Source organism: Thalia democratica, chromosome 3 (assembly GCF_965202585.1).
Source record: "Thalia democratica chromosome 3, ktThaDemo2.hap1.1, whole genome shotgun sequence".
Taxonomy (NCBI): domain Eukaryota; kingdom Metazoa; phylum Chordata; class Thaliacea; order Salpida; family Salpidae; genus Thalia; species Thalia democratica.
In genome coordinates this window covers 5,181,972-5,244,504 of record NC_139167.1, presented here as the reverse complement: position 1 = coordinate 5,244,504, position 62,533 = coordinate 5,181,972, and the positions used below count along the sequence as shown (strand labels likewise).

Sequence of the window (62,533 nt, the reverse complement as noted above, 5' to 3'; positions counted from 1 at the left end):
TGATACTAGCAGGGTTGCCACTGTTTAGGTCAATAAAATTAGCTAGAGTGAGTATAAACAAGCCTGAGTCAAAATGAGGTTTTTAAAAACTGAAAAATTACTTTAATCTAATAATCAGTAGAACAGCTAGCAAAGGTTGACAATTTGGTAGTAAAGTTGTGGACTGATTGTGGTAAACTTAACTTATTAGTACTACCCATCATAATTAAATCCTACCTTATTTAATTAATATCTTACAAATACTAAATTCTAACTGAGACTACTTTCTATAATCAGACACGACAGTTTTAAGTGATGAATCTTTTTTATAAAACACAACAAGAAATACTAGCATATACAAAATTATTAATTACTTTGGTAACACTTTAAAAACTGGAAGCAATTTAAATCTATATCAAAAGACTTAAAACAATAAACTAAAAAATAAATAAAACTTTTAGTAAAGAAGAAACTGTAAAATTTTTATAAACTATTAAACTATAAACCTGGCTTAGATATTTAAACAATTAAACACCAGTTGAAATATTCACTTTTAAAACAAAACACTACTTACAATAAGAATTATCAAAAAAGTTCAAGATATTTTGTTGCTTCAAGCTGCACACCAAACTAACTAACTGCTTACATATAAACTGCCTGTCATGTTCTGATGTTTTGTTGCATCAGTATTTAGTTTGAAACATTTCGCCATATGATTCTCATTGGCTCGTACATTCAACCGTATTAACTCTAAATATTCTCTGAGCTCAACTTTAAACAATAAATAATGCAAGTATTCATTCCAAAGTTTTTAATTTTACAACATATGTAAAGAGTTGCATTTCTGAAATCTTTATTTCATAGTTTAAATGTAAACAAATGTAAATTAGTCACTTGTACAAAATGAGCCAATCACGGTGAGTGTTTAATTTTAACTGACGAAAATGACTCTTATTAATTTACACAGGGTTTGTTTTTGAAAAAATACTTTTCAGTGTGCTCTTTTTTACTAACTAGGTCCGGGTCCGGCCGGATCTCTGTTAGGATCCGGCCGGACCCGGATCCGGACTTTTTTTTCAAATTAGAATCCGGCGGGAACCGGATCCGGACTTTTTTTTTAAATTAGAGTCCGGCCGGATCCGGATATCAGACAAAAATGGCAATATCCGGCCGGAACCGGATAGTGAGTCCGGTACATCACTAATTTTAATGAAATATAATTAAAAAGTGTCTAATTAAAATGTAAAAAAACTTTTTTTATTGTGATTACTTGCTTTGTTAAAACAAGTTTTTGTAGTAAATTCGTATAACTCTTCTTATTCTGGAAAAACATCTAAATTATGTTAAGACAATAATAATTTGAAGAAAAAACGTTTTTAGGTCAGGTCCCGTTTCAGACTGTATACATGAAAGCAGTAGTACATTTTATATGAAAAAACACAAATGTTGAGGTTATAAATAATTTTAATAATTAATAATGTTATGCCATAAATAAAGTTTTTAAACTATTTACAAAATAAAATAACAGATTCTAGTAACTTGGCAAATGAGGTTGGTGTTGAAACCATGGATTACCACAACAATTAGACAAGTTTAAAACCAAGGTATACCTGCTTCAGATATTTAATTTTGTTAGATATGCACTTATTAATCATTGAATAAAAACTATTATTAAGTAAAAAGTGTAACTTTTTAATCATGTTTTAACAAAATATAACTAAAATTGTAAAACTTATTGTTCTAACATATCATGTAAAACAAAACTGTTAAAACAAAAAGACTTAAAATAGTAGAAATTTTACTTGAAACAAAATTAAATAAAAATTACATTACAAAAGTACGACAATAAACAACAACAATAATACTAAAAACGCTATTTTTAAAGTTTTAAATTGTAAAAATCTTTTTGTTTGCAAATTTTTGGATCACGAGTTCACAAAGATTCTAGAACTGCGAGATGGTAAGTGTTTTTTTGGGGTATACAATAATTTCTATCGGAAGTCTAGAAAAGCTAGCAATCAAATATTTGCTCCCAACTGTTTAACAGGTCTATAAAAAATGTGCTAATCTATAATATATTTATATTTTTACATCAACCTATCTGGTATCAAAAGTAATTCTTTAAAGCTCCTTCAAATTAAAATACATTCACTTGTCACATTGCTTCAAACATTGAGCCCAGGTTAAAATAATGTTTGTCTTATTGTTAGGTTTAAGCTATTGGTAACTTCAAGCTTTGACTTTCAACCAGGGTTTCTTAAAGTTTTTTTTTTTGTTTATAAGGCCCCCTTTGAAGAAATTTAAAAAACAATGACCCCCTCTAAAAACATATCTCAAATAGCTACCCTAAAATACTTATTTTTGCTCTTCATCAACAACTCTAGAATATCTAGTGTAAGCTTTAAATTACGACCTTAAGCTTTGACCCCCAAGTGGTTGTCTGACCAACTTTTGGGAAACTAAAATAAATTGAATATGTTTTTTTGTTATATAAGACCGTAAGGGAGTGTAAATCTTTTATTTTTGAGTTAGTCTAGTTTTTTTTATAAAAAAACTAAGTTACCAGTTGTTTTTTAGGGTGATTAAAAATTCAAAGTAACTTTAAATATAAGCAATCAAGAATAGATATTTCAGGAGGTTTTTTAAGAACTTCAAACTAAATAAGCACAATAGAATTTTTCATTAAAAATCCTCCTACTTTTATGCAGCTGTTTTGAAACATTATCAGTTTTCATTTATAACGATTTTTAGAATACATATGTTTTAATTATTCCTTTTTTTTAATATAGTAAATAAAAGTAGTCAATTTTTGTTGGGAAATAATTAAAAAAAAATCTTTCTATAAGTTGTTCATAAAAAAAAAAGAAATCATTTGAAAACTAAAAGTAGATTGCTTTAAAATTTGATATGAATTATGAATTTTTCAAAAATTTGGCCTTGATTTTTGTATAAGGGATTTTTTTTACATACTAGTTATATCTCAATACTGTTGTACAATAAGTTAATAATTTTTCTTTGTTCTCTAAAAGGTATCTTATAGTATATATTCTAAATTTTCAAATAGAGCCAATGTTATCAAAAACAGTTGAGCTTTCTATGGCAATATGTATGTATAATTTTAAAATAACATCAACAAAAACATAAAAAAATGTGGTTATTTAAGTTAAAACTTTAGTATTCTCAAAAAAAAAAACTGCTTTGAAAAGAAATATATATTAGTAATGCACTTACTGTAAAAATTTAAAGGAGATTGGTAAACAAGGATAAGCTATATTTTCAGTGAAATAGTCTTTTTTATTTTGCTTCTTCTGTAAAGAGCCTATTGCAGTCACTGACTTTGATTGCTTATATCTTAAAAGTTATTTTGAATTTCGTTTTGTCTTAAAAATGTCAAATAGCTACGATAAAACTCTACAAAATAAGATCAATTTGTAAAAATCACGGAGGACCCCAACTATGGCCTTAATTAATTTTTAAATGAAACAAAGCTTATTTTACAAAATCTTTTTATGTTTAAATTTAGTATCTTTGTTAAATATTTAAACATATTTTAGAAGGAATATATGAACAATTCCCTATTTGAATAGTCGATACCTGGGACAATGGATACATTTTCACCTTTCTGCCATATTAAGGGTGGCATCCAGTGAATATTTCCGTTGAAACTAGTAAAGTTAGTTTTATTTTTATAAATCCATTTTAATGCTTTTACTCAATTAAAATTTGAGTTATTGTTCAAATTTTATGTGAATTACTTACAAGTTTAGAGTTATGCATTTAAGTTTAAAACAAATACAATCAGAATCATATTTAGTAGATTTATTTAAAAGTATACTAACAATAAAGTTAATTTTATACACTAAATTGAAAAAAGTAAAAGGATTCTAGAACAAAAAGGTTAAGTTGATGTACAGTCTTTTATATAAAAAATATTTACAAATCTCTAAATCAAATTGAGCTATGATTTACAATATCGTCATGCTTTATCTTTAGAAATTTGTTTTAAACTTTAGAAAAAATATTACAATAAAAATTTTTCATGTTGATACATATTTATTTACCAAATGCCTATATGTTTGTTTGTTAAATTAAGTTCAATACGATAACTGAATTTATTTGCATAATTTTTATAACATAGTAAACAAGTTAATAAGTAAAGTATTATCAGTGTTAATGTGTTTAGTTTAAAAATGTTTAAATTTCAATCATTGCAAATAAATTTATTTCAAGTGTGGTTTTGTTCAAGTTTTAAAAGTGATCTCAGACATACTTGTTTGTAAAAAAAAATATATATATAGTTCTTTGTCTAAAATCCAAATGTTTTACATTTATTTATTGTGTGCAATCTTAAGTTTTTTAATAGTCTAAGTTTTTGCTGAGTAAGTAAGCATTTTTTTGTTTTAAGTACTTGATATTACTAACTTTTCAGAAAAACAAAACTCTTCTAAAGCCAGTCCTATAATACAGCGCTAGTAATCCTTTTTTTTCCAGTTTTTTTGTTGTTCTGAGTTGTAATCGTATCCTAGTACTTTACTTAAAGTTTTCAATTAAAAAACAAACTTGGTAAAACTGATACAACTATTTTTTTGTTCTTTTTGTGTAAAGTTTTGAATAGCTTTTAAATGTTTATTAGCTTTCTTGTTAAAGTTTCTTAAATCTATCATTTATTTATATATAAGGCACTTGATTATGACAAAATAATACACATCTATTATAAATATTTTTTCTATGTTTACTTTAAAGATTTTTTTTAAATACTAATATCGCTAATAATAAAATAAATATAAACTTTAAATGTACAATTAGCTGATTTTTAAACTGCCTGTTTTTCTCATAAAGTACTTGTAGTTTCAGAAACTTATAATGCTTAGTTAAAAATGTAGTCTATGTCTAAATTCAACCTTTTTTTAATGTAAATTTGACATTTTATGCTAAAAATTGTCAATTACTGTTTGAGTATATAAATGGTCTCAAATTATTCACATATTAAACATTTTAAATGTTTCTTACCTTAATTATTTTTTCTAAACCTACATAGCTTTTTTTTCAATTTAACTTTTTCATTAGTTTAGGTTTTATAATGAAAGTTAAGGAAGTATTGTAAAAAAAAGTTATTTAAATCCTATGTAGTTTAGTTTATTAAGTCTATTAAAATTAAATTTTGAAGATATTTAACATTTTAATTTTTACTAAGATTAGTTTATCAAAAATATGTGTTTGTTTTATATTAATAAATATCTTTGTTATGTTTTTTGTAGTGCTGTTTGTTACAGTTGAAGTTTTTTAAACTTTGTAAGCTATATCTTTATGATTAGTATTGCTATATAAAAAAGTATACTTTAAAACTGAAGGTATATAAGAAGTATAAATTACGATCTAAAAAAATATTCATTGATAATAAAAATACTTTTTTCATATAGGTCCAAGAAATGATGATCTCGGAACTTTACAAAAAGACGAACTAGTTTTCTTTTTTTTGTTTGTGCTTTTATTGCTGAAATTTCGCTCAAAATTAATAATGTTTTTAGTTCATGTAATTCAACAATAGATTGTAATCAAATCTCTGAAAAACTACTAAGTAGTTTTTAAGATTAATTTAAGTTTGACACACACTCAGGCTGACTAATGTTTTTTTTTGATATTTTATAAAACACACGCTTTTTTGACATTTTCAAAAGTCACATGCTAGTTTTTTTTCTTAAAAGTAGTTTATTTATTAAGTCATTTTTATATTAATTTATATTTTCAAGTGTAAAATCTTGATTAATTTTTTTTTCATGTTATTATTACAGTTTTGTTATAAACTCTGGTTAACTCAGGCTGGCTTTTACGCCTCTATAAGTTACAACTCGGTAAGTGTCTGTTTAACTTGTATATTAAAAAAATAAATTAAGTCAGATAGTCTATGTTTCATCATAAAACATCGCAAATTATATACCAATATATATTTTTAAATCCAAGTATACAAATATTTTTCTTTTTACTTAAACCTAAAAGGACTTTTTAAGTGCAATTAAATTAACATAACCTGATAAGAAATTTAATTTTGTACACATTTCTACAAAACAACTTTTTATTTATTTATTTTGTTATATTTATTATGCAATGCCAACCTTGTTTGTTAATACTTTTTTTAAATTAAATGTTTTAAAAAGTCCTAGTTTTGAAGATAATTTTTAGGTTAATTATGTTAGTAATCTTAGTTGTGCTACGATCTAAAAAAAAACATTTACTTAGGTCTTTTCGCAAAGCCTAGTGACTTTGCCTTCAACTTCAGTTCCTAGGATTAAATCTTAGTCTACCTACATATTTTAAATTGACTAACTATACAATAGTAATTGGTCCAAGTGTTTAATTTAAAGTTGGATAGTTCACAAGGAAATTCATATACTAAAAATTAGTTCTTGAAGTTTATATTAACATCTTCCAGATAAAGATTGTTAAACTCCAGTGGTTTTTTTGTAGAAAAAAGACTGTTTATGTTAATAGGGACCATTTTAAAGTAAGGATTTTAAGTTTATTTGTACTGAACAGGTTACGAAAGGGACACCTAACTACTTTAATTGTTAGGTTTTTGAAAAAAAACACTTATTTTTTTGAATATGATATTAAACTTAAGTTAACATTACTTGTAGTTTTACATCGTAAAATGCAACTAGAGTTCTATTTTAACTTATAAATTATCTTTTTCGTTTTCAAACACAAAAAGTTTTGAACTGTAGTATTTGTCATAAAGTAACAAAAAGTTTTATGAAACTTGATTTCACCTAATGTCTTGGAGTTTTACTCTCTTAGTTTTGTTATTTAAAAAGCAAATGATATGAAAATTCTATTCATGATTGCATACTACCTCTAAGTTTTCATGCTAGTTTAGTAGATTTTTTATATCCCAAGATTTTTTTTGTGTTTTAATAACTTTTTAATATAAAATTATTATTACTTTTAGATATCAAGTTCTTAAATAAAAAAATTCCAAGTATTTCAGCTGTTTTTTATTTGACTTTTTTCGATTTTTAAACAAACTCTGGCTAGTTTTTTATACTAAAGCTTATGTTTCAAATAGTCTCAACCTTATTTATGGTTTGAAACTCTATATTTAGTATAGAAACTTTTTCAAAAAATCCACAGCTTTTAATACTAAAAAATTACAAGGAGTATTGTTTTTTTATCAGTATAATTAGCCATGAAGAGTTTTATAAAACACAGCCTTAGCAAAAAGTTTATATTTAAACTGCTTAAATTCGTTAAATTAAATTTTATTAATAACTTTATTATGAGTAAAAAAGAAGATTTCATATTTTACAATTGAAATTTTAAACTCTTCTTGTACTTCAAGCTAGTACTTAAATAACTTTACATATGTAATAAACATTTTATTAATAGAACTAAAGTATCTTGAATTGTATAGTTACATGTTAAAAACAGTTATAAGCCCGGCTTTTTTTCCATAAAATCCTTTATTATCTAAAATTTTGTAATTTAACAAGTTCTTTCAATTTTCACTAGAAAATGTATAAGTGTTCTTCGTTGAAAGTTTTGTATTTGATTTTGAAGTTTGGCTTAATAGATTTTGTTGGCCCAAAAATAAGTTCAAACAAACTACATAATACATCTTATAAAGCTTTTTCATAATAAACTTTTTGTAAACTTTCTTTTGTAAATCAAAAGATAATTTGATAACTGAAAACCCTTCTTTACACCAGGTATTATTAAACCATATCCATGGTGTCTGACTCGATAACCGAAAGTTTTTTTCGTACAACAGGTTTTTGGAATGAACTATTTGAGAACTTATCATTTTTGTTAAGTAGACAGTTGGTTTAAAGAGTTAAAAAAGTGTTATTTCTTGTTAATAAAACATTAATATACTGTTTTTAAAACGTTATAACAATAAACAAAGTTCAGATTTACCAAATATCATGAAACCATGTCTTTTAAAAGTGTTTATAAGAAATAAATTAAAGATCTTTTGTTGTAAAGACTTTGATATCCTTGCAAAAGTAAACAACTAGAGTAGATCGAATAGATAACTTAATTTTTTAGTTACATTTTCTTTAAATTTTACTCATAGCCAAAAAATAGAGTTATAATTTTTTTTTGTGACTCTAGAACTTTTAACAAAATTTTATAACTTTTACTTGGGTCTAGACCAAAACTGATAGCTTTGATAAGTTTTACTGTTGTTTAAAATATTCTTTTATAAATTATCATTGTTGATTTCGTAAAATATGAAGACTAGTTTATGTACTTAAGGTAAAACATGAAAAAACTCTGGTAAACTTTAGTTATAAACCAACTTAACTAAAAATTTGAACTTATTTTTTTACTGTAATGTAAGTATTTCTAAATTCAAAATTCAATGAACACTTAATTCTTATGTTTTTTTCATGACTGATAAAAAAACAAGTCTTCATTTCATAAGTTTAATTAACCATAATTTTTATATATATCGATTTTAAACTTGTCTTAGTAAAAGTTAGTTTTCCAACAGCATTAGATAATTTAGCAAAAGCTTTTAAACATTTGCTACAACTCAAATCAATTGATTTAAATTAATTTATCTATAAGTATTGTTATAAATTAAAAAACATGCATTTGAAAATAGATTCAAACCTTGAACTTTTTGAAAGCTTTTGTAAAACAGTAAGTTGTTTGAAAACACTAATTTAAAAGTTTTTCTTATAAATTATTTGGTACATTAAAACAAGCTTATTACTTTTTGAACTTTTAATACATAAAACAGTTACATCGTTCTTCAATTTTCTTTTTTCAGTCTTTAATTTTTTGCTAATGTCTTAAAAGTAATAAGCTACACAATGTGTTATGTTACCTACCGACTAACTATATCAGTTAATTATTCAAAGCAAGCTGCAATTTTAAGTGAAAAACCCTTTTTATAACAAGCAAACAAAACAAGCGAAAATATTTTGGAATAAGTAGTTATTGAGCTGAATAAACAAATGTACGTAAAAAAAAATATATATTTATAATTTGAAAAACTTTTTCGATAACTTTAAAAAGGACCAAGGAAGTTTTTTTAAGGAAACTTTTTTTTATTATTATACAAGTTTGCTTAATAGTTTTTTGATTACAACTTATAAATACTACCTGATAAGGCAACTAATATATGCAAATTTCAAAAACGTATTTCTCAAACTTAGCCAGTTTATAATTTGTTTTTTATAACCAAGTAGTACCAAAAACTATTAGTTAAATTAATCTTTTGACGTCTAAAAAACAGCGATTAGTCAAATGTAATTTTATGAAGTTTGAAAAGATACTTAAAGTTCCATTAATATCAAAAAACTTAGTATCCTTAATATATAACCTAGAAAAAGTATAACTTGCATCTAACATATATTTTAAAGTTTTTGAGAACTAAAGGCAATTTTAAATTTTTATTAGAATAAGATTTTTTTTAGTTATTATAGTTTTTAACAGAAGAGTTAAGTGCAAACTTCTAAAGGTTATAGTTTAACTTTAAGGAAATCAAATGCAGTATAAACTATTTTTCACTTAGAAAAGTTCTTAAGACATCATAAGAATCAACGAAAACACCAGCGAAAGTCTACAGAGCCTAAGCCTGGATTTTTTTATGTCATAAGGCAGGATCAAGTTTAACAAAAAATTCATTTATACCAATTCAATCATCAGACCACAAGCATCCGGTAAAATAAGTGATAGGACAAAATCGGTCTCAGTCTACCGAAGGCTTGTGGTCTGATAATCGAGTTGGTACAATCATACTTCGTTTATTGTTATTAATGGTATGATAAAATACCACTAGCTATACTTTATCACTAAAAAACATTCAGATAGAATTTTCTGAATTAGATTAAAAGATACTTCAATATATTTAAAAAAATGTTTATCTATCTTAAAGACCTATACAATTATGGCAAACACATAAAAGTATATAACAGTTGAAAGACAAAAAAGGAATTGTTTTTAAATTAACAAATTTAAGTTTGAAAATGTTTAATTAAACGTTATAAAACTTTAGCACGTAAGAAAACAGAAGTTTAAAAAGTTATTTATTTAGTATGACTAAAAGCGAAGAATAATTAAGTTAAAAAAAAAAAAGCTAATGTTTTGTATTAGTCATTTTCTAAAAAGTTTCTATTGTATGGTTTATCTATTGAGCAAAAATTAGCAAAAATACGATAACATTTTTCTAACAGCAAATAAATAGCTTTGTTTTATATAAGTAGTATAGAAAAAATAAATCAAGCTTTATTTTAATAAATTGAGTTTAAACTGGAACTACAGATATTGAAACAAATTGTAAGATATGAAAACAAATCATTTAAAACTATTAGTAAAGGTTAAATAAGATTAGAAATAATTATTGCCTTATAATGTTTACAAAAACTTTTAAAAAGAGTAAAATCATGAATACATTGATAAAGAAAATAATGTTTGTTCATCTACTAAGAATTGTGCTAGTGACTAAAATTTAGATTACATCTAACAAACATTTAAAAGTAACTACACAATAAAACTAATTATTTCGAGAATTTAAGTTTTATAACAAATTAAATACAAACTTGTTTCAACTTACCATTACTAAGTTTGAATTTGATTTTTGTAGTTAACCCTAAATTAAGTTTTACAACTATTTAAACGAAACATTAACAAGATAGAACATAAACTAAAAACAGTAAATCAAAACTTAATCTTCTTTACTACTAGTAAATAGCAAGGTATACAAAATAGGAGGCATTTGATTTTAAGTAATATAAATATATTGTAGTTTTCAGATATTTTAAAACTGTGTACACTAATTTATAAAAAAGACTTTGTACAAAATTTAATTCTTATTAAATAAGATTTTATCAAACTTATTACTTTTTAGCTTTATTTTAAGTTTTAATATTATTATAATAACTTTACCAGACTACAAAAAAGTAGCTTTCAATAAAACAAACTAAAATACAAAACTGTAAAACAAAACTAATACAATTTATTTGTTCATTATTTAAATAGCTACACTTTTTTAGAAGAAGATTATAGTTTACTGAACGACAAAAAATGCACTCAAAATGTTTAGTTTAAGGACCTGGTACACGAAAAAACTTTTCAGTTTTTGAATCGCACACTACGGATATCTTAAACGTCTTGTCTAGAATAAGATTTGGATTTTAACAAAATTTTAAAAGTTAAAACAATTTTTTGATATATAAAACAACAAGTTTTCACTTAGTGTGTTTTATTCACATACAATATTTCATTGTAAGAACAGTTTTTGAAAGTTTGAATAAAAACTTAATATATATAACATTTTTTTGTTCGAGTATAAACTCACAAAACACAACATATTTAAACTTAGAAAAATTTTGGTACACAAATAGCACTGCCTAAAACTAAGTATTTTTCAGCAAAGTAAAATATATATAATATAAGAACGAAAAACTAAAAACTTAACAAATATTATTAAAATGTTTTCGTTATTGCAACTTTTAACCAAAACTTTTTACTTGTGGTCATAAATATTTTTAAGTAGTTAAGTGTTTCTATTGAGTTAAAACTAAGTTAAACTAACTTTATTAGGTAAATGTTGCAAAATATAAAAAACTCAGTTGTACTTAGTTAAAAATCTATTTTTAAAATGTATATAACTAAAATTTTAATTTTTTTATTGTTTAAACTTTTTTTGTCTTAATTACTCTGTTCAATCAGAATCTTTTTTAAATTTAGGTTTTAAAACTACTTATTTACAAATTACACAGTTAAAGTTAGTTTTCTTACGGCACTGGATTAAAAAAAACATCCCAACTTGATAACATTTTATATAACTATAACTATATTTAAATATCTTTGTATCAAAACATCAATTGAAAATGATTTAAAATTCTTGATTTGCTTTTTTTAACTTTACTTTTATTTGTATTACTTTTAAAATTAACGAGGTCTAACAGCACTTGTAACTTTATAGAATTTTTGAATCTTAATGATAAAATATACATTGCTGTTGATTTTTACATGACTGGAATTATTGCATATACAATTGCTTCTGAACTTTAGTATAAATGTTTAGTTCAACTTAAAACTCTTATATAAACTTAGACTCTTCTACTTTAATTTTTTTAAACAATAAACTGTTTAAAAGCTGTGTGTACTGAAAGTTTTGTAAAAAATAACCAAAACCAGACTGAACATTCAAAAAGCAAACTATTAATTTGTAACTTAGTAAGTTACGAAATTTTTATTTTTTAATAATAGTTCTCACTACTCACTCTTTTTTATTCGACAATAATGCGAAAGTCAAAAAACCAAGTTACATCACTTGCAATTTCATTTGCCACATTTTATGTTTTTTGTGATAACCTAAAGAAATACCTTAGAAACTTAGTTTAGAAACAATTCTTTTGGTGATTATTACAATATCTTTTAACATTATTTAACATAAAGCAAATAAACTTGTACTTATTAGTTTTTATCATTTTTAACATGATTAAAATCAATAGCACTTACAAAACAGCATAAGTTTTGAAATAAGAAATAAAACTGTTAATTATGTTTTTTAAAGTACAGTGTATAATTTTTTTTTGTGTGATGAGTCAAATATTGAGAAAGTTCTAAAAAATATTAAACATGTAAAATAACTTTTTATTTCTTATCTAGGAACATTTTAGAGTTCTTAACAAACTGAAAAAAATATTTATGAGTCTTAAGTATTTTAATTACCAGCCAAAATGCTAAACCTACTATCAGCTAAAGTGTTACTACATATAAAGTATAAATTTTTTAGGTATATTCATCTAAATTTGGTAACATAACTTTTGAAGTTTTTTTTTCTCGCTTTAAATGTGCTAACTAGTTTTAGCAATTAAGTAAAAATTTATTCAAGGAATTTGATAAACTTAGTTTTAGAAAACCGTTTAGTTGCTTAACAATTAGTATGTTTAACTAAATAGCAAAAACTGAGTTATAAGAAAATTTTATTTTATTTATATTCTTTATTTTAAAAACAAAAAAGTATAACTTTTACTATAAAAATTTTATTTTCTTACCTTTACTAAACTAAACTTTTTATCCAAAAACTGTTTTATTGGTTTTGTTTACAGAAAAAAAAATCACTTAAAAATACAGCATAGTTTTTGTTTTATATTCGAAGAATAAATGTTAAATTTTGAAGGGATAGGTAAAATTACTCATAATCTAGTTTGCTTGTAAAATTTCGAAGATGTTTCTTCCTGAAGAATAAAAATTGAACGCTAAAGTGTTTTAGAAAATATGTATTCTTTTCATAAACTAAATTGTAAGTTAAAAAAGCAATAAACTTCTTGAAATGTTCAAAATAATTTTGTCTTTATTTCTTACAAAACCCCTAGAACAAAAACTTTTTTATTATCTTATTGTTTTTATAAACCAAATTTGTTAAAATTTATAAAAAAGCTAACTTTAAATCGATCAACAGCAGTCCACAAAAAACTAAATGTGTTATATTAGATTATAAAATGGTCGAAAAAAAAATTAGCCCTTTTGATTTAAATAGAAATTTTCGATTAAAACTTAAATGCAGTTAATAAACTTGTAGATAAAAACTTTTAGTTTTAGTAAATTTTCTTTTAATGTTAGTTATAATAGTTATTTAATTGTTAAACATACTAACATCAGATCATTTTAAATAAAAATATTTTTTATAAAAATAAATTTATATCAGATGTATCGATTTTTTTTTAATTTACACATAGCCTAATAAAGTCAGCAATACAGTAGTTTTTTCCAAAGACTATTAAATTACGTGAATAAAAATAGTGTTGCTGTCCTTTACAAGATATTAAATACAAAAGAACTTATCATTTATTTTCAGTTAAAACTTTAATTTTATGCATACATGTATTTTTGTTGGCCACTTGTTTTCAATTGTTATATAGCATTATCTGACAACTAAAACAATAAAACTTCTTTCGACACCCTAGCACATATAAAAGGTACCAAACACAACCCAATTAAACTACAGACTAATTTCCTTGACTAGTGGACTTTCTCAAGTTTTCAAACACATTACTTGTATAGAAATATTAATCAACTTTTTAATTTCAGTGTATTAACATCTAAACAACTTAGATTTGTTCCTCATTGTCATCATGCATTCAGCTGCTGACCTGATTACATTCATAGGTAATTTTTTTATTTGAATAACAAATATAATATGTTAGTTTATACTTACATCCAAAAAGTATTCGACTCAGTGTATAGTTAAAGATTTTTTTTGTAATATAAAGTGCATGCAAGTTTAGTTGATAGGTTGAAAAAGCTCTTAAAGTAAAGAACACAAAAATTACCTGCTCACAACACACTTTCAAATTTTCGCTACTGTCCTGGGCAAGAGAAACCAAAGATAACTCGATAACTGAGAGGTTCTTCGTGCATCAGGTCCTTGGACGAAAAATTTTGAAGGTTTTTTTGACTTACAATAAACTATACTGAATAATTAATAAATTGTAATAAAACAGAGCTTATGAAATGGAAACCTTATTTTTTTTCTACTTAGTCTAGAAAAGGTGCAAACAAAGCAATAAAGATAGACCTAGAGTAAAGAAACACCTTAAGGCAATCTAGCTTTATTTTCAATACAAACGAGTTAACAGATAATCTTCATATGTACAAATAGTTTTACACTACTTATTTTTTTTTTGCAACCGTTCAAGCTTAATGTTTATTATGACAAGGACCATTCTTTCTTAATTACCAAAAAAAATAAGTTATGTTTCTAAAACGGTTCTTAATATTCTAAAGAAATAATGAACATGATAACTGTTTTGTAGTAGCTGATATTTCTTTTAAATAAAAAATATTAGTAATTCTATTAGTAGATTGTGCCTATTTAATCTTTTTACTATTTGTGAAATTTAGTACTATAATATAAGTAGCGAGTTAATACTAATTACACTGTATTTTAATAGTTTAAAAATACTTTTTTTCGATTTTTTTTTATTTGTTAAATATGAATCAAGAAGTACAAAACTGAAAACAAAATGTTAAAAGTTCATATTAGCTTAAAAAGCAAAAACTCTAGGTTTTTTAATTATAACAAAAGTTAGGTCAAACACTTTAATTATGAAAACATTGTTAAGACGTTAACTTTTTTCGATGTCTCTTCATGATCAATTATAATTTATTTTAGTACTACATAATTTATCATAGATATGGTATTAAAAATTTTATAGTCATGTGTTAATATTAAAGTTTTTAGAGTTAGTTCTATAAAAAAATAAAGTGTAAATTTAAATAAAAGGTTGCCACTAATTAAGTAAAAATGTAAGCCTTGTATCCAAAAATTAACCGGAGTATAATGTGTAACTCAAATAAAAGTAGTTAAACGAAATTATGTGAAAAAACAATGTTAACGAAGCTTAGATACCTAAAAATAACACTATTATAAAAACTACTTTCAAGAAAAACAAAGCAATTCAAAATTAGAAAAAATCCCAAACTAGTCTGAATGCATGGCGACCCTACAAAACATTACCAAAAAAATATTCTTTTATCAATTGTTTTTAAGGTTTATAAAAGTTACTGTAAAGTAATTGTACCCTACAAAAATTTTTGAGTTTGAAAACAAAATTTCTTAAAATATGTTTCTAAGTAAACAATGCCAAATGGTTCTTCATCAAAGGGAACTGTAAGAGTTAGCATTAAATACAATTTGAAAGTTTCTTTGGTTTAACACTCTTGAAACAAACTTTTAGATCTTTTCAACAACCTAATAATGACTTTTATTACTAAATAATTATGTGTCCCTATCTTAATTTGTTCAATACAGAAAAACATAAACTTTTAACGATTAGTTAAAAAAGGTTTTTATTTATTGAACAATCACTTCTTTAAAAAAATGATTTGAGTCTTACTAGAAAATTATTTTTTTGGAAAATGGTAATACAGGTTTCAGTTTTTTTTTTTGTACCAGTTACTTATTTTTCTTTAACACTCTGTAAAACATTTAACCCTATTAATTGGCTAATTTAAAATATGTAGGTAAACCAAGGTTTAAATCTAGGAACTGAACTTGGAAGTGAAGGACAGTGTTTCTTTAAGATAGAGCAGAAAATTGAACAATTAATCTAAAAACAATCTAAAAATTAAGACTCTTAAAATATATACTTTTAGAGATTCTAGTAAAGCATTATTTGCAGAACTCTAAACGAAGTAAAGTAAATAGAAAATGATAAGTTGTTTTAAACAAAGGCATAAAAACACTTGATGATTAACACAAGGACTTTATAAAATACGTTATTTAATAAAAGTTTAAAATTATATATAAACTAGTCAGAGATATATTATAAATGCCAAAACTAGCTTTGGTTTTGCAACCAAAAAAAAACATAAGTAAGCATAAATTTTGCAACAAATTTAATTTCAATTTCAAAAATTATATTTAATAAAGTTTCAATTTTATATTTATAAGTATTCTTCTTTGATCAAAAACGCTAATTTTTGCACCAAATATCACAAGTAAAAAAGATAAAAGCGTAGGAAATAGTTTTAATTTTTTTGTGGATTTGCTGATCGTGAATGCATCAATCCGTTAGACCTGTTGAAAATATTAATAGTTTGTACTATACTTTTTATACACCTTTAGTTTTCAGGTAAAAAATGTTTGTATTTAGACAAATTTATTAATTATACTTAATACACTGATATCATTTATATTTGATTGAAAAATATCTTGTGTTAAAAAATAAAACATACAAAATTTTAAATAATGCATTAAAGATTTGTATTAATATAAACACAAACAAATATTTTAGATATACCTTAGTTTAGGAATTTAGAAAAATACATCCTTTCAAAATCTAATTTTATTATACACAATATAATCATGAATAAAATAAATTACTTAGTTATGAATAAAATACTTTTTTTGTAAAAACATCTTAATTTTCATTAAAAGTCCAAAATCTTTAATATTGAAAAGTCAGGTCAAACAAAAAACTATCAACAAAGTTTTATATGGAAACTTAAAAATAGTAAAAATTTTAATTATATATACGTAATAAGTTCTTGTGCAATAACTACAAAACCTTAAATACTCTAAATTTAAAAAATTAACAAAACTGACATATATTTTCAAATAAACATTTAAAGTTTTTGAAGAAAAAAACATTTAGTACAACTTATTAGAGCTCTAACAAAACATGCAGATTTAAAATAAGTAAACCAGAAAATTAAATTAAAAGTTTGTTTCATTATTGGTTTTACATAAATTATAATTACTGGTGTTTAAATAAAGCTAAAAATTAAGTTAGTAAATTATGTCTGTACATTATATGTGTAAATGCTTTACTAACTAAGTATTTTAAGTATAGATTAAAAAACATAAAAAGTAAGAAACACTACTATACAACTTTAATAACCCTTCAATGCAAAATAATTTTAAACTAAATTATTGTTTAATCAACACTTTTAAGGATATTTAAATTTGTTATTTATACTTCTGCTGTATAGTATTTGTTTTAAAATCAACATTTTTATCTCAAAAAATTAAATTAAAACTTGTAGAAAAACTAGGTATCACAGGTATTGTACTACAGGACTGGATTTGAAGTAAAATTAGCTTCTCTAAAAAACTAATAAAATTTAGTACATATAACAAAAATTTATTTTAACTTACTCAGCTTAAATTTTGATTATAAAAAACTTTGATTAGAGTATAATAAAAAATTTAATATTGTAAAGGTAATAAACAGATTATGTTATAAAATATCTAAATTTATTTAACTTAGTAAAAAGTTATACGAGTATCAAAATACTTGTACATATCTACAGAGAAAACCTTGTTGCAACATTTTAATTATAATTAAAATAGAATTTTAAAATATATAATTGATTTTTTTAGAAAATAGCTAAACTTAACACATATATCAAAAATCAAAAAAAAAAAAACTCAATAAAAACTGTACATAAAGCTTAAATCATAAATTGAGCAATTATAAAACTACCAAATTCAATTGAAAAGTACTTATAAATAAATCAACTAAACACAAAATTCAATGTAATAGTCTTAATACACATTTAACATAAAATTTAATGTAGACAAAATTGAATTATTATTTCAATGGGTATTTTCAAATTTGTTAACAGTGTAAATCACATTTAATATTACTTAGATTAATAATTTAACAGGATAAAAACATTAAGTCAGAAATATGAAACAATAAACTTCACCTTAACAGCGCTGAAAGTTTTTCCTTTCGTCATCCATGCCAACCAAAACAAGAAAAGTAATGGTATTTTGGTTCCGCTGACCAAATAGGGGAAGATATATTTTACAAAGATACTCAGCTTGACGACAAAAAAAAATTAAAATATATTAAGCTTGATGTAAAATACAAAAAAAAAACGATTTTATCCTTATATCTAGTACTTGTTACAAACTACCATAAAAATCATTTTGTAAACTATTAGTGTGTATTTGGAATAGAAGTTTCAAACAGTAAGATTTTAGTTTTAGGTGCTTAAAAATGTTTGTAAAAGTTGATTTTTTATATGTTAGAATATCAAACCTCTATTGTATTCATACATGAAACCGTTCAATACTTTATCTTCCATAGGAGGAGAATTGTTTCAGCAGCTATCGCCATGGCAACTTGTTTAATCTTGGTTGTTGAGTCCAAGACAAATTTGTAAGTCAAACTGCAACCAAAAGAATCAATCAATGTGGGTATTTCATAAACTTGTAAGTACTTTAGGTTAATTTTAATGAAAAAGTTTTAAGTTTTAATGGCTCCAACAACTTTTATACAAAAATCAACACTGTCTTATGCTTAAAAGTTTAGAGTATGTACTGTAGATCAGGATTTTCTAAACCTTTTTTTTTATGGCCTCCATTAATAAGATTTCTCAAAAAATTAAGAATGCCATTTTTTTGCTCTTTAACAGCAAATCCAGAATATTTAGTGAAAGTTTCTAATTTTAGCCTTGTACCACCCCCTATGGCCCCCTTGTGGCCACTTAAATTTCTGAAGTGGCCCATAAGGGGAGCACATGTAGCCCTTTAAGATACCCTTCTATAAAAACTTTTAATAGAACAAAAAATTTTAACCAACTTTTGAAATATAACCAGTTTTGTAAAAAAAATTGGATACAACAGTATGGGACTAAAAATTTTCAAGACTGATTTTTGGAGAACTTTGAAAAACTGAACAAAAAACTATTTTCTTTTAGATATTTAAACCAATTTATATTTTAACGAAATGTACTTTTTTACAACCAACTCATAGGAAAAAGATAAAAAAAATTAGTTATGACCAAAAAAATCTTTTTTGTCTATTTTTTATATAAAATAACTTTTTAACAAAACTCAAAAAATCTGTTTCCTACAAATTGTTCAAAATATATTAAAAAGTACCCTGAGAAGGTTTTGAAACAATTACTCAAAAACTAAAAGAGACAGATTTTTAGTGAATTATATATTTTTTCTTTTAGTTTGCACCTTCCCTAAAGTACTAATGGAAAGCTCTAACTTTGACTGCCTCATAAGTTACTTTTTAATTTTAACAAGCGGTAAAAAGTAACAAGTAGGTTATTTATGTAAAAAACAACTCTTATTTCCAAAAAAAAAGTGTTTTACCTCCGTATTTAAAATCTAATTTTTAACCCAAAAACAGTAATCTTTTATATAAAACATCATACTACTGCCTCCAAATTCAATAAACTTAATTTACCTACAGGGTTACCACTCTTTTAAAGTAAAAAAAATCAGCCTGAGTTAACAAAAACTAGCATATGAGTTTTTGCAAATTTACCAAGAGTAGTAACATGCAAAAGCTGATTAAAATTACTGCTAATACTTAAATACCTAAAAGTACCAAAATCATGAGTAAATAACTGTCGAAAGTTTTACAGAAAAAAAAATCAAGTATAAAAGACCAGTCTGAATTTTGATAAAGATCAAAAATAGCCTTAGTCAGCTTGTGTTTTTGAAAAAAGTTATAAGTTGCCTGAATTGGTCTGTGTTTTTAAAACTTGCCTGAGTTATCCTGAGTAAAGCATTCCTGTCAAACAAGTTTGTTATTTAAAGAAAAACAAGTTCTTTATGGTTAAATGTCTGGCTCCACACCTTTTTTATATATCAAAAAGTGAGAAAATTGTGTATAAGTGATAAATAGCAGAGTTGCCATTTAACTCAAAGTAGCCTGACTAATCAGTGTATGAGCAAAATTGTCATCAAAACTGCCTTTGAAACTTTGGGGTTTATCATTTTTATAAGTCTTATATTTAATATAATAACTAAGTTGCTTCTTACCGGTCTTTAAGGTACATTTTTTATATAATCAATAAAAGTTTGATAATTAGAAACCTAAATTTAAAAGCTATTTTAGTAAAATTGATCTCGCCTTACATTTTTCCAATAAGTTTTTCAGATCAAATTTAATAGAGTTTAAAAATTCTGTCAAAAGTGATATTTAAACTTAAAACTTTTACTATAAAATCTTTTAAGACTTGATTTGAAATATTTTTTAATATTAATATCTATTGCATACATATCATTAATAAAATTTTGAATGTTAAGCAAATTGTTTTTTTTAAGTTTTTGTTTACAAACGTTTTAATCAAAATGTTTTTGAAGCTTTTCCTGACAGATCTTTTAATGTTGTAAGGATAATTTTGAAAAATTAAAGATCTATAACTCAAAAGTTTTAAAAACAAATATATTTTTGGTGACAATTTGAATATCTTGGAAAATTGATGATAAAAGAGTTTCGGTCCATCTGTATTTTACATCTAAACCTGACCATGAAATTATAAAAAGGTATCGTATATACATGAAATTGTTACATAATATACTAAACTTAGTGCTTAATTATAAAGAACTTAAATATTCACATAAACAAAAAACACTTTAATTCTTTAACTCTACAATATAAACTCTTTTGTATATATCACAGTTACAATATGGAAGTTTCCTTGCTACAGACATGGTTGCCAAGTGTTTTAACTTTTAATACTTAACACATGTCAAAAATTTGAGGGTTTCCAGGTTTTAAGATTTTTTGGCAACCCTGCACAGATAATCAATACCAAAAAGCATACAAAAACTGCTTGTTCAAGTAGGGTAGTTGTTCAATACATTAATAGAAAAATTTTGCAGTTTTATTAAGGGTATTTTATTAATTTATACCAGATGAAGGCATTGGAAATAAAGCAATTTTGTAAAGTTCTAGGAAAATTTTTCAATTTTAGTCTGACATGATAATTTTAATTGATATTTACCATTTGAAGGCTTTGGAAAAAAAAAAGAATTTTGTAAATTTGACTGCCAATATCAAATTTTTTCTTAAATTTTGTTAAATTTCCTGACTTTTTTCGAAAACCCCTATTTTTTACTGACTTTTGTCTTTTTTTTAGTTTTTCCTGATTCCCTGACCTTGTGGCAACCCTGTCGATTCTACAATACAAAGTATTTTTTTTACCAAATGCACTTAATTAGAAAACAGGAAAAAAAGTTGTAGAAAATATTATTTAACAATAATTTAAAATAAATCCAATCACAATCAAATAAAAACTTTTTTTTTTCTTTTAAATGCTAATTAACCAATTTTAGAAACTAAATCTTTTCTATGTACTTTTTGCTTATGCAATATATACAAAACAATACAGATTTTTGTTTCAAATTTAGATTTTACTTGCTTAACAAATTGTTTGTAATGAAACAAAATAAATGTCAATTGATTTAGTTTGTCAATTGTTTGAATTCGTTCCGAACTTAATGCTTTTCAAAAAGTTCTGACAAATATAAATAACTTTTGTTTTATAGTCAATTTTGCCAAGTAATATTAAAAGTGCTTATTCTTTGCATTATATAAGGTATGTAATGTATTATGAATATTTATAGGTTTCACCACAAACTATCAAAATAAATTATTCTGACACAGCAATGTTTTCATGGAAACTGTCAAACTAATATTTCAAAGCTAGTTTCTTAACATCTACTTATACAATAATTTCACACTAACTAAGAATTTTAAATATTTATAGTAAAACCATTAATTATATATAAGATGTATTGAAATATGTGCAAATAAAATGTCACAAACAAACATTTATGTCACATGTTGTAGTAAGTACACTTTTTAGTTGATTTACCATAAAATACCTTGTGTTTCAAGTGTTTCTATGTTATGTTATCTTCAATACTTTTGAACTCATTTGTGTTTAACAGCTATATAGGCAAAACCCTTAAAATATCATAGTTTTACATACTACTTGTTCAACTATTGAAGTAAACAATGTTAATTGTATTATCTTAACACTACAGTATGTATTTGCTTACTCTAACATTACAAAAATCAAACACATACAATTAACAAAACAACAATTCCAACATATTAAAATTAGGTTTTTATTTTATACTTCTGCATATGTGATTATTAATAAAACTTAACAACTAACATTAGTTTTTGTTGTGGATAGGGGTTTATGTGAGTCTGCCAACTTTTAGTGGGCTCAACATAATTTCCCTTCTTACTGGGTTGGTTCGACCATAACGGTTGGTGAACACCACTAACTACTGGTTTCTTTTCAACTATTGGTTGTTTCTTTTTAGATGGTTTTTTGGTATGACTTGACTTCGGCTTGTCACCCGATGTAAATTTCAAACCTGTATACAATTTTTAATAAGTTACATCTATATTGTGTTGAAAAATAAGTTGCTAGCGAACAGAGTCACGCAGTTAAAATTTTAAAGACAGTTGTAAAACTTTCAGGCATATAGACTTTTGGGCAGTGAGTCAGGCGGTATAATCTTGATAGTTTGAATAAATAAAATTAAATCAAATTACTTTAAAATGTTCAAATGTTAATAAATAAATACAAACCAGCGAGCTCGTGCGAGACCTTTATTACGTCACAACTACCGTCTACCACGTCATAATAATCACGTGACTTCTTGCGATCTCTGGCGTGGTCTCTGTGGCAATCTTTCACGTCATTGGTCGGTGTCGACTTGCTAGATGTACTCCTGCTTGATGATTTCTTGGTGCCCGGTAGTGATGAGGGTTGTAAGTCAATCAGAGGCGGATCTTTAAATGGTTTGAAAAGTTTTTAATTAATTAAATGTATATTTGTATTAGTACAGTAAAGCTTAATAATTTAGTTTACATTATTTCTTTATTTAGTTTCCAGTAAATACAAATTTTAGATATTAAAAAATGAACTAAATATGTGTTTATACATGTATGCACATTTTTATTGATAAAATTTCTTCGATCATTTACTAACATACTAAAATAGCACTTTTTAATTAAAAAAATTATCACTGAATCATAATTTTATATGTCGTTATCCAGGTGTTTATCAACAGTTTATGTTTGTTTACCTTCATTTGTAGAATTTTTCACTCTCAATTTGGACGAAGGTTTTTACATGGAGAATGGAAGTCTTCTTCTGACACATGATTTGATTTTGGCGGGTTTTTTAGTAAAGGTGGTGGGGGTATTGTGAAGTCGTATTTTGTAATCCTCCAAATATTCTCCGTTTGGTTCATCTGTTACAAACGTTAATTATTTACTTTATGTTAGTTGTTTAGGTCGTTAATTGTACTTTAAGTGCAGTTAAACTTAATAAAGTTTTTCAAATCAAGTTGTATGAATCATAAACTTGTTTTAGTACTATTCATTTTAAGTAAAAATTATGCAGCGATTGAAATATTGTTTTAAATATCATTAGGCTTTAATAAGTAAACTGATAGAATATATTATCATTAAAATACTATAAGATTAGATTAGTTTTAAAAGACACTATTTTAGGATCATTTTTAATCTAATTCAAACTTTCAATTCCCAATTGATGTCAATTTCCTTAAAAAGTGTTTATGCAAAAATAAGTATGATATGATACTAATTAGAACAAAGTTTTAATTTCAAAAAAGTTTACAAGTTCAAGGTTATTTAAATGTGAGTCTTTTATATATAAGACTTTTGTTTAGTATAGTTATTTTTTATTTAGGCTGTTAATAAAACAAAAAAAAATTAAACTGTTGTTATACATATATCTAAAATATTTCAAAAAACCTTTGACAAGCTACATAAATATTTGGTTAACACAACAAGTTTAAAATCAAATATAATACAACTTTAACAACTAACCTCAATAACTTGCAAATCATCAAAATAAATCCACATGTTTAATTTGTTGTGAAAGAAGAATGTGGAATAATGTTTACGGTAATAACACAACTAAGTACCAACTAACAAGAGTGGATTCTGCGACTTACCTTCATTGTTGTGTTGAATAACTGTAGAAAAAATACGTTAAGTCCATTGTAAGTGCTAGTTTAGCATGAAAAAATTATAAAACTTTTTAACTTATAAATTATTAACTCCCACTAAGTACTGTTTCTGTGATTTATTGTAAAATATTAAACTCTAAAGATATTTAAAAAAATGGTTATTTGAATTTTGAATGAAAAAAAAAACAAATCTACATAATTTAAATAAAAAATGAATATCTTAAAAGCAACTCACGTCAGGCAATCTAATAGTAGTGCCAAGCATGTATACAAGTTTCAATCCTTGTTAGCCTGTCCACATTGCCAAGTGATACCAACAGATATAACATCAGGATCATTTATTAAAACACGACGTACTTCACCCGCTAGCTTGGTACCACATATTGACTGTGTTAAAGTTGTCATAAAATTATTAATTCAATATATACTGTTAGATAGCTTTAGCAACATTAACAGCATATATTTTATTTGTCTGCTCTTTAAATGTAAAACTATATGGCTGTGTGGTGAGAGATCAAAACGGTTCTTATCGATATCGAGCTTACTCAGGTTTAATCTCAGCAATATAGTTACGTTTGCTCTCTATTGGAGATAAATTTTTTTTAGAAGTTGTTTCACTCTCTATTTAGAAAAAACACAGAGACATTTTTTGAAAATTATAAACTGAAGTTTCAAAACTTTGTAAAAAAAAAGTTTAAATTACAGATTCATACCAACTAACTCTGCTGATTATTGTAACTATCTGATTTCCTCACTAATCAACCAAACATATTAGCACTAACAGGTTCGCATATACCATATATTTCCCGCATTATATCATCTTTTTCACTGTAAATTGTTTGCTTTTTTTAATAATTACTTTCATAGAAAACTTTAAAATAATAGAGCTTAAAATAAGTAAGTACAAATTATGCTGATATAGATTTATTACTAATTCATCTTATTCACTGTAATGTAATTGCTTTTTTTATAGAAACAAATTTTAACACACATCTATAAAATTTCAATAAAATTTTGCCAAAAATATAATAAAAAATATTTTTTATATTTATTTCAGCAGTTTATAATTTGTTTTTCAAATTAAATAAACTATAAAATGTTAAAACTATTACTTTGATGTGTTAATGTATTTTAATATTTCAGTAACTACAAGATATTTTTTACAACTAGATTATGGTTTCACTAAAAGCAAAGAATGAACTTTATTTAATGTTAAAATAAATATCATGATTCTTTGTTTTTATACCCACAATATATAATACATCAACAATACATACCATATACTTTGATTATTATATTCTTTCATTAAACTTATACAACAAATCTTTAAATCATTTTCCATGGATATAAGTTTTGCAAGTTATGTGAAAAATTGTGATTTTCTTTTTAATTTATTATCATAAATCCATTTGCACATACCAGAATGCAGTAGCAGACACGTGATGGAAAACTCCCACGTAACTCTAAGGTTCACTTGTGGTCCCACAGGGACAAACGTAAAGTTGAACAACAGTCATGCTGAACTTTCTGTGGGTTATGCAGTGCGCTAAGTGCACATGTCATCACCGTCCTCTGAGAAGTCCTGTACCAAGATAGTATATAAATATTATTATTTGTTGTTAGTTTTACAATATAAGCCAGTGATTTGATTATTCTAAGCATAACAAGCTAGTAAAAAATATATATAAATCTTTCCTAAGTCACATCCTGGTATTTTATCTTAAAACAAACTAGTGTCACCTATCTTTTTTATGTCTAGTTATCATATAATAATTTTACATAGTTATTTACATAAATAAACATTATGGGTTCCACCTATGCAACATATTAGAGCAACACTTTAAATATACTTTTACTATTTAGTTCTACCTACACAATATTATATTTAGAGTTCAGCAAACATTTGTCAGCTCATTATAGTTTAAAAAAAAAGAATGTTTTATTACTTATTGAATATTTCACTAAGTTTTTTATTACAACAGGTTTGACCACATCATAAATACTTGATTTTACATAAAAATCTATTTGAAAGGGTGCACAATACACATTTACCTAAAGTATATAAAAAACAACATAGCACTACTTCGATACTAGATGGGATCTACAACAAACTAAGATAAAACTAAATTAAGGGCATAGGGGGGGGGGAGGGTCCAACATTTTTTTTACTAAAAATAACATTGTATCTTATATGAAAGTTTAAAGTACAAACTACAAGTCAGTTTTTATAGAATTAAAAAATCTTATTTATCTTTTGAGATATTGTAATTTTAATAAAAAGTTTCTGATACAAACGTATAGACCCCAAATTTTTCAGCATCAATTTTCTTAGAAATTTAAAAAATCACTAAAAATCTATCTTTTCCTTCATTTTTTGAGCTAGAAACCTCAAACTTTCAGGAAACGCTCTTTTTGTAGTTTAGAAGACTTTAAATTTTAGAACTTTGAAAAAATTTAAAAATAAAAATTTTAGATAAAAAAACAAAAAAAAGTGTTTTTTTTTTATAAAAACTTTATTTTACAAATTTAAAAAAATTCCTGCATTCAATCTTTTTAACATTTAATAGTACACTTTCTGTGAAAATTTGAAGAAGATTGCTTAAAAAATGAAAGAGGAGATAGATTTTTAGTGAAATGGTCTTTTTTTGCATTTTTAGTTTGCGCCTTCCATTAGGAACCTAATGAGGTCACCAACTTTGATCGCTCATATCTCAAAATTAATTTGAATTTTTTTAAGTGGTTAAAAATGTCGGATAGCTCAGATAAAACTCTATAAAATAAGATCAACTTGTAAAAATCAAGGTGGACCCCCCCTATGCCCTAAAATATCAATATTATATTGTACATATTCAACCACTAACGTGGTCTTTGACCGAAACTTAGTTTGTAAAATAAATTTTTAAAAGAATAAATTAATTAAATATCAATATAATAACTGACAAAACACTCAGCAGCATTGCCCATACTTCCCAGCTGAAATCTTCTCAAAAGTGACAGTCAGCACTCCTCAGCAAATTAGGTGCCAGCGCTCTGCACTTGTAAGAACTGATAGAATATCAGAATATGCACAAACTTCCCATGTACTTGTGGCCTTCCAATCTTCGGAAGGAACGCCTGAACACATCCAGGTGCCATAACACCTGTTGGAAGCATATTTGAGATATACTGCAGATGTCAAATTAAACTTGGCTAAAATTCATAATACTAAACAAAAATGTAAAAACAAACTAATGTAAGTATACATATGTAAACATAATCAAATACAGTAACACCTGTAATAAATTATCACTTGGGTTTTAGAATAATGTGATAAGGTAAATGCTAAAAAAATGTGTACTGATCTCTAAATTTTTAACAAATGTGTTTACTTATGAAACAGTTATTGTATATAACGATTTTTGTTTATGTAACAAGATAAGCACATAAGATCACAACTGTTAACAAGTAAATGTGGAAAGACCAGGGTTGCCACAGATCAAGCTGAGAAAAATTTCCTGACTTTTCTAAATCAAACTCTTCATTACATCTTATTCTAAAATACATAATATTAAATTTCAAACTATATAAAGCTTTCAATCTAATTTTAAAACATGTTAAAAAAAACAGTTTTTTTGCTGAATTCAATCATCAAAATCCATTACATTACTTGAACCATCTGTATATGATTGATGTATATGCAATTAACAGCTCTATCAGCAAAATACTTGTATTGTTACCTTATAAACACAGCTTGTCTGAAAAAAGACACAATTTTTTAGCATTTCCTAACATAAATGTATCCAAATAAACAAAACAACATATTAGAAACTTATGCAATTAATGCCTTTAATTAATAACAAACTTTCAGAACTATAACCTTAAAACAGTAACAAACTTTTACAATAGAAACCTTAAAAGAATTAAAAACTTAATCAAACACTGTTTTTTTTTTTTATGTACTAAAATTTATTTTCTCCGTTTCTTTATTAGCACTTCAATCTCTTCATCTAATAAAGATATGGTTTCCTTCATCTGGTATGCATCCCACTTCATTTTCTTGGCAGTTAAAACCATATGCCTCATTTTTTTAGACTGTTCTCATCTGCTGCCCCTACACTTGTTGAAGGGAATCTTTTGTCTAAATCTAGCCTCAATTTGTAGGTTTCATTTCTTTTTGCACTCATTTATTGTTACCTTCAATTATTTACTTAACAATAAACACTTTGATTCTTAAATTATGCTAGATAAACTTTTGTGTATATATCACAATTTTACTATGGAAGTGTTATTGCTACAGATCATCAATACTAAAAAGTTTACAAAAACTGCATTTTCAATATGTTAATAGAAAAACTTTGCAGTTTTATAAAGGATATTTTATTAATTTATACCAGATGAAGGCATTAGAATTAAATATTTTTGTAAATGTATAAAAAAATTTTGCAATTTTAGTCTGACTTTAAAGGATTTTTAATTAATTTTTTACCATTTGAAGGTTTTGGAAAATAAGGAACTTTGTAAACTTAAACTGACAAAATCAGACTTTTATTTTTGTAAAATTTCCTGACCTTTTTTCAAGAACCCCCATCTTCCTCTTACTTTTGTCATTTTTTTTAGTTTTTCCTGACTTTTCCTGATTTCCTGACTTTTCCTGAACTTGTGGCAACCTTGAGCTTATCATCCAAAACCACACCCAAGTATTTTATACTATCTTTCTGCTCAATAAGAAAACCATTAACCTTTACACTAAATTCAAAATTTTTTGAACTTTGTTTTTGAATAGTTAATAAAAAGTTTATTATCACACAACCATTTATCAACTTTAACCAACTCCTTATTAATAACTTCATTTAAATACTAAGGGTCACTATGTTGGTAGCTTAAGCTTGCATCATCAGCAAACAATCTCATATTTATCTCAGTAGAGGAAAAAACATCAAGAAACAACAACATATACACAAGAAACAACAAGAAACAAGTTACCAAAATCTAACATGAAAAAACAATTTTCAAATGAAAACTATCAAATATAAGCCCTATTCGTATCCATACTAAACACATGAAGGATTGATAAAATTTAAATGTTTATTAAGAAATTTAAAGTAAATTATTTTATACTTACTAGATTACATTCCTCAAGTTCATAAAATTTTGTACATGTAATTATAAAAACTAGATATATTTATGAATTGGCAAATAAAAGTAATAGTAAAAATTCCCTAAGTTACAACATTTGTTTGTAAACCTTGTTTTAACTCATAGACTTAAAAGCCTTCTATCATTTGGCTAAATTTTGTAGCCAAAAGTAAATTAATTTGCATGATCTTTCTAAGAATTATTTCTTTATATAGCTAAAAAGCTCTGATAAATTACTATTTTTTAAGTATAGAGTGACGTAATTAGCATTCTTAACCTTAAAAATAATGACTGTTGGAAGTTGGAACTTTAAGCAAAACAATTTGCTAGTTTTTTTGAACTTTAAAATTTGACTAAAGTAAAACTTTTATGAAATTTTACAAAATTATCTTACTACACAAAATAAGAAATTTAAAGTTGTATAAAATCACTTTAAATTTGAAGTAAAAAAGTTAGTAAAAAACAAATCACATAATGTATTTTAATAATATAAATGAATACTAACAAAAAGTATAAAACTTAACTTAATATGTTTTACTGTGATATAAAATTGTATTATTTAAAGCTTAGATCTAATTGAATAAAGTTATACAACTTTTTGCTTGTTTATAAAATCTGTTCAGTCATAATTATTGTTATATAAATTACCATAGTTCTAACAGCAATCACTAACTTAACAAAATATTTAAACCGGAAGAAAAATATGTACTGCTCTAGATTAATTACATAAACTGATATAGCTTTTCAATATAATTACTTTACCAAAAATTTAAAAGCAGTTTTCAAATAAACCTTTTATGACTTTGACGACTTAACTTTCTTATATAAACTGTAAGTTATTTAAAAGCCATGTGTTCTAAAAGCTTTGCAAAAATATAGAAATAACTAGTTTTAAAATTTCAACAAACTATTTACTTACTTAACTTAAACTTCAATTAATTACCAAAATTTAATTTCTGAAAAAATCATTATTCCAACTACTCAGTCTTTCTTATTCAACAATAAGCAAAAATTAAACAAGTAAGATGTATCAATGATCAACACTTTTAAATTCGAATAGAAGTAAATAAAAGTAATACTTTTTAAATACAAAAAAAAAACTCTTTTTGAGTAGAATAAAAATGTTTACAACCATACCAAATAATGTTTTAGATTACACTACCTAAAAATTTAAGTTGTTTATTTACCGAACCTTAAGTAGCTTTTGTACAAAAATAAGAAACTTTTGTTATATAGTAAGATAAAAACTCAGAAAAACTATTTCCAACTAGCTCTCTTATTAAAAATAAAAAGTTCTTTCAGCAGTTGGTGCTTTAATTTCTAATTAAAAAACTTATTGTTATTTAATGCAACTACATATTTTCTTTCTAATTTTCAAAGTTCACGAATTTATTAAGTTTTCTTTAATGATTCTATATACACTATGTCATAAAAGCGGAAAAACTAACTTTAAAATAAATGTAAAATATAAATACTTTAAAATCTTATCATATATTGTTTTTCTTTACCCTGTTAGACAGAACATACAATTAAATAGAACTTAGAAAATTAGTTAAAATGTGTTAGTTTGAAATAAGCCATAAAAATTTTAGTATAATTCTAAGCAAATATCACATTATAAATGTATTATTTATTCGTTTAATAAAATGTTAAACAATTGTTATAAAAGTTTTAAAAACCAAGTTATTTTTTACCTTCGTTTTAGAAACATGTTTTAGTTAGTAAAGTTTTTGACAAAAAAGTTTATTGCATAACTCTGTAAGAAATTTATAAATTGAAGGCAGTAAAATATTTTCCCATAAAACTTTCTAACGTATTACCATCTAAACTGTAAGTACAACAAAAGAAAAACAATTTAAAGTAAAAATACCTTAATTTGTTTTTAAAAAGGTTCAACAATTTTAAAAAAACACAAACAGTATTAGGAATTAAATTTGTTGTTATCAAACGCATGATGATATAATTTGTAGGATTTAAATCAGCTAGGTTTACAGAATTTCAAATTTTAATAACCAGATTTATTACCAGTGGTTATAGAATTTTTAAAAAAGTGTGTACAATGTATGAAAATGTATGAAATACTTAAAAAATGAAAATAATCTCGCATAACAAAGTTTTAAATAAATACATTTTTATAAAAAAAAGTTTACTTTTAACCTTTATTATATTTTTTCATATAAATATATTAAAAATAATTAAGAAGTTTCTTTTAGTAGTAATAACACAAAACTTCACGTTGACAAATAGCTTGTAAATATTTTCAGTTGCTCTTCTACTTTAAACAAGTTCTCACTTTTAGAAACTCATTATAACATAAGATAATGATCAAAAACATAAATAATACTTAAAATAGTTATTTCAGACAGACATTAAGTTTAAAAAAAGTCAAATAAATAAAAAACCGATATGTAAAAAAATTGTACCAAGAAAACAAAGATTTAAGATAAAGACTGTACAATCTTAAATAGAATATTACTCGGCAAAACATACTTATGTATAGTTAACGCACTAAAACTATAAATGTCATCACATAGTTGTTTATACTTATATTTTTTAAAAGTAATCTATTAATTTTTCAGAAAACTTTTCATTTAAAGTGTGTAACGTATAAGCTAAATAAACAACTTTTAAAAAACCGATTAAGTTCTTTAAAGAACTTAGTTTTCTTTTTGTTCTGCAAAGTCAATATATTAGTTTTAATTATACAATCGAAAAAACAGCTTAACTTAATAAATAATACTTAAAAAACAAAATTTTGTCGCAAGTTTTAGGAAGTTTTGACATAAAAATAAACGATTAGGTTTTCATTTGGCATAGAGTATATGTTAGAGTTTTAAAACTTAAATAGTCATGATTTGTAACAGTAAGTCATCATGAAACTTTTTCAAGTTTTTCAAAGTATGTCCTTTTATTATTAAAAGTTCCTAAAAAATTTAGGATAAAAACTTTATCAAATTAATGTAAAAATTTTTTTTGCTAAAAAAATTATATAGTTGTAAAACACATCTAGTGATGTATCTTACTTTAACTTTCACAAAAACTCCTAGTTTCGCATTGAATAGCTTAATTTTCTATCGACTTAATAAATTTAGTCTTTTCCATTAACAGCGGTTTCATCAATTTTTATTAATTTATCTATTAGATTTTCGTTCAAAGATAAGTTTTAAGTTTTAGATTTAGAACTTTAAGGAGAAATAACTTTGTTATGAAAATTATACATTATTTGGTAGTTTTTAACTAGTTATTAATCTAGTTTTCCCAAGTATATCTCTTTACCATTAGAAATTCCTAAAAAATGTATGATAACAACTTTATTCAATTAACTTAAAGTTCAATTTCTTGCTGTAAAAATATTATATAATTGTAAAACACATCTAGTGATGTATCTTACTTTAACTTTCACAAAAACTCCTAGTTTCGCATTGAATAGCTTAATTTTTTATCGACTTAATAAAATTAGTCTTTTCCATTAACAGCGTTTTTTATCAATTTTTATAATTTTTATTATTTAGAACTTTATTAAAAATTAATTTTTAAGTTTCAGATACAGAACTTTCTTGAAAATTTTATTTTCTTGTAAAATATAAAGAGTTTAAGTTATTTTTTGAATTATTTTTACAAACTGTTTTCTTAAGAGAAAGTATTTGTTTTATAAATCATTTTACAAGTTTAATATGTTTATAATTTTTTTTATTAAAACAATGTTTTACTCAGTTACCGTAAAATTCTGAAAAATAATAAGTATTTATGAAGACATTAAGACTCAATTTAAATTTCAAGTATTTAAGCACATAACAAAAGCCTAATTAAAACTAGTATAAAAACTTAAAGCTACTATTTTAAAACTATTAAAAAAAATATTAATATCAATAAATCTTGTTAATAAACACTAACATTAATTTTACTAAATGATAAAAATAGTAAATGCTAACTTGTATTTAAAAACAGTGTTGACTTACATTTACAAAAACAAATTAAAAGTTGTGGCAAAATCTGATAAAAACCAGTTTAAAGCTTAAATCTACTCTAAGTAATACTATCAAGAAAATATATTACTACATTTTTATATAAAGTTACTAAATAAAATCTAAAAAATAAAAGTCAGTATAGTTTTAAATTTTATGATTTTTAGTTTGTTTTGTTATAAGTATTCAATAATTTCATTAATTTTGTAAATCTTAAAATGTCAAGAGTTTTAAAATTTAGGTTGTAATTAAAGTTTTTGCTGCATATAATTGGTAATTTGAGAGTTAAAAAATATTAAAATTGTAACTTTTTGAAAACAAAATATTTTATTAACAATTTATCATACATATCACTCGATACTTAAGTAAACTTAAGATAAATTTTTATGACTTTTGTCTCTAACTTTAAACTTAAATTGTAATACTAGTTTTAATGTTTTAATTATTACTTTTTATAAGAAAATACATTTTGAAATAATTGAAACTTTTAGTTTCATATACACCTGCTAGTATATTTCTTTAAAAAAACTGTTAAATAAAACGCAATCTAAGCAGCAAAATGTATCTAGATTATTTTTGACAGAAATATATAAGAAGAAAAATGACAAAGATTGCGATAGCTATAGTAATCTTTCTTATAACTCGAACAGTAAGTTGTTTTGTTTTACTTACAATAAACTTAAACCGTAAAAATGTAAAAGTTAGACATTAATGTTAAATGCGTTCTAACTGCAATTTAAAACATCTGTATACAGTAAGATAACTTGAAAATAGTAATATTAAGTTTTAATGTTTCGAGCACTTTTAAAGAACTTGGTCAAAGGTTTTAACGTCGTTTATGTAAACAGTTTTTTTTCAGCAATTTATCATTCATATCACTCAAAGCTTAAGTAATTCTAAGATAAAACAAAAGCACTTATAAACATTTACTTGTAACCGTAAAGCAAAAGTTTTATAGAATACTTTTTAGGGAGTTACTATTATAATTTCCAAAAGTATTGGCGACAAAGATAATGTAGTATGTAATTGATAAGAACTTCGTGACCGCAACATACTCTACTAAGAATATTCTGTTACTAAAAAATAACTTATCTTATCAACAAGATATTTTCAAAGTATAAAGTATTTTAGAACTACTCGACTTAAACTACTTTGTTACATTTAAACAAATATTGCATAAATACAAGCTAAAATAAAATATATTGTTGTAAAACTTATGTCTTATTGTTTAAAGCTGTTTGAAATATTTTAAATTTTAGTTTGTGAGCTTATTAACAAAGTAATAAAAAATAGTGTTTTGTTTAAGCGTTTTTAACGTTTATTTTTTCGACAAATATACTTAAGTTTATTAAACTACTTCTATTGTGTTGTAAAATGTAAATAAATATCAAATTATTTATTTCCTAGATATAATTTTTTTATGCATCAAATTATATTAAACTTATTTTTCAATCTAAGAAGTTAAGAGTTTGAAAGCAACATTTCTCAAAGCTATTATAATACACAACTTGTTTCTAGAAACTTTTTATCTTTTAATTTACTTTGAAAACCAAAATGTAGTAATAAGTGACCAAATATAGATAAAACTTATTGAGCACTTAACATCTAATAAATAAGTTGCCTTTTATTTTTAAGTAACAAATTGATTTACTTATAGTCAATAAATTTTTTTTTTCTTGAAATTTTTGAAAGATATTCTTAATAAAACATTTTAAATTTAAACTTGAAATTTAAATAGAGCTACGAAGAGAAGGGCCCTGAAAGATCACAAACATTTAAAAATACCACCAATCAAAAAAGTAGTGATATCTCATCAAAATTATCGGTAAGTTATGTTAGTTTACAACAAAAAACTTAATTTTTCAAACTTTTGCCGTTTTTGTATGGTTTTCAGCTTTTTAATTGTTATCTACCTTTATTAATATTTGGGAAATTACGAACAATAAATTGTTTTTTTACAGCCAAAATGGTTTTATAAATTCGTTCTTAACTTGACCTTTTTAAAATTTGCATTTATGTTTTGATTTCACTGCTGTTGTTTGAATATTAGACGTTAACTATTTTAGGTATTTTGCTTGAAAAGTTAAAAACTGTAAAAATACTTTGTGTTAACTTTCGTTTTGATACTTTTAAGATAACTGTAAAATATAATTACGTTTACTTAAAACTTTAAAAATCAAAATATATATTTTTTAATACTGTGTTTTCGAACTTTGCTAAAATGTAATTAAGATTTTTAGCTATAATTATTAAAATATAATTTAAGGCAAATGTTTAAACTGTTAATAACTTTATTCTATATTTTATGAAAAGCACTTTTTAATAGTTTCTTAAGTTAAAACAGTTGTTTAAGCGTTGCTAAAGTTTTTTATAACATTACGGAATAAACGTGTTTCTAAAATTATTTTTCTACAAATCTTTCTAGTTAATTGAATTCAAAAAAAAATAACTTCTAATTAATAACAAAATAATAAACTGCTTTTATTTTTCAACTTTAAAAAAACTGGTAAATTATAGCTAATTACTTTTAATCATATTTTTTAAAAGTGAGTAAGCTTTATTAAAGTAATGAAATAACTAAAAACATAATAATTAAACACTTTACATGTCAAGAATATTTTATTGTCTAAAACCAAGTAACACAATCAAGTCTTTTTCTAATTCTTTTCACAAAAAGTTTTATTCTTTTATAAGTTTTATTTTTACAAATTCAACCTTTTTAAAATAAATTCACGTGTTAAATTAATTTACAATAAATTATAAACTAGTATACATTTTATAAAAGTAATAAAAACACGTGCGACTTTTAAAATGATTTCATAGTAAAATGCAGTTTAAAACCATTAATCTGTTGCTATAAACATTATTTAATAATTTTAATTAAAAGAAATGTTTTGTATACTTGTTATTATTATTTACTTGTATATTCCAGTTTACTTAAATTCCAGACTTAATTCAAGTTTACTAAAAATATTTTCCAAATTTAAATTAGGACAAAACATTGCTGTAAGTTAGTTTAAATTTCAATTTTATATTAAAATTTGCAAACATAAGTTTTTCAACTAAATGTAATACTTTATAAATTTTAAAGCACTTTAATTTTTGTCATTTGATGTTATAAGTTAAAAAATTTTGTAGTTTTAAATTCTTTTGTATACGAGATTAAAAAAGCTCAATTTTAAATAAATACTTTTCTAGTTTTATTCTTATCTTTCGATATTAAATTGAGCAAAGTAAAAATGTTAAAGTTGTTTCTCTAAAACCTGTAAAAACTTTAGAAATTTTATTCTTCTAACAATTATTTTAGTAAAGATCACAACAATGCAATAGGTGCTTATAAGTACGGTCACCTTTAATTATCAGCTTTTTTTCTTCTGACAAATATCACAAAACCACCCCGTGCAAAATTGTAGATGACTCGAATAATTTTCCACCTTGGCATCAAACGATTTCCTAAAAAGCACCTTAACGCAAACTGTATAAAAAAGTGCGACCTTAGCGTTCATAACTGGAAATCTTTAAACATTTAGCAATTATCACGAAATTACATTGTACACAATTAAAGACATTTTAAAAAATGATTTATGGACGCATTCATTGATTTTATATAACTTTTATCTTTTTTATAAGGTTTTTTAATTTCCTTTTATTTATTTCAATTCAAAATATTAAGAAATAGCTCCATTAAATTTCTATAAATTGTCTTAATTATTTTTATGATAATTGTAACATGTAGAAAAACTTCCAGTTATGAACGCTAAGGTCGCACTTTCTTTTCATACAGTTTGCATTAAGGTGGTTTTCAGAAAATCGAATAATGCCAAGGTGGGAATTTCTTCAAATTATTTAAAATTTTGCACTGGGTGTTTTTGATATATTCAAAAAGTTTGAAACAAACAGCTGAAAAACTAAAGGTCGCCGTATACGTAAGCACCCCACTGTGTAGTGTTGTTTGTTATACTTGCTTTTCTATTAATAATACTTATGTAGTTCTTTTTTATTGCTTTAATCACAAGTTTTTATACTTTTTTCAAAAAAAAAAAATTTAGTGTTATCTTGTCCTTAAATTTATTAAAAAAATGTTTGTAACTTAACAACTTTGTATCATGTGAGATGTTTAATGTTTAATGACGTAAAGATGTAATAATAATAATTTGAAATGTAAATGATTGTAAAACTTAACTGTTTTAAGTACTATTTTGAATGATTTTTTGTATTTTCACATCTGAAAAATATTCTAATAACGCTTTGTTTATAACGTTTTCTAAAGACGTAAATTTATAGATTATTTATAATAACTCATACAAGTGTAATATAACTTTTTGAAAAGTAGTTATTAATACGATACTATCAAATAACTTTAAAAAAACAAAAGCCGCTATAAATTTAAAAACTTTTTTTAAAGATTTTTCTCAAAAGTTTTTTTTTTTGAGGTTTTCTTAATTTTATTTGAATAATAAATATGGTATTTTTGCATATTTTGAACCATTTGCCGCTTTTAATTTAGTTTTATTAAAATTTTATAAGTAATTGCTTAAATCCAGTTTGTTGAAAACAATTTATATTCCTGTTTTCTTTTTTGATATTTAGTTTTTAAACACAAATATTACTTACTGTTATAAGTTTTATTAAATAGAAATTTTAATTGACTACAAGAAAATCAGTATAAAAAAAAGCTCAAAGTTTCAATGTTAAACAAAAAATAAGTTTTTATTCAAACATAAGTAAAAAAGATATATAGTTTCGCGGTAATAATTTTAGCTAACTTTTTAGCAGAATAAAAAGAAGCCATCAAGAGAAGACAAAATTAGATCTTTGATTCAGAATAGTTAGTTTTTGGAAACAACAATATTTCAAAATTATAATTAAATACTACATTAATCAAGAGTTTTACTCACACTCTTTATTTTTTACTTACAAAAGTTAAAGTTTTGTTTTGTGTTAAAGAAGTTTTTTTGCCGGTTGGTAGTTATGAAAATCTATAACTTGTAGGTTTAGTAAATATTAACTTGTACCAATGTTAAAGGGTGGTATTTTTGTTGGGTATTACAAGTACTTAAAAAAAACTCTTTTTAATTGATATAGTAAGATAAAAATACTACCACTACAAAAAAATCTAAACAAAAGTTCATCTTATTAGTAACAGTTTTATGTTTTTAAATATTGCAATAAGTTTTTTTTTAATGTTTTTGGCATCTGCTCGAATGCTCCGCCTAACGCGACGCTCCAGATGTCAAAACCAAATTAAAATCACTTTTTAAAATACATTTCATTAAAAAACTAATATTTAATTGTTTTGCACAAGATGTTTTAGTTAAATAACGTGTTGCCTCTTGATTCCTATTTGACTGTCCTCAAATCGTTTGTCGCCCAAATAAACAATTGTTGAAAACAATCTATTTATTTATTTTACATTTAACCAGGTAGTTTTTTAGCCCTTGTTACATAAGCTTTCAAACTTTTTTATTTTCCAATGGTTAAAAAAAGGATAAATAATTATGAACCACATTGTTAATTTTGATTTAATTTTAACAGACAGGACCGCATGTCACAGGCAAATCTACGAGGATTGTTTACAAGTTCGCACTGGCAGAGAGAGTGAGCTAAATTATAAGATTCTGTGAACATATCCTTTTTGCTGTTTTAATTTAAAAATCATCATTTTTTTCATATTTTATCGGATTAAAAAAATACTTGTGTATCAATCGGGTTAAAAGTTATTAAAATGTTTTTGCCACGTAAAAACAACACGCTGTAATAAATTAACCTCAAAAATTTGTATTTAGTTTTAAATCAGATAGTTGTTTATTTTTAACTTTTTTCAGATTCCTGCAAAATCAGCAGTGCGTATCCAGAGTGCTTCATCGTAATAGACGAAGATTGGACTTTACGAACCTCTGGAAAATTTTTGCCTTCCAATGAAATAGACAGTGAGTTTGCCTGAACAGTATTCGTTTTTATTGTTGTACTAAAAGTCTAGATTAATTAGATACTCTAAAATGCTTATTTCAGGTTCAAACTGCATAAACGCTGAAATTATTTTTCATCTGAACAAAACGTTTAGACCTATATTTATAAAGATTTTATTTATGACCAACTCGTTCTTTTTTAAACATAAAGTTTTAAAAATTTGTAAAACTTCAAAACTAAAATTTTTTACAAAATTTCTAAGACGTCATCTAATTATAAGTAATCAAATGAATAGCTAAATAATATATACTAATTTTGTATTACAGTTTATGCTGAATTAAAATTCTGTCGAAAAAAACTCTTCAAACTTATAAAAAATAGTGATAAAAAAAAACAATATTAATAGTATAAAAAAGTAATTGAATTACGTCTATTGTTTTTCAAATTTATTGCAAATTACGAACTAGCTATATAAACTAATAGTTTTTGCCTTTAAATTATTATAACTCTAAATTCTTTGATAACTAACTATTTGTCGAAGCATGTGTACTTTTTTTAAATTTTGATATATTGTAGCTGTTTCTAAAAGCATATACATATCAGTTTAAGACTTATAATTTAATAACAATTTTTTTTTTTTAATCATTAATAACTAGGTTACTTTTTGGAAGTAAAACTAACGAAGTAGCATTTTAGTTATAACAACTTTATTCTGATATTTAAACAAAAGAACAGTAAAACAAAAATATCCGCAGTAATTTTTGTTACATGATTTTTATTTCCAGGAGAAAAGTGTCACAATTGTGACAGATGCTTTGAGGGATCGATCAAACTAACCCCAAAAATTTTCATCACAAATTTTTGGGGTTGTATAAAGATTGATCGAACACCGCTGAAAGAAACAACTACAGCGGTCTTATCAAAAACAACTGCTAAAGGTTAGTAGACTTTCAACTGGCTCAATGTTTTTTTAAAAGTTTAGCTAACTTTATAAAAATAGTTAAATTTTTTGAACCTCATCTTATTTTCAAGTCAATTTTCACAGTAACAATATTATAACATTAAATATATTCAAATCGTCCTATAGGTATGTTATTTATCAAAAGTACTTCAAGTAAAAAATGATTGTAAATTATATATTTTTGATTTTATTGTAGTGTTATATTTTTTATACATAGCAAGCCAATTTAAAAAAAGCTAGTAAATAAACATTTCAGATGAAGCCATGGAAAATAGTGGGAACAATTTCGAAAAAAGTTCCACCACCTTTCAAATTGTTCTGATGATTGCAATCCCCTTCCTGGCTGTTGTTATAGCAACTACCGTCATCTGTTGCTGCCAGTAAGATATTTATGTAGTATGTATACAATTAGTTATATTATAAACTGCTTAAAGTAATTAATTTTGTTGATTGTTTAATTTGTTATGTATTTCACGCTGCCTTAGTGACAAATTTATAGTTCTGTGTTTTTTACTGAAACTATAAGACTTAAAACTACTTTACTAAATTAATTTAGTAACTTAAATTAAATGAAATTAAGAAATTAGTAGCATAACATTTAAATCATTTCTTATTTGAAGTAAAACCTCAACTTTTACCAAACACTTTTAAAACTTTTTTAATGATTTCACATAAAATAAAACAATAAAAAATGTAATTTAGTTGTTAATGTAACTAGCTTTCTCGTTTAAACTCCTTTTTTTCTAAATTAATTAAAAAGTTTTTGTAATTTACATATTACACCGACACAAACTTATGAAGCTACGTAAGTATTTTTAAATAAAAATTCTGAATGTTAAAGAGGAAAAAATAAGAAAAAATTTAAAAACAGTTGTTTTGTTTTTTGCATAATACACGTTGTTCCCGCAGAAGGAAACTCAAAGCAATCCTGCCAGGTTGGTGCTGTCCAGACTGCTGCTCAGACACTATATGTATCAATCCGGAGCGCTGCACCAGATGGAGGGAGGCAGTCACGGACCGCTGCGGATGTGATTCTGAACAACCTGCAGATCTAGGCTTCGAAGATACGCAGCTTTAGGTAAAACTCTCGAAAAACCTTGATTTGTGTTAAACGGTTATTTGTTTTACCTAAAGTTTCGACTGGTTGATTTGCACTTTTGTAACTTGTTTTAGTTGCAAATTTTAGTTTCTTACTTTTAAAAACTATTAAATGTACCTTAATGATTAATAATTGTTTAATGTACTTTTGGAATAGTTTTAAAGTTTAGATACTTCTTTTCTTTATACATTTTATTACAGCACCTTTTTTTTTGAATTTATATTGTTCAAATTTAAGTTAAATTCGATTTTTAGTGTAAATACTTTGTTAGCTTTTATACACAAATAATTGAGAAAAATATAAGTGTTTATGATTTTTTGTATATACTAAGATCTTTATGATACAAATTCAATTTTATTATTTTTATTGAAGCGGTCAAGTTTAAATACCCTCATACTTTAATAGTTATAAGGTTCTTAAAGTTTTTAAAATAGTTATTATTTTTATAACAATAAGATTTTCAATTTTTTTTTATTGTAGCTCACTTATTTTTACTTTACTGCAAGTTAGCTATTTAAAATCCTGTCATAATTTCAGTAGAAGCATAAATTAAAATTACTTAAAATTTTTATTGAATCTAACAAAAATGATACAAATTTTATATCTGTTAAACTAAACATTTAACAATTAAATTTAAATTATGTTTACAGAAACTTAAAAAAAATATTTAAAAGTTATAGAATTGCTTGAAAAGTTGTTAAGAAAACCATAAGTTTTTTGACTACTATTTTAATGTTAACACTTTTTAACCTTCCACAACACACTTTGTTGGTAATCCAATGTATTAGTCTCAGGTACCAGAACTTTACTTGTACCAGAATGTGATTGTTCATTTAGAATAGTAATAAGTTTATAACTTTTTTTTTACATTTAGTTTGTGCATTTCATTGTTTTTGTAAGATTTTTTATTTATTTTATACTTTATCAACGAATTCTATGCAAACTAAAAAGTCAAATTTAGAAATAAAAAAGTATATATTAGAACTATTAAATAACATTTAAAATTCAAAAAGGTTTTTATTAAACTATAGACGTACAACTTAAAAATTTAATAGACTGATTTAGAAAACTAACAAACTATAATTATTTGAAAATTTAATCCTTTAAATTTTGTCAGTACTTTTTTATTTGTTTCCTTAAAAATTGAAACAAGAAAATGAAAAAAACGTTATGAACAATATCGCAAAAACGCTAAAAATGCAAATAGTAAGAAAAATAAAACAGTCAGAACGATTAGTAGTAGTATAACTGGAAACAATCTTCTTTCTGTTAGTCCTGAAATTTTTAATCAATATGTTTAAATAACTTTTTTTTAAAACTTGGCAGTTTAAGTAGCATTACTTTAATATAATTTTATTTTATACTTTATAAAACATAGTAAATCCTCGAAATTATTACTTAAAGTATTGTGTAAAATTGCATCAGTAAAAACTAAAACTACATTTGAAAATTCGGAACATTTTTATTTAACTTAACTTATTAACTGTTATTCATCATAATAAAAACTTACCTACGTTAAATTGTAACCGTTTTCTGTCGCATATTAAATTACAAGTTATTTTTTTTATATGTACAGTTTAAAATAGAATTAATTGTAACTTTCAACTTTATTTTTTGTTTTCCAACTTTAAGTTTAGAAAATAATCGTTAAAACAAATATTCAAAGACTATACTATGCTTTGACAATGAACAACAAGTCTTTCAAGGTAAAAGAGGAATCTAGATTATATAATTTCTTCTAATATGTTTCATATAGTATTTTGATTGATAGACTTACGTTTGTGGTCGTTGCTTTCTTGATCAGAATCACTGTTGTCTGCTAAACAAAAAGTTTTAGTAACGATTACAGCTAACTATTACATAATTAATTATGCATATAACGATAAAGTATAATTAACTTATATTAAACAATGCTTTGTAGTTGATAAAAAAGTTATTTTAGATATTTTATGTTGTACGTTTAGAAATTAGCTTTTTATCAATTAAAATTGAAACTAATTTTCATAGAAAATAAATAAACTTATATCTGTAAAACCATATTTTGTTAAGCAGTGTTTTATTGTTTTTTGATTAAAACAAAAAAATTCTAAAAATATTTGGTCATAGAACCTGGTGCACGAAAAAACGAAACTGGTTGTCAAGTCACACACTACGGATACTTTTTAACGTTTTGTCCAGGACCATAAGTACTTTTATTGGATTATAAAGCAGATAAATATGCCAAAACAAAGCGAAAAATTTAAAACTACACAGTTTTGTCGATTCCTTGGTTATTTTATAAATACTTTTCGAAACTTAAAGTAAAACTTTATGTATACTTTATCGTGTCTAAAATGATAAAAACCAAACTAATTTGTAAAGTATACAGCTAAGAATAGGATTGTTATTTTAAAAAATACAAGAATAACATAGATATTGTAAACTTAATGAAATTTAATTTCAGATAAAAACTGGTATAGCTTGTATAAGCTTGCTAGAAAAAATACTAAAGTTCAAAAAAAAAGTTTAAACTTAGAATAAAACTAAATATTTTATTAGAGATCAACCTTACATTTCTTCTTATAAATTTTTTTTCTAAAAATAATAATGCCAAAGCTTATAGAACGTTGAAGTAGATGAACAGTTAAAGTATACTGTTTTATGAAATGAAGAATATTTTTAAAACTAACGTTGAGTAGGAATTTTTTCACTATCATCATTTTCTATAACTATGATTTCACTTTCAGGTTTTACAGTGGTTTCTGTTTTTGTCGCATTCAAGCAGTGAAAAGTGTTGTATTTAAGCCAATCGAGAACATCATAGCTAGTTTTCAAGCAGTCCTCGCCCTTTGAAAAGCATTGCTGACATTCATGATTATTTTCTCTTTTGAGTTTTTGGGCTGCTCTTCTATCTACAAAATTTGAATAAGAAAATTTTTATGCTAGTACTGTGTGTTTTATCAAGCTACACAAAAAAATTACAAATTTATTACAAAACCGTATGATTGAAAACGCCTGTTTTTATACTAACACATTTGCTAACCAATATACAGTATATAACTATTAATAAATATAGTAATAACTGCTTGAAACACAGCAATTGCATTAACGGTAAAATCATAACTCTAAGCCAGGATTTCCCAAACGTTTTTGCAAATGTCCTTCTTAAAAAAAAAGCCCCCTTAACAAGATTACTCAAAAACACCTAAAACCTCTTTTTTTTTGCTCTTCATCTGCAACTCGAGAATATCTAGTAAAAGTTTTTAAACTACCATCAAAAACACCTTAAACCTTTTTTTTTTTTTTGCTTTTCATCTGCAACTCAAGAATATCTAGTGTAAGTTTCAAATTATGACCCCATAGCCCCCTGTGGCTCCTTTACTGCTCATGCCCCCTCCTATTACCCCTTTGCTGCTCGTGGCCCCCTGAGTATCTGTCATAGACCCCAAGGGAGCCACTTTGCCAACTTTGGGAAACCCTACTCTAAGCCATCACTGTTGATTGATACAAAAAATATCAACGTGAACTTTCAACCTATAAGCTATAAACCTAATGAATAAAATTAAAAAATAAACAAAAACTAGTCAAAAAAAGTGTGTTTTAAAGCTTTAGTAGAGTTAAAGACTTGTAAGTATATATATGAATACGTGTTTAATGATTTGTTTCAAGACGTAACATTTCTTAAAATTTCTGCTTAATTTCATGTACACCTTGACTTATTTTTTAAGTTACTATTGTAATAAACTAACTATAGAGCTGTTCAACCGTTGACCCTTTTACGCACAGCCTACAATTACTATCATTACTTTCTGCTATAGGCTTAAAAAAAGTTATTCGCTCTCTTCTAACACCACAGGTTTCGCCGTTCATAAAGTGCTAATTTAAGTCTTAAGTAGGTACGCTAGTATAATTAAAACGAGGGTTTCTTAAAGTAGAGGACTTAATTCATATCGTGTTGTCGACATACGAAAAAGAAACAAGTTTTAAAGTATTTCATAGTCACTTATTTGTGGTTTAGTGAATTTTAGTTGTTTGTTTAGAGGGAAGATTTAGACTAACTTTTGTACTAATGTTTAACAAAATGCAGTTCAATTCGAGCTACAGGTATTTCGAGCAATTTAATTTTTTTTATAAAACAAATATAATGAACTTTTTAAATGCAAATATTTGTAATACGCTATATATATATATTCATTTATTTATTTATACTTATATATACATATGTAATTACTAGCTAGTTATTAAAATGATAATTTAATATAATAATCAAGTAGTTTACTTTATTATGAAATTAACATAAGAATAAAAATAGTTTTTAGCAAGATCTTAAAGTGTAGTGGTTAGAAAAATGTAAAATGTAGAAGTTAGAGTTTTAAATAAACTAAATGTAAAATGTTAAAAAAAAATTTTTAAACAATAAAAAAAATAAGTTTCAATAGTTTTAAAAGACGTATGAACAAATTTCAAAGCATAAATAAGTGCTCTCCTATAAAATTAGATGACTGTTTAAAACAATCCAAGTTTTATAATATGTTACCACTGTTATAGGAATGAATTATTTTGTTTGAAAATCACTTAAAAATTAACAAAAACTATTCTAAAAATCCAAATGATGCCAACAAATTAAAAAACAAAAACTAAATTGTTTACTTATGTTTTCACTAACTTCTACTTTGTTTCAGCTATTGCTATTGACTTTTGGTGCATAAAACAAAATGTTTTATTAAATAGAAGTTTGCGATAGCAACTAAAACACAATTCGAGCTTTTTCTGAAAGAATAAACCACACCACGTAAAATACTACACGACTTACAGAAGTAAATGCAAAGGTTGACTGACCTACTATGGAGTTATCAAAGGGCACTGTGCAGTTTGCTTGCATTCCTTCAAAGCCGCCATCAATTACAACTTCCACGCAATGCTCGTGCGCCTCGCACACGCGCGCACCCACTCCCGGAGTGCCTCTTGCCTTGCACACCTTACCAGGACCTGAAAAACCCAAATAGAGAAAAAACAATAATGTATAAAGCAGGGGTCCGCCCTTTAAACAAAAACCTGGGGCCCGCATCGTGTTTTCAATTATTTTTTTTATGGTAAAAACGTAAAAATGCGCATTTGATTTTGATAATTAGTAGTTACTTGTGTTGTGTTGGTTTTATAAATTTTTAGATAAATTATTTTTTAAGTGATCACTAATATTGTTTTCAACAACTGCGACCTACAAAAGACTTTTTTACACAGTGCGGTCCGGAAAATTGTAATTCAAAGAAATTTGCCTTTACTTTATAAAAAGCTTTATATACCTTAATAGATAAACTAATTTCAAAGTTAAATAAAACTCATGAATTCAACTCAATGGGAAAAATGACATTATGTAATTTTTAAAGTAAAAATTTTGTTTAGATTTTCTCTAATTAGCTTTGTAATGTTAGAACTTGGAAGTACCAAAAGTACGAAAGTGAGCAAAGCTCATATCATCCAGAGTAAAAGATATTATCATTTAATATACATTAAAAAGAAATGACAAAAAGAAACAACTGTTTTGTAACTGTATAATAAACAAAGTATACTTACTGAGATGCCTGCGGTTGACTTCGTAACAGATACTTTTAATTTGGCCATCGCGCTCTTCAGGCCTGCAGAACCCGACGCAATATTGGGCGAAACCGTGTTCGCACTCCTCTATGCCGTCTAAGTTTGCATGGTACACCACACCCTTTCCTAAATTGATCTATATAGTATAAAAACAATGCAAGATAGATAATATAAATAGCAAAAAAAAGTTTAAATAAGCTGTAATTATAAAGTGGTGATCCTTAAATGATTTAATGCACTCACTTACATACTATGTTTGATAAACTACAATAGCTTAATAATTAAAAAAACAATATTTTATGGGTCATTAAATAAATACGCCAATTCTATAGCGTTGAACCTGGTTAAAAAAAGCGAGTCTTGACAAAATTAGCAGAACATTAAAATTAACATTAATTTCTTCCAAAAGCTGATAGAAAAAATCAATAAAAAGACGTAAATGTTACTTATGTAATCTATGCAGTAAAAAAGTTAATACCGTATGTATAAAAAAATTAAACTATTGAAATTTTGTAAACGTATTAAAATGCATTGATTTTGTAGGCCAAGAAAATCAATTAGCTTCAATTGAGGTTTGACATTGCTTACAACAAAATGCACTGATGACATGTTGACTTTTCCACCGGATAAACAATCAAAAATGTCAATAGTAAAGGCTGAAAGTTTAGCCGCAAAAAGTAAAAACGGAATTCTGGCTAGTCCCTATAAGATGCCGTGAAAAAAGTTTATTTGAAACTGTTGAAAAGCATTCCAAAAGACTAACTTACTTACCAGGGGTCGGCAAGCCGCGGCCGTGGGCCAAAAACAGCCCTCAAACTAGAAGTATGTGACCTACGAAGTTATTTTCAGCTAAAATATTTTTTTAGAATAATAAAAGAAAACATTTTTCTAGTAAAATATTAAACTTTTAATTAATAGTTACTTTGTACTAGCGCTCTTTATGTGTTTGTTAGATAACATTTTTGGTTTGTAACAATATTTTATTTTTACTTAATACAATAGCTTTAATACAACTGCGGCCCTTTGAAGATTTTTTTTCTCTACAGTACGACCTGCGCATGAACAAGGCTGTTGACCCATGCTTTAAATGAAAACAAAAGACAATTTTTTGTACACTATAGTTTTTTGTTAACCAAGTCCTTAGACTGAACATTTTGAGCGCTTTTTATTTTCTAAATGTTTATTTTTCGTCTCAAAGTTTTTGTTAATCAAATCACGGTTTTAGGTATTTTTCTAAACAGTTTTAGAAAACGATTCAATATTTTTATGTAAGAGGACTAAAATTATTTCAAACAAAATGTTTAAACTTTGAGAACTTTTTCTCATTACTGAACTTTCAGCACCTCCTAACAAAAAATACCGCACACCACTTTAACAGTCACACACAACTTTTTCAATCTAATTAAATTTATAACCTAGAAATTTTTAGACTATAGCTTTATAAAAAATCAGTTATGCTTACAAAGTTAGTAGTTTAAGTATGGAATAACTTTTTTTGAAGCATTAAGTTTAACAACTAGGTTCTAAATACACAGTGTAAAATGAATTCTTATAAATTTCAATGATTTTGTGGTATTCAATAACAGTATAGATAATTAACTTTATTTGTCAAAAGCATAACAACGAAATTATAGTACATAAACTGAGTAAAGTTAAAGTAAATTAGTAATATTGAAAACAAACTACCTTTTTTGGATAACATCACAAAAGACAATAATAGTAGTAGAGGCATTTTATAAAAATCAACGATGTTTAAGAAGAGAATTTCTGCAAAATTTAAAATGTATATATTTGTTTGACATATGACTAGTTTTAACAAGACTAAATAAGTAAAGAAAACTTTTTTTTTTGATTATAAGATATTTACAGTTGAGTTTTTTTCAGTTTTGTAGTGAACTCAGTACTAGTTGTTAGCTAATTATTTAATGTTTATTAAAATTATTAAAATGTTTGTTTTTAAGTTTAATCTCACCCCTTTCTTTTACATTTAATATATACAAATAGAAAGCTTAGAAATAAGTTGATTAACTCAGTTAATTAAATCTTTCAACACGGAGCCCAGCTTAAGGGTTTAAAAAAATACTATGAGACCAAAAGTCGACTAAATACAAATCTTTACTACAAAAACTTTTTCTATAAAGTAGTATAAATTTGCATTTAGTATTATCTTGGTCTTGGCTTATTTACCAAACTTTCTGTATAAAGTAGTAATTTTATCTTTGGTAAACAGCAAAAATTTATAACTGTAACCCGAAATTTTTTTTTATACAGTGTGCCCTGCGAGCTACATTTGATAGAAAATATAACTAGGTCTTAAACTATTAAAAGGCTGCCGACATTTAATCAAAGTCTTAAACAAAATAATCTTTTAACTTGTAAAATGCTTTAATAGGTAATTGACCACTTAACAGATAGGTATTGGATTATTAAACTTTTTGTTCTGTTAGTTATTTTATCAACAATAGTACAAACCTTTCTGCAAATAAAATGGTTTGTAAAAAAACATTTTTATTGACTTCTAGTGTTATTTTAATTTTTAAGTTTCGCTTAAAAAAAGAAGCTCACAATTTTTTCTGGAGTTTTCAATTATTCTGCCTAAACACTTTTTAGTGGTTGAAAGCTTGGAAAATTTAGTTTTGACGTACTTTATAGCTTGAAAGCATTTTTTGCTCAGCGACTAACATTAATATTTTTTATAAAAAAATGACCTTTTATTTCTATTAACATGATTTTTGTACACAGAAGTCTTAAAAAATACTTAACTTTGAGTACAGGACTATTCAAATTCGGTGTATTAAAATTCCACCAATAGAAATTCTATAAATGATAGTTATTGTTAACTATCTCTTTCAATTGACAATTTTTTTATTATTGTATTCTTACTAAGTAGATTTGAAAACTATTTTTTGCGAGATTTCAAATTATTTTTGAACTATGGCTAAAATAATTTTTAAGTACAGTAACTCTTTATAAACTCTGTAAATTCTCTGTAATAAACAATTATTTTTAGATTTCGTTTACATCATAATTTATTACTTGACTTTTAAGAACTTTTTTCTTTTGAATATATATAAATTATTGAGATATGGCCTCTAAACACCTTAGAAGATTTATAACTGTCAAAATTTCAATTTTAATAGTTTGAACTGTCATATTACCAATTATTTCTGTACTATTTTGTGCTGAGAAATTAAAAAGTATATTTTTTCAATTTTCTTTAGTAACGCAGCCCAACAAGATTGTTTTTTATATGCCCATCAGTAAAATACCTTTCTGATAGAGCCCATCCACTAGGAAAGTTTACCATTTTTGTTAGAAGCATCGGGTGAATAAGATAATTAAACTTATATTTAGTAATATATCTAATTCTATGTTAATGAAAAATTCATTAATTTTATATTGATAAATTTTAACTAAATGGATTTATCTCTAACAAGGTATAAATCAAGATTTTAATTATGAATCGAGTATATCAATACTAAAACCTGAATTAAAGTGTGTATGATGTTAAATTTAGAAAATTGCTTTTAAAAAAAGTATGATAAAATTAAAGCATTTACTCATAATTCACCATGTACTAGTTAAGATAATAAAAACACCTTTTGTTTATAAATTTGACAGCACCTTGAACAACATAAAACTTAGTAAGAATGTAAATACTTTATTTAAAAAGCAACAAAAAATTAAATTTAAACATATAAAACAATAACTTTAAGTTTGTTATTTCGAATTAAATACAAGTATTCTAGTTACTGTATCAAATTAATACAAATTAAAAGTAATTTAAAACTTGTTTATACGCTTTTGATGAGAAAACTATTTAAGCTTATAATCCAACTTAGAAAAAAATTACTTAGAGTATATTGTAATAAAAACTAGGGTATTTCAATTAAATAAAATAATTCCGATTGCAATATAATAAGCATATCGTGAATAATTGTAATGTTTGGAATGTATACTGAAATTATAAGTTAAAATTATTACAATAAAAGAGGTAACTAAACTGCTTTATATTGCGATTAAAACGATAATAAATATCATACATACTAAATAATTTGATATAAAAATTAGAGTAAACATTGTTAAATTTGTATTGTATATTAGAAAATATAACAATATACTCTAAATCTAAACAAAAAGTATTTTTATCAGAAAAACTAATTTTCAAAATAGAAAGAAAATTTTTGAGTGTTTATTTTACCCTTAATTTAAATGTGGGAAATGTTTATAGTCGGTAGACTAGTAGTAGATAAAAATATTCCTTGACGGGTTGAAGAATTTTATTTTTATTTATTTAACGAAAATTTCTTAAATTTAAAATTTATTTAGACAAAATATTACTTTTATCTAACCTGTTTCTTCTATTTTCAAGTTTAAGTTTAAGTTTTAAATGTGCCATGTACAGTACCTAGGACCTTTTTTTACTCTTCTTCAAATTCAAAAATATATCTAATGTAAATTTAAAAAACTGGTTTAGTTGGGTAGATTTACATGCTCGTGGGCCGGTCATTTTCACTTTGCAGTCTGAATCCATCCTACCCTTATTTTAACTGATTTAACTTACCTTTATATGTACATATGCAACTTATCTAATAGTTTTATAAGAGCTTATCAGAGTTTTTAATACTAGTAGACTAAATTGTTTTTGAATTAAAAAAAACATTTATAAAAACAACTATGTGAGCTTTGACATTAATAACCAAGTTTAGTTACTTATTTTATTTGATTGTTATGTTAAACTTTAAACTAATATCATTCTACTTCTAACTGTTTGATTTGTAACTCATAAGTACAAGAACTGAATATGATCCGGTATTCACAATATAGGGTAGTTCAGATGAATGAAACTGTTATACTTAGTTCAGTATAGACTTATTTTGAACATTCATAAGTTTTTCTTAATTTTTTCCGAGTATTAAACTCATACTAGCAAACTTTTATTTTTGCTTAACTGTTTTATTCTAGTTTAAATATTGGTTTACTCCATTAAAACCAGTAATAAAATAAAAGGTGTGCAACTTTAATGCCATTTGAGGTAAGAGCCTCTTTATGATAAGTACTGTTAGTAAAATTTAGTTTCAAAAGTATTAATTCCTAGTTTTTAAGGTGAAATCGTCAATAACTTAATTTATACTTACGCTGTTAGTCAAATATGTTATAACAATTTTAAATAAACTAAGTATTGTTTCTGAATTGTAATAATTTAAAATTAACTTAATACTTATTTTTGCCATCATTAGTAGTAAATTAGAATAATCACATAAAATCACTATAGATTACAGTTATTCTTACTAAAGCTTTTCCAAATAAGCTTTTAGCTTACAGTTAAAAAACTAATCTTAATAAAAATTAAATTGTATTCATTAGGTCTCAAACTTAGAACTTAATCTCACTTTTTTTATATCGAAACAATAAGTTTGATTTAATTTGTTTTATATCAAGAGTTTTGATCTTTAATTTTAGATAAGATAGCAGTTAATTACTTTTAAATTACTTTTAAAAACTAATACATAACAGTTTAACACAATGAAAATTGTGTGTTAAGATTAAGAAAAGATATAACATTTTTTCTATTATTATTGCTGTTCTGCACTTACTTGTGTTCTTCTAAGGCTTAATAATTCTAAACCTTATAATTTAATTTTAGCTTATAATTTTACAATATAAATCAGCTAACATTTTTATCATTTGAAAAATTGTTTTAGAGGTAAATAAATCTTGTGGAAATGTTAATTAAGTTTATCTAAAATAAGTTAAATTAGCTATTTTCTTTTTTACTAATTCGAAAAACGGATGCTTTTTATTAAACTCATTTATGGTAGTTTTTAATAGATACGCAACTACTTTAATCATATAACTCTTACCCACTATCATTACTTTTGATAGTTCAAAGAAAAACCACATATTAATAAGTGTTCATATAAGGGTAAGTAATCATAATAACTTTTACCTGCAAAGTTCAAATACATTGCAAAAGTATATGTATCTTTATTTATTTATTTTACTTATTCTAATTTCTATATGTAGTTTGCTGTAGAAGTCTTTATAGTTTTAAAGTACAAATTACAAACTTTCAAACTGTTTTAATCTTGAAATTAGAATCTGTACACAAAACATACTTCTTCAAAATCTTTTTAAGGTTATCATTACAGTAATTTTTTATAGTTTCCTATTTTTGATATCGTTAAAAGAAAACAAAATATTAATTTTTCACTTAATCTGATCTAGTTTATTGAAGTTTAACAACTTATCTTAGCTAACACATTTAAGAAAAAAGGAGGTTAAAAAAGAGTTAAGAAAGTTGTTTACAAAAAATACAGAAAATATAATATCAAATTGCACAAAAATGTTTTTATAGTTTATTTTCAGTCTGATTAAATATTAATTTTTGGTTAATAACCTTACAAACCAAATATAAAACAGCAAGTTTTTAACTTTTAGTCTTGAAAAACAGCATTAACACTTAATTCCAGTTTGGTTTAGAAAAAGAAACTAAACACAAAACTTTAAATAATAAATCGTTTTTTAGAAAAAAGGCACATACAAAAAATGAGCTAAAAATGTTTAACTTAATAGATACAACCAAGTTTATTAAGCATTGCTGTATAATTAACTGCTTTATTAATTACAAACATTGCACAATATCATAAAGACTGCAAAACATGCATTAGGAAAGCAATAGTTATTTATTGCTGTTTGGTATTGGAACGAAAAAAGTTTGTAGAAAAATTTAACAACAAACTTGTAAAATATTAACTCCTTTAAAATACACTAACGTTTCTATGTGTTAAATTAACAATACAATTCCACGATTTGAAAATTAGAAGCGTTTTTGTACAAAACTAAATATGATAGCTTGATTTTAAAACAAATTTTATAAGAAATTATTTCATCCAAATAAAAAATACTGCTTCTTAATTTTTGAAAAATAATTGTTTTTTTTTTGTGTAAACCTTTTGTACAAACAAAATTTAAGTGATTAGATGAGCAATCTACTTAAAAATTTTATAAAAAGAGCTTCGCAAACTAAACAAGAAAATTAATTATTTATATTCTATGTAAATTTACATAGTAGTCAAAAGAACAAAATTAAGATCACGAAAAAAAAAATGTGCTGGTTTAGAAAACTTGAACAATAATAACTATTAAATGTTTAGGATGGTCCGACTTTTTAGGTTGATATATAAATAGATTATTGAAAAGTTTTGTCCCATAACTTTTAATGAAAATTTTCATTCTTGTTTTCAATAACTTTTAAATTACAAAATAGTGAATCTAAATCTAATCATAGATCAAACTTACAATTATTAGGCTAATAAAATCTTTTGAAGCAATCTCATGTTGGTTGGTCCTGTTTGAAAAAAAAACTAATTTCGAACTCAAGCATTCAAGTATGTTGTCTGTGGTGACTTATCTTTCCTACAAAACTAAACTTTTCCAACAAAAGGTTTTTGGTACTTTTATAACAATTAAGAAGTTTGTAGTGTCATAGGAGTTTCTTATAGAAATTTCAAAGAATAGAACAATTCTTATGACAGCTATTTTTATGACAGACATCGGTTTTTAGATAACAAAGTTAATTCAGGTCATAATTACTATAATGATCAAGTAAATTATAAAAGCAAATATATTTAAATTCAAAAGATTATTCTACTAACATCTGTACATCACAATAGGGTTAGCCTAAGTTTGTTTTTAATACTCATCGAAGAATTTATCCTAGGCCTCAGTAAATAAAAAATATTATTCTTGTTGTTCACAAACCTATAGTAATTTCTTGTAAAAAAAAATTAGACTAGACTTTTATTACTATTTTTTTAAGAAATATCATCCTATCATCAATAAAATTATGACTTACTTTTTCTTAAGTATTTAATAAGATGATATAAATGAAGATGATTTAATATAGAATTACAGTTTCTTATCTAAAAGGAGATCCTATTCTTATGTTTCTGACTAACATTAATAAACTGTTCTTCCAAAAAGAAAGTTATAAAATAGTATGAATTATTAATAGGATTACTTATAAAGATTTTAAGAAAGTTAAATATTAAGTTGATGCTCATATTTACTTTTTTTCAACAGTATATGAAATTTATGGTAGCTGCTTGTTTCAATGTAGAATAAAAATAATAACTTATATAAATATGACTGTAACATTGATACTTAATTACAAGTTTATATAGGAGTAAGACTAACTTAACTTTCTTTAACTTATAAAATATCTAAAAATTTTGACTGAAAATAAAATTAAGTTTTCAACACAAAATAATAAACTGTTACAAGCAACACGAAAATAAAAAGTAAAATAAAAATTTGATTCCTTGGAGTGATTCTTGGATTGACACGATTGCCCAGTATAGAACCTGTTAAGTTTATATCTAAGTTTTGATTTGTTTATTATTCATCTATTAAATTTTGGTTTTCTACAAAAGATTTCACAAAACGTTATACAAAAAAAAAAAAGTTAAGAACACTTTTAACAAAGTAAATAATTAAAAAATATTTTGTGGTAATAACACAAACAGTTAGGATCAAATTTAATACTTATCTACAATTTTATCTACAATCTACATAACATATTTTAACATACTTTTGGTACAAAATACTCTTTTTTAGTCTTAGGATTTTAAAAAACTAACTAGAAAAATTAACATTCAATAAGAATTTTAAAAAATGTTTTGGCATTTCTATCATTTAATTTTTAAACTTAAAACTGTACTTACATAAGAGCAATGTATAAAAAAAAGCAATGTTTTAAAAATTTTCAAAATTCTAAATGCTAAATACAACCTATTAGGTGATAGTGATATTAAATTACATAAACAAGTTTAAAAGTTTTTTAGGCTAGATATTTGAAAATAATTTTAAATATTTAATGTGTACATAAAGTTCCTTATTTGAAAAATTTATACAAAACTTTAATATAATCTAACCATCTATCAATAAGAGCATACATATATCATTAATAATTCTGGATTAGTTTCGAATTCGCAACATCTATTCAAAGATTTTGTTAACTATTATTTTAAATAAATATTCTTTATATTCAAATTATTTTTGTTTACCTGATTCTGTTTTTTTTATAGCTCCAAACTTAACAAGATCTAAGACAATGGCAATGACTAATAACTTATTATATGGATCAGGGTTCCCTAAACTGGGCAAGTGGCCCCTTGGAAGCCATGAGCAGCAAAGAACCAAAGGGACATGAAGTCATAATTTTAAACTTACACTAGATATCATGGAGTTGGTGAATAAGAGCAAGAAAAAAATGGTCTTAGGCGTTTTTAATAATAGTTTTGAAACTTTTACAAGATATCATGGAAGATTTAGGAAATTTAGAAGGCCACATCTGTAATATTTATTAAATGCTCAGTTATGTAAGATCTCTTAACAGCAATATTTGTAGAGGGAAAAACTGAAAATAAAACAATGCAATCACAAACGCTATCAAAAGATCCTTAAGAGCTGAACATTAATAAACAATACAAATTGTGCAAAAAGTTATCAAGTATCTAGATCAGGGTTTCCCTGGGGGCGGTTTTAGTACGTTGGAGGCAATGATTAGTAAAGGGGCGAAAGGGGGGGGCGATTTTTAAATTTTGAAACTTACACTAGATATTCTCGAGTTGCAGGTGAAGAGCAAAAAGAAAAAAAGGTCTTAGGTGTATTTATTAGTAATTTTGAAACTTACACTAGATATTTTTGAGTTGCAGATGAAGAGCAAAAAAGTCTTAGGTATTTTAAATGGTAGTCTTGATGGAGGGGAAAAAGGCCTTTTTAATTTCTTCAAAGGGGGTAGTTTGAAAAAAGTTTGGGAAACCCTGATCTAGATGCTAAATTCTAAATCATTGAAACGCTTTTTGTCCTTGTTAAGTTTAAAATTATTTAAAGATTAAAAAAAACAGAACTGTGTAAACAGAAAGAACTTGATAATAAATCAACTAAACTAAAAATTTACATATTAAGTGTGTTAGATTTAGAAATAGTTGTTATAAGAAACTGAAAAGTTATCTATATTACTTTGACAATTTAAACTGGAATACCTATCTATCTTTTGGAACTAAAACATAATTAACTTTTCAGTTTCTAAAATAACAGTTTTGTATAACTCAAGAAATTTAAATTTGTAAATAAAGAGCATACTAATAATTTATTAAAATAGTTTTTAAAATTTAAAACACATGTAAAAAACACTTATAGTTTAAAGTAAAATTAAAGTATATACTTATTTTATTGTAAGTATTTTATGAATTATATTACCGCTTATTTAAATCAAGCTAGAAAGTTAATTTACAAAAAACAAATTGTAATGCATAATAAATGTTTTGCTAACTAAGTATATTAAGAAAAGATAAAAATTTAAAAAAGTTTACAACATTTCAAAAAAACTCAGAACTTTACAGAATGACAAAACAAAATAAATTTTTAATTTAATTTGTGTTAGTGATTGTTAGTCTATCTATTAGATAAAATTCCAAATAAATGTTTAGGATGTTTATTTGTACTGCATTTTTAAAACTTTACTGAATATACTTACACATACCTGAAACACTTAGCACAACAATGATGAAAAAAACATCAGAAGACTGTCTACCAAAGCTCAGATTTCAACAGCCTTTCAGAATGTTCCATGAAAAACAGCGCCCTTATTTCTGAAAAATTACTGATATCAAGTATTTATAATAGAAATATTTGTTTTACTAATTAACTTAATCTTTTGTATTTACAAAACTTTTAATTGCATACAACATAGAATGTTCCAAAATGAATCCAAAAAGATTCACTTTAAATAAATAAGTTTTTATTTTACTTTTCGTTCATAGGCCTGTAAGTTTCAAACTTGAAAAAATATACACTAAGATTTTGTTTGATGCATTTAAGAACTTTAATACTGATAACTATAATACAATTTTTGAATGTTTAAACTATAGTTCAAAAGTATCCGGTTTAACTTAATTTAATAATCAAAAATTTGAGTAGTAAAAAATAAACATTTGTACTTATTTAAGTTAAAAATTTATATTAACAACCAAAATTTAATTTTAAAACAAACTATTAATGTCTAAAGGTAATAATTATATATAAAATTTATAACTGATAAAAATTAGCTAAAATTGAAGTACAGATATTTTTAAACTAAAGAGTACTATTTATAACAACTGTACATAAAAATTAACTTGCTTTACAAATTTTCTATTTTTCATGAATACTTAGTTTGAAATAAATCTTTGTAGTAATAGTTTGAGAGAAATATAACTAACATTAAATAAGCTTCAACATAAAGCTTGAAGTTATTAAAAAAAAATCTAAGCACTATGGAATGTTTTTTTACTAAATAAAAAATTAACAACAATTATTTTAATAAGGGTTTACATATATTGCCTTTTGTAGTAATCTCTATAGTAATTTAAAAATTCATAAGTCTTGGGCTAATAAATATAATTAATGTTTTTTTTTCTTAATAAGCATATAGATAAATCGTTGTGCCTAATATAATTTTTACCTTGACATTAATAATCAAATTTAAGAGATAAATTAGTTGTATAAAAATAAAAACATTTTTCAGCTTATTAACTAAGTCGAAAAGCAAAACTTAAATAAAAATGATAATAATTAAATGTCAATATTGATTCACACCTGTTTGAAATACTTCACTTAAATTATTTTCTTATACCAAAATATAAATAGTTTTATTAAAAGTTTAAGGCCATAGGGGGGTAGGCCATGTTTTTTACAAATTGATCTTATTTTATAGAGTTTTTACTAAGCTTCAAGTTGCTTTTTACCGTTTTTAAAAATTCGAATTAGTTTTTGAGATATGACCGGCCAAAGTCGGGCCGCATAACAGGTTCCTTATGGGGAAGGAAAAACTAAAACGGCGAAAAAAGACTAATGCATTCAAAATCTATCTCCTCCTTCATTTTTTAAGCAATCTTCTTCAAACTTTCACAGTCTATTCTTTATACAATAGCAAAAAAACGTTATTTGTGACTTTAAAAAATTTTAAGTAAAAATACCTTTTTTTTGAAAAAAAAAAAATTTGATAAAAAATCACTTTTTTTTTTGTCATAAAATTTTTATTTTTTAAAATTATTTAAATTCACAAATAACGTTTTTTTCTTATAATGTAAGGAACATTTTCTGAAAATTTGAAGAAGATTGCTTGGAAAATGAAGGAGAACATAGATTTTAAAGACCGTTTTTAAAAACTCAAGTTAGCTTTAAAGTAAGCTTTAAAGTTACCCTTTATAAAGACAACCCTTTATATAACCGGTCATAAAAAAAAAGTTACTTAATATTTTTAAAATCTAAAAAAAGCATCTGAAAGATTATGAAATTGACTATAATATAAGGCTATATGTTATTTTTGGTCAAAAAATGGCTTCTACCCCCCTATGGCCTTAACTTACAGAAGAAACGAAAAGGCTTCCAAATAACTAGTTATAAAATAATTTTATAAATATAAACTAACATTCTTAATATGTATAAAAAAGCTTACTATTTTAATATTGAAAAGCCTAAAATAAGCAATATTTTCAAAATTTTTTAATTTTAGTACTATATTTATAAAACTTACTGACCGCTAAAAACATGCCACAATTTAGTACACAGTAAGAGATATACCGAGTTATCTTCAGAACTTATGTACTTGGCACTTATGTACGGCTCATTATGACTATGTCTGCCTAATGACTCCTAATGAAAAAAAGGTTGCATAATGGCTTGTTTGATGGTGGCCGAGCAGTCTTAGTGCTTACTGTAAATTAAAACAATGATTACCAAGTTTAACAACCGTGGTTATTATATTTTCATTAAAACCACTTTTTGTAAAAAATATGAATACTGTTATTTTCTAATTTTGTATAAAATGCTTCAAAGAAAACTTATTCGATTATTAGTATTTGTAATATTTGTACAACATTTAATTCGTACAAAACTGCTTAATCAATGTATAGTTAGTAGTACTTAGCATTTTAATAAACACAACTTTTACATTTTTTTTGTAAACATATTTAAATTAAAATGTTATACATGTAAGACAAGAATATTTTAATTAATTTTTTTTTAACTATATTATGGTTTAATTTGTATAAAAAAATTATAAGATTTTCATTGTTACAAACTGGTTTTTAAAGCATATATATTTATTCTTTTACCTACTTTTACCAGTACAAAACTTTCATTCAAGCAGCTACTTAATTTAATTAAAAATATAATTTTCTTTGTTATATTTTTGACCTAAAAATTAAACAACTAAAGTTCTTGAATTAAAATTTATAGAGGTACAAGTGTTAATTCTTACTATATTTTGTAAAGAATTATTTTTAAATAATTGATCCTCTATTGGTAAAACGTAAAAGTATTTCAATAAATTAATCTCATAAACTATTTTTATTCTAAAAGCTCTGCATTATTCTTAAAACTTGCTCAAAATTAAATATATAAGCTTTTGAAACTATTTATTAGCTATCAATTTAAAAGTTGGTACTTAAATTTAAGAAATAGCATTAGCTGCACAGTAATTGAATATAACTGATTTCTTATAGTTTATAAACTTAAAGCCATAATATGCTTTTTTTTTAATAATATTGACCCTTATTAAAAAAACCATAATAAAACTGCTATATAAAATAAAAAATTTTTTATAATAAAATAAACTTCAAAGCAAATATTGTTTACAAACATTCTTATTTAGTGTATGTGACAATACTTATAAATAACCTGTTGAATAGAAGTAATCTCTCGATGAAAACTTTGAAGTCGAAGGTCTATATTCGGAAACTAAGCTCATGGTGACTATAAAAATATAAAAACATCTTACTAAACACTCCTAAATAAATTGCAAAAGTAAATTGAAAAGTAATTTTGAGAAATTAGCTTGTTAGACTTGCCAGAAAAATACATTTTCAACCGGACTTGGTAAATAAAATACAAGCAGGTATCATAGTTCAGGGTTGCCACAAATCAAGCTGAAAGTAATTATTTGATTTTTTGATTTTTTCTGACTTTTTGTTGAAATTCTTAATTTGAATGAAAATACATAAACAAAGACTAGAAATTATGTAAAGTTTTCAATAATAATTTTATACAGGTTGTAACAATGGTTCTTTTGCTGGATTCAATCATATAACTCCCATTGCACCATCTGAACAACCTGTGTATGATTGATGTATGTATACAGGGTTGCTAAATGTTTTTGGCAAATTTTCTTCAGATTTTCAAAATGTCTTCCAGGTTTTTAAAATTACAGGTTTTAACTCAAAATTAAGTTTAAAGTAAAAAATTGTGTTAGATAGTATAAGGACATTGAATATAATTGACTTATATTTTGACTTATATATTGACATATAAGGACGTTTTTGGCAAATTTTCTTGGCTTCAACTGATTTCCTAAAACCACCCCAATGCAAAATGTATGAGATCCAAAAAATATAACCATAAAATTTGAAGCTGAATTTTTTATTTTACATGTGGCCAATTACCACACAGACACATTGTGAACAGTTTAAAAAGAATGTTTTAGGTAACATTTCTTGATTTTTGAAAAAAAAATGAAAATTTAAGAAAACTTACAAAAAGTAACAAAAATTACTTTAAGTCAAGAAATGCCACAATAAAACTTTCTTTAAATTGTTTTAAATTGTTCTTGTTATGTTTGGTTGATATTCGGTCACATTTCAAATGGTAAAAATTTCAGCTTAAAATTAAAATGTTTCTTTTTTGGATCCCATACTTTTTACATTGGGGTGGTTTTAAGAAATCGGTTGGAGCCAAGATAAAAGTTTATTCAAATCATTTAAAATTTTGCACAGGGAGTTTTTATGATAATTACAAAACATAGAAATTTTTCCAGTCAGAAACTCAAAGTAGCTGTAAAAATAAGCACCCTAATGCATATGCATTAAACGGCTACAGGTCACTTTTGCACGAGGGGAAATTTTATTCAAGGAGGGTCACTTTTGCACAAAGAGTCATTTTTGCATAAGAGTAAAAGAAATACATTTTAAAACAAATCATCAAAAAAACTATAAAACGATTTTTTTTTAAAGGGTTAGTGGTAACAGTGATAATAAAAGTAAAAAACTTAAAAAATAAAATAAAAACAGAACAAAAAAAAATTCAACTTATAAAATAATAATAAAATAAAAAAAAAGGAAAAAAAAAAAGACCAAGGGTGAGTGTTAGGGGTAACAATGATAGAAAAATAAAAACTATCAAAAAAATAGGAAAAAAAAAAATTTAAAAGTTAGTTAAAAAAATAAAAACAAATAAAATTTACCAACGTGAGGTAAGAGTTAGGGGTAGTATAAAAAGTATAAAAAAATAATTTCAGTTAATAAAAAAAAAATCAAAATTTCTTTCAACTTGTGTAAAAGTGACCCTGCGTGCAAAAGTGACGCCAACTGGTAATAAACAGCTCTGTACAAAATACTTGTATCTCTACCACATATTAAATATTTATGTCAGATCATATAAGACTTTAATTTATTCAGGGTTGCTAATTGTTTTTGGAAAATTTTCTCCTGATTTTCAAATTTTCCTCCAGGTTTTTAAAAGTACACATTTTTGGTTCTATTTTTAGTTTATAACTTAGTCTAAAGTAAAAATTGAGTAAAATAGTATATGGACATAAAAAAGATATTGTTAAACTTCTTTAAATATGTTTTTTAATAAAAAAAAAATTT

At 24.6% G+C, this 62,533-nt stretch overlaps 1 protein-coding gene and 1 long non-coding RNA gene across 2 annotated transcripts; both read right to left on the bottom strand.

Moving 5' to 3' along the window:
* Nucleotides 1–16,394: 16,394 nt before the first annotated feature.
* Nucleotides 16,395–23,210, bottom strand: LOC145831689 (uncharacterized). The gene is made up of 6 exons (XM_082939002.1): nt 23,162–23,210; nt 22,806–23,009; nt 22,381–22,588; nt 18,492–18,621; nt 18,154–18,270; nt 16,395–16,519 (listed from the first exon to the last, which is right to left on the bottom strand). Exons 1-4 carry the CDS (start codon nt 23,208–23,210, stop codon nt 18,519–18,521), a joined length of 564 nt encoding a protein of 187 aa, XP_082795128.1. The 3' UTR covers nt 16,395–16,519; nt 18,154–18,270; nt 18,492–18,518.
* On the bottom strand, nt 22,887–29,356 carry LOC145831913 (uncharacterized). Its single transcript, XR_014369693.1, has 8 exons — nt 29,319–29,356; nt 27,158–27,357; nt 25,637–25,799; nt 24,939–25,045; nt 24,453–24,604; nt 24,075–24,223; nt 23,306–23,473; nt 22,887–23,009 (listed from the first exon to the last, which is right to left on the bottom strand). It is a non-coding gene; the product is annotated as an uncharacterized LOC145831913 (long non-coding RNA).
* Between the last annotated feature and the right edge of the window lie 33,177 nt (nt 29,357–62,533).

Coding starts and splice junctions, on each gene's coding strand:
- LOC145831689 (XM_082939002.1), bottom strand. CDS start 23,210: ATGTTAGTAAATGATCGAAGAAATTTTATCAATAAAAATGTGCATACA. Junction 22,589..22,805: donor GGTCTCGCACGAGCTCGCTG/GTTTGTATTTAT, acceptor AATTGTATACAG/GTTTGAAATTTACATCGGGT. Junction 18,622..22,380: donor TATCCACAACAAAAACTAAT/GTTAGTTGTTAA, acceptor TTTTGGTTGCAG/TTTGACTTACAAATTTGTCT.